At 42.7% G+C, this 71,942-nt stretch overlaps 1 protein-coding gene across 5 annotated transcripts; it reads left to right on the top strand.

Annotated features, from left to right (window-relative positions):
• Positions 1 to 19,737: 19,737 nt before the first annotated feature.
• Positions 19,738 to 68,265, top strand: Rhobtb3 (Rho related BTB domain containing 3). 5 transcript variants are annotated; one of them, XM_021645615.2, is made up of 13 exons: positions 19,743 to 20,377; positions 20,476 to 20,701; positions 24,651 to 24,837; positions 33,360 to 33,514; positions 37,621 to 37,732; positions 40,084 to 40,449; positions 47,518 to 47,630; positions 50,655 to 50,768; positions 50,881 to 51,001; positions 55,286 to 55,459; positions 59,142 to 59,308; positions 64,340 to 64,436; positions 68,069 to 68,265. In XM_021645615.2, coding segments are annotated over exons 1-13 (1,950 nt in total). In that variant the 5' UTR covers positions 19,743 to 20,375; the 3' UTR covers positions 68,185 to 68,265. The 5 variants fall into 5 exon arrangements, 4 of the variants coding, with proteins under 4 accessions (XP_060239561.1, XP_021501290.1, XP_021501291.1 ...); XM_021645616.2 differs by lacking the exon at positions 50,655 to 50,768 and having other exon boundaries at positions 19,745 to 20,377; XM_060383577.1 differs by lacking the exons at positions 19,743 to 20,377; positions 20,476 to 20,701 and adding an exon at positions 20,749 to 21,137.
• Positions 68,266 to 71,942: the final 3,677 nt, after the last annotated feature.

Here is a 71,942-nt window from a genome sequence, read left to right as displayed (position 1 = left end):
TTAAGCACATGCCTTTAATCCCAAACAATGTAGGTAAGGTTAGCTTGTAGAAGGAAGCACCAATGTTTGAAAACACAAATGTCTATTTATGCAAAGTGGTGAGTCAAAGAGGGATTTGACAGAATAGGATATGCCCATCTCTAAGGAGAACAGAGAGGAAAGAGAGGAGACTCAAGAGAGAACAGTACAGAGAAGAAGCAGTTTTACCAGGAGAGTTTTACAGATACAGGTTGAAGAGAAAACAAGCTAGACACAGGTAAAGACTGAACAAGCCAGAGAATGAGAATGAGAAGATTAGAAGAGATTGCTAGAGTTAGTTTGGGGCCAAGCAGAGCAATTCAACCAGTAGCTGAGAGAAGACAGTTTAAATCAGTCAGCTTGGAGAGGCGTTTGAGTCAGAAGAGCTGAGGTGAACCCAGCCAGCCAGAGTTTAGAAAAATCTAGAAAGGGTGAGTTCATTTAGTGATAAGTCTCAGAAGTTAAAAACATTCTAGGCCTAGATTAAATTGTACAGAGGTTAGAAGCTTCCAGGACTAGGCCTAGGTTAGCAGACAAGGCAGTAAGCTTCCTAGAAGACAATTATATCAGAATAAAAGTTACTTATACACTCTCGTCATATCTCCCGAGCCCAGTTAGTGTTCTCTGTACATCCGTGGGTATGGGACCATCTCTTGAAACATGGGTAGCCACTCAGGAACTATGTCTCTGAAGAAGACTGACTTTCCCTCCCCTAGCAGCCATCAGTTGCTGAAACCTCCTCAGACAGAGGTGGAACTTTATGATCTGCTGCCATCCATGCTGACATGTTTAACCGCCTTGACCTGGTACAAGTCTTGTTCACACAGTTCCAGCTACTATGGTTCATGTGTACCCCTACCGTGTTACAGCTCAAGAATACTGTTTGCTGCGGATATCAATTTCCTCTGGCCCTTACAATCTTTCCATCTTATCTTCCAAAATGATCCCTGAATCTTACAGAAAGGAGTGTGAAACAGATTTTAGAGCTGGACGCCTCACAGTGTCTGCATGCTGCCCTGTTGTGAGTCATTGTATTCTCATCTGCTGTGAAAAGAAGGAAGCTTCTCTGATGAGGGCTGAGAGATATACTGATCTATGGGTGCCAAGATGAGAACTTACAGGGCCATTTATTCCTACACCCACCTCCAGCACTATCTTCTCTACTAGGGCCTATGACCTAGCTTGCCAAAGGCTTTTGGTATAGTTAACCGTGTAAGGCATGTGTTCAATCTTGTGTAGCAGGCTTTAAATATAATCAGAAAGTGGTTGGTTACTCCCATAACATTCATGTCACCGTTTCGCCAACGAGCATGCCAAACCAGTTGTTATTGTAGCTCACCAGGTTCACAACTGGGCAAAAGAGTTGATGACTTTTCTACCCTGGTACTAAAGAGAGAAATTTCCAGAATTGTGAAAGCTAGTTGCTAGAGATGAAGTTGCAGGTCAGTACAGGTTTGTTTCTCCATGTCTTATGACTCAGGTATGTCTTCAGCAATGGGGTCTTAATGTGAAGTTCGGGAAGGTAAATAAACAAGAATGTTGGCAATAGCCTGCAATGCTTGGGAAGGTGGCCTATGAGATTCCACTGAACAACAACTTGAAAAGAAATAACTCACACCTGGCATTGGGCTTTTAACTTGATACCCTATGGTGTCTAGGGAGGGCATGTATTCCTGATACAGGGTACTGGATTTGAACTTCTTTTATGTATGTATATGTGTGTATATTATAGGAAGATGCTACAGTAGTGAATTTCCATATGGCATTTCCAGCAATTTGTAGTGTTAGTTATTAGCCCACACAGGCCTTCTCTTCCCTGATCGCCTACTGAACCCTCCCCATTCTATTCCTCCTCTTTGCTTCTCCACCTTTCCTCTAAATATCCCTCAGCCCCTTATTAGTTTCCTCTCTTCTGTGAGGACTCCAATGTAAACACACACATCTAACAATTCAAAGCTAACATCAACATTCAACATAAGGTCTTTCTGGGTCTAAGTGGCCTCATTAAGAATGATTACTTCCAGCTCCAGCCATTTACCTGCAAATATTATTTTTCCTAAAAGCTGAGCAATATAATCAGTTGTTTGCATGAACCATGTTTTCCGTCTTCATTCATCTGGTGATGGAATCTAGGCCATTGCCATTTCAGGCTATTGTGAACCTAGTAGCAATGAACAAGGATGTGCAAGCATCCGGTATAATACAGAGTCCTTTGGGACTCTGGGTGTTAGAGCAAATCTGTTTCTAGCTTTCTGAGGAAATTGCACACTGATCTCCATCATGGTTGTGCCTGTTTTCACTTCCATCAGTACTTCCCCAACTCTCCCATCCAACACACTTTTGTTATTGTTTTACCGATCTTGGCCATTCCCACTAGAGTAAGACCAAACTTTTTAATTTGCATCCTTCTGAAGGCTAAGAATGTTAAAGAATTAAAAAAAAAATGTTTTTTGGCTATTTTTATTTCTTCTTTAGTTCTATGCACAATTTTTTAGTCGAGTTGTTTTCTTGTTGTTTACTTTTTGCATTCTTTGTGTATTTCAGATACTAACACCTCATTAGACATATAACTGATAAAGACTCTCTCCCCCACCCCCACCAAGCTCTTCAAGCTGTTTTCTCTTCACTTTCATGATGACGTTCTTCAAGTCCCTAGACCTTTGCTTAAACTGATGAATGACAGAGCCTGATAGTCCCTCATTTTCTTTAGGCTAAAAGCTCTCCTGAATGAATAAGAGTACATACAGATATTACCTGAAGATATGGCACTTCAAGAAAACCTTTTGCTTTCTACCTCATTGATGCATAGAGAAGGAAAGAAAAACAAAGGCTAGTTAAGATGGGGAGAAAAGAAAGGCCCAGAGTTCAGGCATCTTGGGAGGACGTGAGCAGGGAGTTCATGAGTGATGATGAATACGGATGGCTAGAGGCTGCTTGTCCAGGGTATCAAGTATCTGAATGTGCTGCTGTCTTAGCTGTCTATACGAAGAATGATCCTCCCTACTGTGCTTTTGGTTTTGAACAAGTGAATTTATTTATTTAAAAAAAATAATTTATTTAATTTTTATGTTATGTGCATTATTGTGAAGGTGTCAGATCCCTTGGAATTGCTGTTACAGACAGTTGTGAGCTGCCATGTGGGTGCTGGGAATTGAACCCAGGTCCCTTTGGAAGAGCAGACGGCACTCTTAACCACTGAGCCAAATCTCCAGCCCTGCAAGTGAGTTTATTAAGGATACAGCAAGCAGCAAAAGCAGGAAATAAATAGTGAACATCAGATCAGACATGGACACCATCCAGCCAAAGTAGTCTGGGGAAACTGAAAATAAAATTGTCAGTCAGGGCCTCTGATCCACAAAGAGCTTTCCAGACCGTCTTCTCCCGGGGAGACTTGCAATTAGCCATTCCCTCACATACATCTTTGTGTCATGGAATAGCAGTAGTCAAGGCTTTTACTTTGGGAAGGAGCCTTCAAGTCATTTACCTCCCAGTTATGCTCAAGGACACATGCATTTACTCAGATATAATTCAAAAACTCAGTTTACTCGCCTCTGTCCTCAAGGAAATGGTATGTTCACTACTGTGCTATTTTTCAGCTGTCCTTTTTCCTTTTCACAGGCTAAGGGATGGTGATGCATACCAGCCCCAGGTGTGGAGGACATCTCCAGTCTTGGGGGACATTTTAAGGAAAACATGTTTGGGTCTAAAGGGAGAGTAGGCAACCCCATCTTTATAATAGCTTCTTGGCTTAAACAGAGCATGACGACTTCCTAAAAAAATGTGTATTACAGATGCGGAGCTGCTGCAGATGGTAACAATGAGTCTGGCATGCGCAGATGAAGTAGAAAGGTGGTGAAGGTCACCAAAGATAAAGGGGCTTAGATGTGAAAAGGTATTTTAAGTAGGTATAGAGATCACTGAGACTATGAACACATCTGAGTTTGAGCAAGAGAGAAAGGCAGATATTGGGCATTTAAGGAACACTATATATGCCAAGGATGGTGGCTTGACTGAGGAGGGGTGCCTAGCTGAGGGCAATAGGAGACAGAGGAAAGTATGTGATAAATTTTGGATTTGGGAAGAACAAAAGTACTTCAGGAGAACAGAAGAAAGGTCTGATTTCTCCATCTGGCTCAAACAAAAGCATACGAAAGCATGGGCTGACCCAGATGACCAAATCTATAGATGGGTAAGTTACATGAGATATGAGAAAATGTAGCATGCTATGGTCAGCTGTCTATAATTTCACATGTTTGGATTAGGAACACCTAGATACTAAGTAATGGGCAGTATTTGGTGACCTATTTTTGTCCAGATTTGCTAAAAAGGATCCTAAAAGATCCTAAATGTTTATGTTACTCCTTGATATGAGAATCTAACATGTGGCAATTTTAAAATTATGGCGGTATTATCTAACCCTTCTCATGATCAATGCAGACACCTGTTAGATTTTAGATTTGCCTTGAGCTGGGCAGATAATTCCACCTACACTATCTCATTATCTCCCAGCCCCCATCCCATGCCATCTGCTTTAACCACTTTTATCTGGACTACTTTCCATCTATAATCCCAAAATACTTGCTTATATTCTTCATCTGTGCTATTCCTTTACACGCCATTCTCAGAGTCCTTCCTCCCGGCCCATGTGGGTTTTTTTTTTCCTATCCCATGGCAACTCTACTTTGTCCTTTCTCCTCCATCTTTTCCTCCTTCCATTTCCTCTCCTGTCCTCAAACCTTGGCCACACTTATTCCATCCACCTTGCCCAGGTGTGTTGGCTTTTTATTGCTTAAACAGAGAGGCAAAGTTTTTGTCATTTGGGGTAGTGAGTGTCTGCTTGTAAAAAACAGCAAGCAGACCTCAGGTGGGTGGGGGAGCAGTTAATACTAGAATAGATAGCACCAGACCAACACCAACACTTACAGCATTTCTTCACCTGATACCCATTCAGAAGTATGGATTCCTTGAGAGAAACAGAGGATGGATTTGTGACCCGAATACTGGAAGATTGTCTAATGCTGTCAGGCAGTTCCACAGTCTTTCCAAAATGGCTCAACCTGATGTCAGAAGAGAAAACTTCAAAAAATTGGTCAAAGAAAACATTGGCTTAAGGCAATTTGCTTTGAAAATAGTGTTTCTATTACAATTCAATGATGCTACAAATGTAGCTAAGATGTTTTAATACTCAAAATATTCCAGGTATCAAACTACCAAGTACCTAGGTGCTTAATAAATGAACTGAAGACAATAGCAAGAAGAGAAATGCTGGACTCATAGAAGTTGTTAGCCCTTCTGACTGTTAGATCAGGATTACGGATTACACAGTATCCTCTTGTGCCCAGAGGTAGCACAGCCTCGGCCCCATAGTGTGATCTGTTTGTGGCATCTTTACAAACATGAAGTTTGTGGACTTGCAACACAGAGAAATGAGCTTTGGAAAAAGTGAGTTAACTGGGGCAATGTCATTCTGTCAGCCTGTCATGCTGTCAGCCTGTCAGCCATCTGGCTTCTCCCCATGACATTTCCAGCCTGGTTGCTTAGAACAGCAACTTCATTTAAATCAATTTGACTTTCAGCAATAAAAATCCTGGAGGCCATGAAAGGGATTGTTAGCAACATATTGTTATAATCAGAGTTAATATAAAAGAACGGAGTAATGTGTTAGGGCATTGTGCATTAATAAAATGCACTGGCCTGGACGTGCCTCCTAAACCAAGAGTCCAACATGAAGTTAGTGACTCTAGATAAGTGTTTCTCAACCTGTGGGTTGTGACCCCTCCGGGGGTAACATATAGATACCCTGCATATCAGATTCATAACAGTAGAAAAGTTACACTTATGAAATGAAAATGATTTTATAGTTGGGGTCACCACAACATGAGGTCACAGCAGTGGGAGGGTAGAGAATCAGTGCTCTAGACAATCTCTAGCTCTTGTAAGGAGACGGGTAGCAACAGACTAAAAGCTAGTGGAGACTGAAATGCTTACTGACACAGCAGGAAGCAAAATAAACTCCACTTTCTAAAACCTGTTTTGTTTGCATCTCACTGTAGTTGCATATTTCAGCATATCTATGGCTCAGAAGACTTCTCTGCAGCTCTAAAGTTAGGTGACATCTGTGAAGAAACATTTCTCCAGCATGGCGCATTCTGACAGTAATTACCAATGATCATTTTGATTTGGCTCACCCACAAAAAGTTAGCTTCTTGTTAGCCATTTTAATAAAAGTACCATTTCTTGAGACTTCACCTGATGCAAAAGGGTTTCTGGCCGCCTAGAGTTCAACAGATCTCCTTAAAGTTTGCTGGATTCCATAATAGCAAACCAAAGTACATGAAAGAGAACTCATAGCAAACCCAGCACCTTTAACTGCACCTGCTGGTGACCTAATGCTAGTTTTATTTAGCCTGGTGCCCACAGAGGTAAGAATTCCTCAGGCCCCCTGTATCCTTCAACTTACAGGTGTTTGTAAGCACCATGTTGGTGCTGCAAACTGAACCTGGGTCCTCTCCAAGAGCAGCCAATGCTCTCAAACCAAACTATCTCTCTAAGCTTATTTTTACATTAGGTCGGTAAGGATTTATTTTGTTTTGCTTTCATTTTCTTCTTTTTTGGATACAGGCACTTATGTAACCCAGTCTCGCCTTGGTTTCCCCCATGTAGCCAAGGCTGTCCTTGACTCAAAGGCGAAAGACTCAAGGAGACTTGGAGTATGTTTGTGCTTGCAGCATCCTGTGTCTGCTGCAGCTCAGCTTTGGGAGTGTTGGAGAATCTGTTCAGGTCTTCAGAGGGGGATGCTTCCATGGAAAAGTTTCAAAAATCTCTGCTTGCTACTGGGCTCAGTAGAGAAGCACTTTTTTTGTGGCTGTCTGTATTTACCACTTCACAGAAAAAGGTGTGTTATCTTTCAACACAGAGTGACACATGGTCCTAAAACAGCCAGGGGCTCATGTAACACGAGAATGTTTTGAAGGAGAACTTCTAGCAAGCCCTTCCTTAGCAGAAACAGCAGAGGCTCTGTTCTGGACTGTTTCCCGTTGAGGAATGGATCAGAATCAACCTACCTTAGGAAAAGAAACTAGTTGTATAGCTAGAAAAAAAAATTATCCAAATCCAGATGTTTTTATTTGGTGAGCAAATATCAATAAAATTTAATAACAAAGTTCAAGATTAGGTTAAAATTTGTATTTATCTATTAAAAGATTTTAAAATTTTATTTTTATTTTATGTGCATGAATGCATGTATGTTTATACCTAATGTGCGTGCAGTTCCTATGGAGGCCAGAAGAGGCCAGATTACTCCACCCACCCCAACATTGTAGCCATAGACAGCTCTTGAATGCCATGGAGGTACTGGGAATTGAACCTGGTCATCTGGTAGAGCAACCAGTCAGTGCTCGTAACCATTGAACCACCTCTCTAGTCCGCAGTTTGTAAAAATTTTAAGAGAGCTTTTGAAGAGGAAAAGAAGGCCAGTATCACTAAGACCAGGCCTGAGGGGATCATCAAAGAAGGCAACAAACAATACAGAGGTGAAGCAAAAAGCAGTCATTAAGATATATTACTGGAGGGGGCTAGAGAGATGGCTCAGCAGTTAAGAGCACTTTCTGCTCTTCCAGAAACCCTGAGTTCAACTCCCACACCACATGGTGGCCCACACCATCTATAGTGGGACCTGGTGTCTTCTTTTGGTATGCAGGTGTACATGCAGATAGAGGACTCATATATGTAAAATAAATAAATCTTTAAAATAATATATATTACTGGGCATTTTGTTTGTTTGTTTTGCTTTGCTTTCATTTTCTTCTTCTTTAGATACAGGGCCTTATGTAACCCAGTCCAGACTTGGTTTCCCTTTGTAGCCAAGGCTGTCCTTGAACTCCTGAACCCCTATCAAGCCTAGCTAAGGTTTTGAAATGCCTCTGCCAACTTAATATTTAGTGACATCAGCTGGGGTCTCAGAAAGAAAAACATGAAAAAGTTTCAATTGCTAGCCACTGTGAAATTCAGTTCCTAACTGCGGGCAGGACTGTGGACTCAGAAATGAAAAAATAAAACACAAGTTGAGAAAAATAACTGTCAGAAGTGTTGTGTCAGGGCACAAAGGTGGACTGGGTTGTGCTGGTTTTGACTGAGAGGAAGAGAACAGCTCCAAGCATGGCTGTGAAGTCTCCCTCCCATGGGACCACTACAGCGGAGATTAGAGTTCCCTTAGAAGTCAGTTAGAGGGGAACACAGAAGGGCCCACGCTGAGAGAAGCTGCCATTGCAAATGTCAAGTGGTTGGTTGGTGCAGTCACCGTACCAGCGAGGATAGTGAGGGTGAAAATATCTATTTGGAGTGCATTAGAGCTTTCAAAAAAGGCTTTGGCAACATTTTATATCATTTATAGATATAAATGATGACATCTCATGTTTCTTCATGGGTACAAATTAAAATATTATGAACTCCATCACTGGGGTCTGATGACCATACCTGTTCTTACTTAGACACATCCCTGGAAATTATATTTTCTGGTAAGGAAGGGGTTTTCAACTTCTCAATGGCCAAATAACAAAGAAAGCATCTTAAAGGCTGCAATACCAGATTTTTTGAAGTTGAACGCTTTGGAAAATACTGGGAACTCTAATTCAAAGGAACTTACGTTTTGTTATTCATTTAACATTTTTTAACTAAAATAGAATAGTTCTTTGAAAAACACAACTAGCCACTGTGCTAGACATCCGTAGTTAACAGATGTTCAAAAAGAAAGGCACAACTTTGCCAGATCTTTTCTGAAGGGGGCCGGGTGCCTGGATTTGCATGTGACAACTGAGTTTTCCTGTGGCTTCTACACACAGCACAGTTGAAAGTGCAAATCTTGCCATTTGGGAGAAACCCACAATGCAGAAACAAAATGCTGCCATAGGCCACTACTGTAGGATCACCCATGTGATGTAATGAGTGAAATCACTCTTCCGTACACTGAAGTCTGACCTCGGTAAAGTTACTGTGCCCAGTGAGCTGCTTGCAAGCTCTGATTGTGGGGCTGGGTGGCTACTCTCTTGATTTTGTATGTAAATATTATCTCTCATTAGATTAGTTAAAACTGGATGAATACATTTCTCCCCCAAAGGCTGAAATTCTAGGCCAGAAGTTCTGCAGTTTATCTGTGTTAGCTTCCCTTCTCTCTTTTCTTCCTGTTTCTCACTTTCTTCCACCTGAGCAGCAGCCCCAGTCCTCTGTTCAGCTTCCGGGAGGGTGTAGCTTCCTTGTGTGTCCTTTTGAGTTTGCTCTAGAGCACAGTTGAAGGAATCAGCTGGTAGACTCCATGGGTTTTGACTGAACATTCCACAAGAATGGAATTTTAAACAACCTCCTGAGAGCTTTATAAATCACATGCATACATTACTGTCAGGGCATTATGACTACAATAAAACATGCTGAAAGAGAAAAGATTCAATAGATGAGACAATTGTAAATCATATTTTGAATAAAACATAATAATACAGGGATGCTGATGTCGCTCAGTTGGTAGAGTGCTTTCCTAGCATGTGTAAAACTCTGGGTTTGATCCCCAATACTGTATAAGCTGGGCATGGTGGTGCATGCCTATAATCTTAGCATTTGGGAGGTTGACGAGGGCCAGGAGCGTAAGGTCATTCTCAGCTACATAATAAGTTTGAGGCCAGCCTGGGGTGTATGAGACCCTGTCTCAGAAACAGAAGTAGATAGTATGATATAAGCGCGCACACACACACAGAGAGAGAAAGAGAGAGAGAGAGAGAGAGAGAGAGAGAGAGAGAGAGAGAGAAGGAAAGGGAGGGAGAGAACATGTGTCCTTAAAATATTCTTATAGGAAGAATAACTGAATATGTATGATTGGTTTTTAGTTCTCGGTTGACACAGTGATACAGCAGTGCTGATGTTTATCTGAAAGAGTTCTCACAGATGCGTGGTTTCAGTGGAAGAGCTGCTTTGTTAGCTAGCATTCTAATGTGACATTTATTTTTCAGTTCCACCAGTGGTTGCACAGTTCGGTTGACATTTGATGGGCACATTTCCATCTTGCTGTTGTGGCTTGGTGTTCCAGCAAACCAACCAGAATGTGCTGCTAGTTTCACTTTTATCGTATTGATTTATTTGCTGTGGAGGACACATGTGTCAGGGCTCATATGAAAGCAGAGGACAGCGTGAAAGAGCTGGTTCCCTCCTTCCCTTGCTGGGTCCTAGGAATGGAACGTCACTCTTAGTGGCAAGCTCCTTTACTAGCCTCGTCAGCTCTCTGGCCTGCATTGCAGCATTTTTCATATAGACCTTCAGTGTCCACTGAAAAATCTATTTGAAAAATGTTCATGGGAAAGTATGTGATTTGATGGGTTATGTGTGCTGTTATCAATCACAAACATTTTTTACATAAAGGAAAGTGGGGCTGGAGAGACAGCTAGTCAGTTAAGAGCACTGGCTGCTCTTCCAGACGACACAAGCTCAGCTTCCAGTCCCACATAGTGGCTTACAAGCTTCGGTGGCTCTGTTCCAAGAGATTCATGCCCTTTTCTAATCTCTGTGGACAGACAGAGGATGCACAAACATATAAACACACAAAGCACATATACATAAAATAAAAAACAAATAAATACACTTTGAATAGTGAAGGAAAGTATTTCCAGGCACCCACTTAGCATTGCGGGTTAGTACCCAGACTCTGTGCCCATCAGCTGAGTTGGGATCTCAGCATCTTCACCCACTGCTTAAGCTACTTCTCTGTGCCCTAATATTCTGCCCTGTAAATTAAATAATAACAGACTCTTAGCATTTGGGAGGTTGACGAGGGCCAGGAGCGTAAGGTCATTCTCAGCTACATAATAAGTTTGAGGCCAGCCTGGGGTGTATGAGACCCCACAGAGGTCTCCAGGGGTTGTGAAAATTAAATAAGTCATTATCTGTAATGCACACAGTGTAGCTCCAGGCATACAATACATAGTTTAAGAATTGAAGAATAAGGGGGAGAATTCTCCTGGCGCATGCTCCAGGGAGTGGTTACAAATCACGCTTGAAATCAGTTGAGTATTACCTACCAAAGTGGGACTTACACAGATTCTGTGATTTAGCAGACTTACAAATACATATTTAAAGAAAAAGGGTCCTGACAAGTTTGTTTAGAGCAGGGCAAAGCTAGAAATGGCTCACATGTCCACCTGAAGTGGGAGGGAGGTAGGGCCACAAATATCTCAGTCGCTGCTGCTCAGCAATGGAAGGAGCAAACCGAAGCGCAGACGGTGTGGCCGAAACTTGCAATAACAACGAGCAAAGGGGAGTGTGTACGTGTGAGCACACTTCCATCACTGAAAAACCAGAAGGAAAGCAGCCCAAACACGCTAAACTATAAGGGGAAATAAACAATCATCACAAAGTCAAGCTCTTTATTTTCTCACCCACTTTGGGGAGGGACCAAGTGTGCAGAGGTGTGTGTGTGTGTGTGTGTGTGTGTGTGTGTGTGTGTACATGTGTGTTTGAACATTCAGTCTAGGTTAAACCCTGGTGGTGCTCTGCTTTCTTGATTTGTTTTGTTTTTGTTTCTGTTTCTGTTTTTTGAGACAGGGTTTCTCTGTAGCCTTGGCTGTCCCTAACTCACTTGTCGACCAGGCTGGCCTCGAACTCACAGAGATCCACCTGCTTCTGCCTCAGTGACAGGCGACCGTCACTGTAACTGGCTAGTGCTCTGCTTTCTATCTAGAAGCTTTTTTATATGTTTATTTTTAATCATGTGCTAAATTATATGCAGACATTTTCTGTACTCTTTTATGTGTGTAGTGTTTTATAGTGAAAAAGATCATTTTTTATACATTTTCCCTTTCTATTGAAAATAGATACTTTTTTCATTTAGTATATTCTGATTACAATTTCTTTTCCCTCTACTCCTCCCAGTTTCTTCCCAACTCGCCTCTCCTCAGATCCACTCCCTTTCTGTTTCTCATTAGAAAAGAAGTGGCTTCTAAGAGATAACAACCAAACATGACAAAACAAAATATAACAAGATAAAGCATCACATGGAAGCTGGACAAGGCAACCCATCAGAAGGAAAAGAGTCCCAAGAGCAAGCCTAAGAGTAAGAGACCCACTCATTCTCACAGCCAGGAGTTTCATAAAAATACTAAGCTGACAGATACAGTACATACACAGAGAAACTGGCTTAGACCCATGTAGGCCGCCCGCTTGCTGCTTTAGTCTCTGTGAGTTCATATGCGCCTTGCTTAGTCAATTCAGAGGGCTTTGTTCTGGTGTCCTCCATCCCACTAGCTCTTACACGTGTTTCGTCTTCTCTTCTGCCAGGTTTCCTGAGCTCTGAGGGGAGGGATTTGATGGAGACATCCTATTTAAAGGTGTGAGGTGTGTATTCCGAGGACACTCTGTCTGTGCGCAGTGTCTGGTGGCTCTTTGCATTTGTTCCCATCGATGGCAGGAGAAAACTTCTCTGACAATGACTGAATATAAGGTACTAAAGTGGGACTATAGCAGAATATCATTACGAGTCATTTTATTGATTTTTTTTTTTTTAGAGCAGTAGTGTTTGGCTTTACCCTAGGTCTCTGGGCTCTAGTCCTGGTTCTTGGTCGCCCACGCAGTGTCAGCTATGGGTTCCATCTTGTGGAGTGGGCCTTACGTCAAATCAGACATTGGTTGGTCACTCCCACAAGCTTTGTGCCCCCTTTCCTCTAGCTTATCTTGCAGTGAAGACAGATCAGAGGTTTGTAGGCCGAAGGCTCTGTGGCTGGGTTGGTGTCTATGTCTCTCCTTTGGTGGCCTGCACACCAATGACTGTTACTTAGGAGTGAAGGCTCTGTGCAGTCACCAGCTCAGCTTCTCCATGTTCTCAGCAATGAGGCCCGCTTTCAGTTTGTGGAGCGCAGCCTATTTTCTCAGCAACAGCCTAGGTTGTGTGTGGACTTCCCTAGGCCAACACTTCAATGGAATGAAACTCAGTCTTGCTACTTGTTTAGTGACAAGAAATACTCAGCTGAGTCTCAGTGTTCCTCATTATTAAGAGACCTCACTAGGATCACCTTCATAGATTTTAGAAATTTTCCGCTGCAGTGGGTTTCCATATCATCCCCCAAACTCCCCTCAGCTCCAGCTGACTCTCCCTGCATTCCCTCCTTCAGCTGTAGCTCGTCTCACTCTTTCCACCTGACATGCCTGCTCCTGTCCCTGTCTGCCCCTAGAACACCCATAAAATCTCTTCTACTTCTTCCTCCAATGGAAATCCATGTATCCCTCTAGTCCCTTCCTCTGTATCTAACTTCTCTGGGAGTAGTGGGGTTACAAATTGTTGGTTTGTTGTCATTTATTTAATAGCTAATTTTCAAATATAATTTAGGATAATTTTTTCTAGTTCATTTGCCTGAAAATTTCATGATACCATTTATTTCTTGTTCAACAGCTGAGTAATACTCTATTGTGTAAATGTACCACATTTTGCTTATCAGTCCTTCTGTTTAGGGACATCTATGTTATTTCCAGATTCTGGCTGCTATGACTAGAGCAGCCATGAGCATAGTTAAACAAGTATCCTTGCAGTATGCGCCCTTTGGGTATGTGCCCTAGAGTGGCATAGCTGGATCTTGAAGAAGATTGAGTCCTAACAGTTATAAACAAATCAGGTTTTTTTGTTTTGTTTTGTTTTGTTTTTTTACACAAAATTAACCACACTGATAACATCCTCTCAAGTTACATGTTCAGGCTTAAGCTGTTTTGCTAGAATAATTGCCTATGGGGCATTCTGGGAATAAACCTCATGTGCTTGCTTTCTCCTTTGTTTGTGGTTCATCCTCATGTCAAAAACAAATCATCTTAGTCAAAAATAGTCCATAAGGCATGCTGGCTCCTTCACTCATCCCAGCACTCAAGATGCAGAGGTGGAAGCGCTGCCATGAGTCTGAGGCCAGCCTGGGCTACACAGTGAGACCTTGTCTCAAAAAACAAATACAAAGGTAAACATTCCCATGTATCCATCAATGCTCGCAAAAACATGGAATAAAACTTAGCTTTTACTTTTGAAAAACCAGTTTTGAAGGCTATGGAAGAAAATATACTTACTTTACTATAGATTTCTCTTAAGATCACACCCATGAAAGTTGTATTTTATTATTGAAACACAATCTAGTAAATACCACAGTGCAACAGAACCTACCAAACATTACAAAGTGGAAAATATTAAAAACATCAGCTTTCCATTTAGCCTGGAGCTCCCTGCCTGCCGCTCTAAAACTGGTGACTGTGTTTAGCAAAACTTTCTGTGCACATTTTGGAGTCTTTGCTGACAAGGGAATTCAGGGTTTGTCTCTCCCCACCCCCTGATTTGTAGTCAATATATTATTTCAGATAGTTTTATCTTGGCAACAAGAAAACTACTTCTCTGGTGTTATGTTGCCTTCTGACTTTCATTTTTCAGGAAGCTCTGAAGAGACTTTTTTAGCTTTCATTACCAGAGACTTTTCATCCAAGTATCAGTTTGAGTGCATGATCATTTACACATGCTGGAGACAGTCTGGGATCTTGCCTTTATGTTTGGAAATTAGTTTTTAAATGTCTAGTTAAATATAAACAATTCAGACTATCATTACGAATTGTAACACATACTCAAGGCAAAGTTAATGTCAACAAAATTGGATGCAGGGCCACTGAGCTGTCTCAGAGGGTAAAGGTGCTTGCTGCCACGCCTGGTAGACCAGGTTGGACCTCCCAGGGCTCTCATGACGGAGGGAGAGCATCGTCAGCTGCAAGCTGTCCTCTGACACCCACATGGAAGACTGCGGGAGCCCTCCTCCCCAAATAAACACATGGCTGTAACTGTGTAAGTGGGTATACATTCATAGCTAAAGCAGTGTTCTCTCAGAACACTTGCTATAGCTGGGTGGTGGCCCACACCTTTAGTCCCAGCACTCGGCAGGCAGAGGCTGGCGCATCTCTGTGAGTCTGAGGCCAGCCTGGTCTACAGAGTGAGTCCAGGACAGCTGTCTTAAAACACACACACACACACACACACACACACACACACACACACTCAAACCATATCCTATGTTAAGGATTCCCCCCCCCACCAGATCTTATTAGTTATAAAGTTTTTTTTACATTGATTTATTTTTTCTCTCTCTATCTGCTCCCCTCATCCCCATATGTGTGTGTTGGGGGGGGGTGGAAGAAGATGGTACATGATAATCTAATGTGTTACAATTTGTTTCAATTCTTTTAAATGTCATATTTTAAAAGTTACTAATAAAAAAAACTACAAATAGATACACTAAATAAAATTTTTAAGTAAAAGATAAATAACAACTAAAATGTGGTGTTAATTACAGAAACTATCTTTAAGATGTCAGGAAATGGACCATCTGTGACATTCTGTTAGCCGTGAAAAGTAACATTAGCTTCTGTAACAATTGACCTCAAAATGTCTGGCTAAACTCAAGAAAGATGTATTCCTACTCATATCACAGTACAGAACATGCTGTGAAGAGCCTCCACAGTGAGCGCAACACTGGTGCCAAGGTCTCCAGACACGTGGCTTCAAGGTTGACCTAGCTTCAGCAGGTCGGCAGATGGAAGGAAAGGAGAGAACGTATACAACTTCTATATATTTTCTCCTGTGTGTATGTGTATGTATACATTTTTTAAAGTAAGGTTTCGTTGTTTTGTATTTCAAAATTTTATACTTAATATTCATCCATGAATAATAATATGTTTGGATCAAATCTGTTCCTCTTCCCTCCTCTTGAATCCCTTCTCCTTCCCAACTTCATGTTCTTTCACTCTCCCCCTCATACTTAATGTGTGTGTAGGTGTTAGAACTTTTGCTAGAATCTGAGTAGCCTCTCAGAGCCCATCTTGGACAGAGGGCTTTCAATCCTGAAGAAAAGCAACTCTTTCTCCCCTAGCAGCCATCAGTTTCCAATGGCTCCTCAGACAGGGGTGGACTGCTTGAGACCCTCTCCCATTCACGCTGGAATTTTCACTAGCTCGTTCTTGTGCAAATCTTGAGCATGCAGTCCTAGCTACTATGCGTTCATGTGTGTAACTGTTGTGCTGTCACATACGGCAAATAATGTTTGCTGCTGACATCTACTTCCTCTGGCTCTTACAACCTTTCCAGATCCTCTCCTATGATGACCCCTGAACTTGGGGTGAAAGAGCGTGGTACAGATTGTAGAGCTGAGCAGTCCAGGCTCTTAGTCTCTTCATGTTGATGGTTGTGAGTCTCTGTGTTATCAGCTACTGTAAACAGAAGCTTCTCTGAGGAGTGTTGAGAGAGATACTGATCTATGGTATAAAGATAACTAAGAGGCAGTTTGTTACTATGTCCATTTCACAGATTAACAGTGCTATGTTCTCTTCTAGGGCCTATAACCTAGTCAAGCTCCAGTTTTTGGTCTTGTTAATGGTACCATGCATGGGCTCCATCTTGTACAGAGGGCTTTCAAACCAGTCAGAAAGTGGCTGGTTTACTCTCAAAACTATTTTACCAGTGAACATTTTTTGCCAGGCCAGACATCTTTCTAGCTTACTGGGCTCATAGTCTGACTGTTGATGACGTTTTTCCTCCAGTAGTGTGCACAGAACCTTCCGTGGAAAGTAGTGGTGCATAGAAAGCTACCCTGTAGGAATGAAACGTCTGGGTCAGCACTAGCTTAGTTTCTCCACGTCAGATCACTCAGGTGTGTGGCGTCTTCAAAAACAGGGTCTCATCACCAAGTTTTGGAGGGTAACTAAGAATAATGGCAATGGCCTGTAGATCTTGGGAGAGGTTACCCAGACCTGGCACTGGGGCTTCTATTCAATAGTCCACAGTGTCTGGGGAAGGGATTGCTCCCCACCTTTACAGAAGCTCGGCAGGATTACATGCCTCTGGTAAGAATGAATCACATGGCTGAACCTATATCCAGAAAGTTTAGATAATTCAATTATTTATATTGGAAGTGAAAATGGGTTTGGTGAGCATCTAAGCAGATCATGTCCCATGTGGAGAAGGCTGTTACCAGAGCTGTTAGGGACAGAGCCTGTGCCTTGGCAGCCCTAACAATATAGGCTCAGAAACCAGTGTTGAGTGAACCAAGTAAACAGACAAGAAACACTGGAAAGCAGATAAAGGAGGTTTATTTACTGTGATAACCCTTGGAAATTTAATAAAGAGGCCCAGTGACTACCTGAGTTCAGGACCCAGACATGATGTTTAGGTTTAAACAGAGGGCAAAGGGTAAGCAGTCCTGGTGAGAGTATGGTCTCCTCTCCCATCAACTCAGTCTCAGTTCCAGTTTCTCCTGAAAGCTTGACTTACAATGAACTTGTGAAATCTCTTCCTGGTGACAAGTTCCTTGCCTGGCTGGCCCTAGGCTTTCCCCTTTCCCAGTAAGATTCCTGCCGGAAATGCTTAGCCAAAGGGAAGGGCACAAAGCATCTTTTTAGAATGTCATCACTCCTGCCAGGAGACTTACTTGGAGAAGGGGCTCAACCAGAGACACCCAGTGTATAATCAGAGTGTTGCTGCATCTGACCTCAGCATTCTGTTTCCTGCCAGCCAGTGCTTACTTCATGGCTTATTTCTCCTGTAATGCAGGTTTCCATTCCTTTACATGGGATTTGCCTGAGCAATCCAGTTCTTCCTTGCATTTCTTCCCTTCCAACTTCTTTCCCCAAATCTAGTAAACCTTTCCTCATCAGTTAAGACCCAAGATACTGTTTACTTCTTCTGTGAACTTCTCTCTAATGATGCACAGCACAGATTTAGACACTAACTGAACTTTTAATCCTTGTACTTTGTATGTACCTCCCTTTGCTATTGAACACATTGGCTTATGTTAGAATTACCACAATACCAACATATCCAGGATTGAGTATATTATATGGAGAATATATATATATATATACACACATATATATATATACACACATATATACACACACACACACACACGCACACACACACACATACAGAATCTAGTGGGCACTGGCAGACTCAGCTTCTCAAGGGTATAGAGTAAGTCCTGTGTATCTTACAATCTTCCATATCTACCTGGACTGGTCAAAACACTCAAAAGTAGAGGAGAAAAAGAATACTTTCTCCTTTTCTGCCACTTCCCAGTTACATCTTGTGTCTTTTTTGCAAGTCCTTACACACTTTGTATCGTAAGTAACAACAGAAAATTTACTACCTTAACCATGTTTTAGTGTTCAGCTGTGTGCACTTCGTTATACAATTGATTTCTATAACTTTCTCATCTTCCAAAACTGAAACTCTATATGCATAATAACAGTCCTTGCCTGCTCCAGCCCCTGAAACTCTTACAAACTCCTAAGAACTTGGCTACTTTAGGTAACTCTTAAGTGGAATGATATAATACTCACTCTTTCATATGGCTTATTTCACCCATGTATAAGATATGACAGGTTTACCTTCATTTACAAAAGCCAGTTCACAATTCATTAACCATGTACGGTCTCGGCTACTGTGGAAATTTGATATAGGAAGATTGCTTGGTAAGCCCTAGGGTTCTAGACCAGCCTGGGCAATACAGTGAGAAACCATCTCAAAAATAATTTTAAAAGTTCATCATATTTATGCATCATTTTTTTAAAAATCTATTTATCCACTCTAGTCTTTGTGTTTGACAAGTGGGTCATTGGAAGGGAATGGTGAGAAAATACATTTTCTGTTGATGCAAGAGGAAATGGGACATTGCATATTTGAATATTCTGGGGTGGTTATTTACAGAAACTACAATAAATTGTACTTGGGTACAAAGGAACATTTATCTGTCTATCTGCCTGCCTATGTATGTATGTATGTATGTACGATCTATCTATGTATCATCTATCTACCTACCTACCTACCTGAGATAGAGTCTCCCTGTTACTCTGTTCTGGGGCTCACTGGGTAGACTAGGTTGTTTTGTTTTGTTTTTGCCAGTGACCTTCTGAGCAGATTGATGTATGACTCTACTTACAGCTATTTGGGAGGCTGAGGAAGGAAAACAAAAAGTTAGAAACCAGCGTGGGCAGCAAAGGCAGAATCATCTTAAAGGACAAAAAGGACTAAATAAAAAAACTACATAGAAAATGTCTCATGTCGTGCCCTGTCTGTGGACAAGAAACTAGTACACTGTTTCAGCTGAGCCATACTGGTTCCTAATAAAAAGGTGTGGACTTCTTGCTTACCTCAGTCTTCCAGGACCTTTCAGACACCCCCTGCCTCTCAAAACAGGCCCACTGAGAAAAGAAAAAAGCCCAACTTCAAATGCGAGCAAATAAGTAAAAGGATAAACAATAACTCTTTGAACAGTGTGAGAGGCGCTTGTGAGAATTTTAATGTTTATGGAGGAGACCCAGAGTAACCCCTCTGGCCCAGCAGTCTCTCATGGTTTTATATCGGAGGTAGTCTGAGGCCCTTCAGGGGCATCCGCAAGCTTTTCTGCCTGTCATCAAGAAAGAATCTAAAATATCCATGCATTAACACGATCCTTATTTCCAGTGAGCAATTATTAAATAACGTAACTGGAATGTGTCCTGAAAAAAAAAAAAATCCAAGCAAACTGCTAGAAGTTTCTTTTTTCAAGACAATCACAATAAAAATCCCAACACTTCAAATTCCACAGTTTTGGTTAAAGTAAGCCAAATATAGCTTGCAACAGTAAATGACCTTTCCAGAGCGACATCCGCAAATTAATTGGTGCGTGAACAAAGAACCTTTTCTGCAGCTGCATGAATGTTGCCTTTATTATTATTTTTTTCTTCGCAAGTACGATTTTACAAAACAGCGGTAGCGCACGCTGACAACTGACAAAACCGTAACACTTTCGGTGAAGGCCAGCGTGGGCACCCACCGCGGGATCGGCAGGGGGCTGACCCCTCGCTGGGCTCTCCTCCGGTGCCCGGCGGGGGCCAGGCCGCCCCTCCCCCGCTCCCGGCTCGGGTTTCAGCCTTCCGAGTTGAGCAAACTTGCTGCAGGCGGATTGGCGGCGCGCAGCTCCCGGGCTCCGGCGTCGTCCCCGCGCCCGCCGCTCCTTTGTGTCCCGCGGCCGCCGCCCGGGCTCCGGGGGGACCTCGGAGGACAGCTCGCTCCCCTGCGCGCCGGGCTCCGGGGCGGCACGTGCGGGGCCCGGTGTCCGCGGGGCGGAGGCGGAGACGGGGCGGAGGCGCGGCACCCAGGGGCGGCGACCGCGGATCCGCAGCGCTGCCCGCGCCCCGCCGGCCGCTCGCTCCCGGCCCGCTCGGCTCCGCGTCGGCAGCGGCGCGGTGCAGGCGCGAGGGCCGCGGCCGGGGATGAGCTGACTGCGGCGGGAGCGTCGCCCCGGCCCCCGCGAGGCCGCCCGCCGCCCGCCGCTACCATGTACGTACGCGTCGCCGTCCTGCCGCGGTCCGGGTCCGGGACGCGCCGCGCGCCCCGGCTGCGCCCGCCCGCTCACCGCGCCCCTCTCGGCCCCGCAGGTCCATCCACATCGTGGCTCTGGGGAACGAGGGCGACGCGTTCCACCAGGACAGCCGGCCGTCGGGGCTCATCCGCACCTATCTGGGGAGGAGCCCGCTCGTGTCGGGGGACGAGAGTAGCTTGTTGCTGAACGCCGCCAGCACGGTCGCGCGCCCGGTCTTCACCGAGTACCAGGCCAGCGCGTTCGGGAACGTCAAGCTGTTGGTGCATGACTGTCCCGTCTGGGTAAGGGGCAGCGGCTGCGCGGTGCTCAGGCAGAGGAGCCTGGTTTTTTGGACCTCTCCTCCCCTCGCTTCCTATTTTCCTGGCTGCCTGGCGAGAGTTTTGTTTTGGTTTTTTTGTTTTGTTTTGTTTTTTGTTTTTTACCTTTTTGGCAAATCTCGTCCTTTGTTTCAGTTTGGAGGTGCTGGGGCAGCGCAGCGACGCCTGGCAGGGAAAAAGCCCCAGGGCCATGTGGAGCAGTTACTGCGCTTCAAGACTGTGGCGTGTCCATTAGTGGACAGCTGACAGTCGAGTGTGCCAACCCCAAGGGACTGGGGCACGAAGTTCCACTGGTCACGAGTCATGTTTTCATGTCCACTCCGTGGAGGATAGGGAGATGTGTTCTATAAATACCGCCTTCACAGCCCAACACAGGCAAAAATACTCTTCACCGGAACAGGTCAGAAATGCTTGGGAAAAGGGAGAAAGGATGGGGTTTGAGAACTAATTTTAAAGGCTTGTTTGTAGACTGTCAGCCCCTGAAAAAATAGTTTTTAAGAATGCAATTACTAATGTATTAGCCCTTTGTTTTTAGTGATTAGTAAGTCAGAAATACCACTATCATTACTGAGAACTTGAAAAAAAGTCCTGTTTTTGATAGTTGAATGACAGAAATCTTAGCCCGAGTGTTTGGCTAAAGGACAAAGGAGTCAGCTCCTTGACTTAGAACTAGCTTCACGACACAGTAGCATTATACTTCAGTGTTTTCATTTATCTTTAAACCTGTGATTCCTTGATGTTGTAGTTATACGTGTTTCAGCTAAAGATTACTGTATATAAACTCTGGGGTTTTAAAAAGGCTACAAATTATGTGAGATTCTTACATTAAAAAAGCAGCTTTAAAAAAATGGAATCAGACCTAAGGGTAGCTAGCATACCTTTAAACAGAAATGTGTAGAATGGAGTGAGAAAAAATTTTGAGCATAGTTTCCTAGTGGGCAAGAAGCCACTCATTAACTGGAAACTCATATTAATGTGCTGAAATAAATTTAAAAGAGACTCTTCAATTCGAAGATGCTACTCAGGCTCTAGGGATGATGGTGAGGCCACTAGGCAGGACTTGTGGGCTGATGTCTGAGCACATTCACTCTCTGCCTTTTTATTATGAAAGATCTTACAACCTAAAAGCATTACTTGTTCAGTGTACTGTTGAACAAATGCCTAGAGGGTTGATTGAATAGAGATGGAGGAAGTAAAATACGATGAATTAGGATATTGGAAATGCTTTTCCTGGGTTTAAGTTGAGCTGTTAACCCTTTCCTGCCTGTGTTAATTTGGGAAAGAGCCATCCATTTAATAAAACTCAAATAGATAAAAATCTTCAAAGCAGATGAGATAAGCTCCATAGTCCTGACTCTTGGCATGCGCTGTTACGGCTATTCAGGGGATTCTCATTTTGTGCGCTCACAGTCTGTGAAGCCAAGTTGGTCAACAGGTACAATTTCTCGGGTTAGGACGACCCTTCAGACAGAATGAATTACGTACATAGAATTTGTCACTCTGGGGCTGAAGAGATAGCTCAGCCATTAAAGGCTAGGCTCAAAACCAGAAATGTAAGAGTTATTCACTCTGAGACGCTGGGTTTTCCTCTTGAATGTAAGTAAATTCTTCCAGAAATACGAAGGTTGGTTACACCTACCAGCTGGTATTGGCATATGTACTGAATCAGAATAGCAAACACAGTACTTTTTGACAACAAAGGCACTAATTTCAGATCTCCACATTGCCACTATATATGTTGTTGTTGTTTTGGTTTTGTTTTTTGTTTGTTTGTTTGTTTTTTGGTGAACCGCTCTCTCATCTCTCAGGTTTATTTTTCCTATCTATCCTGGAGCTGTGCTGAAGGGTAAAGTCCCAAGTCTGGAGGCTGTAGGTGCCACAAAAGTGATAGCTGCTGTAATAAATTGCATATTACAGCTTTAGTGTAGTCATACATTATTATGCTAAGCATGGGAGGCTTTCTCATGTCAATCAAGGTACAGTAGGTCCCACTGCAGGACCTACTGTACACACTAATCAAATAGGATGAAATTCTTGTTTCCTTGCAGAAACTCAGATTTTTCTTTTTTTAAGTTTTATTTTTTAGATGAATTTGATTCTCCAGTGTTGCATAACATCCCAGTGAAATCCTGGAAATGATTTGCAAGGGGTTGGGACATGTTTCTAGAAACCAGTGGAACATTTTCTATGTGGCATGGCTTAAAAAGAAAGGTGTTGCTCCTGCCTTGGAAGGCACTTCCTGTCCAGAGTTACTTCCTGTAGCTCGCTACCCTCTGGCTGCCTCTGTGTGCTTGGTGCTTTTTTAGTAAACTTGCTTCAGAGTCATCAGATGAAGGTCATAGCTTAGATTCTCTACCTCTCTCTTTTGCAGTCATTAATTAATTTCATATTTCTAGATTTTTATTTTCTTTTCTGTGTGGAAAATGTTCTAAAGCAACAAGGTAAGCTGGGCATCCTGGCTCATGCCTATAATCGCAGGATTTGGGAGGCAGAGGAGGATTATGAGTTTGGGCCAGCCTTGGCTACATGAGACTGTCTCAAAAAACCTGGAAATGCATAAAAAATTAATGAACCATGAAGTGATATATTTATATTTTCTTGTACAGTGTTTGAAGCTCTGGATTGCATTACAAATAAGTGTTCATAGTTGTTTTATCCTCAACACCACAGAGTAAGTTAATACTCTCAGATTCAGGGTCAGGAGCCTCATCATTTGAGATATCAAAGCCTTCTAATTAATAATACTCAAACCTCCTTTCCCCCAGGTTCTCTCTCACTCTCTTTCTCTCTCAAGACAGGGTTTCTCTGTATAGCCTTGGCTGTCCTGGACTTGCTTTGTAGACCAGGCTGGCTTCAAACAGAAATCCACCTGCCTCTGCCTCCCCAAGTGCTAGGAGTACAGGCTTGTGCCACCATGCCTGGCTCCCATGTTTTCTCTTAAATGTCTCTTCCCAAATAATTCTCCAGTAACTCTGGGATTGTAGACTAGCATGATGTGGAAAAACATTCTTGCTTGTTCTTTGGGCGTTGAATGGCTGCTTGGTCCAGTTTATGAATTCCACATCTCTGACTCTTCTCTTGTTACCGTTACCCATCAGCTCCCATACTGTGTTGCCCTTATATGTCCTAAACACAAACGCAAAGTCAACTTTTAGTTTGTTTATCTTTAAAGCAATCCCAAACTGTTCCGAAGCTGAATGTTTACAGATACAGCTGGGACCAATGGATTTCAGGGACTTGGGACTTGGGAAGTAGGTGTCCTCATCTTCTTGGGCTGTGTCTGTGTCCTTACTTTCCCCTCACCCTTTGCCCCTTATATCCGAATACTGTACCCTCATCCATATTCAGTCCTTTGCCTTTGGCAGTGACAGTTGTGTTTGCCTTTCTCTTTCTGTTCTTTTGAACTCCTTTCAAATATGCTGTATCTGTTTTGTTTTTGATAAGGTATCCTTTTTAAAAATTATGTTTTGAATAAGCTTGCTGTTTTGAATAAGGGATAGGCAGGTGAGGTGTGGCGATGGGACAAGAACTTTTCTCTACGAAAGGGCTTTTCTGTCACAGGCTAAAAGCTCTGTCATATAAGTCTTGTTTGACTGGCTGGTTTGAACACTGTTAACCCTGTTTTGGTCTCACATATCAACGTGTAAACTTTTGTAACCCAACAGTGTACTGGCCTCTTCCAGCAAGGGCACCCCTCCTAACAGTTCAACCAACAGCAGAACAAGTTTTTTGAAGTCTATGGGGCCATCCTCATTCAAACCACCATGCCATTAAAAAAATATATTTTCATAACTTCTTAAAACCAACATACACTAAACGATTAGACAAACAGGTTCTAATGATAAGTGATCTGACAGTTTGGGATTGCTTTAAAGATAAACAAACTAAAAGTTGACTTTGCGTTTGTGTTTAGGACATTTTTGACAGTGATTGGTACACCTCCCGAAACCTCATTGGGGGTGCCGACATCATTGTGATCAAATACAGTGTAAATGACAAGTTTTCATTCCACGAAGTAAAGGACAACTATATTCCAGTGGTTAAGAGAGCATCAAATTCAGTTCCGGTAATCATTGCTGCTGTTGGTACCAGACAAAATGGTAAGTACACAACTTTCTTTTTTTATAATGATCATGCAGGTGCCATGTTCGCAAAGCTGGGTTTATTAGTAATGGATGATTAATACAGCGTTATTCTGGGTTCAGGTCCCAGCTGGCATCTCATTGTTCTGTACAGTAGTCAGACATCAGCGGAGAGGCTCAAAACCTTCCACCGGGTTTCGGGACGAGCCTTCCCTTAAGTTTCTCTTCTACTGTCCATCAGTAATTGTGCTGTTTGACATATGAAATGCATTATTAGGCTGGCTTCGAGCCTTAATAACCTCATGTTGGCTGTCTTAAGGTCCATTTGATGGGCACGGATAGATTACCCATGAAGAGATGTGGGCAGGGGGATTGGACAGATAACGGGGAGTGAGCCAACGCTGCCTGAGGAAAGACTGTGCATTGCGCATGCTTGGTAGATTCCCATGGCGCAGGCTGTTCCAGCCTTTGCTGTTTTACAGACGACCATCAGATATCTCAGGGGCGACTCAAGACTTGTTCTGATTTGGTAGTATTTGTTAAGTTTACTCAGTAGTAATTCTTTAGTAAGGTTGTCTTTTAATTTTAATTCTTTGTTTAAAAACTTAAAAAAAACATACTATAGTATAACAAAATGTCTTAGTTAGGTTTCTATCGCTGTGATGAAACACCATGACCAAAAGCAAGTTGGGGACTGTTATACTTCCGGGTAATTCTGTCACCGAGGGAAGTCAGGACAGGACTCAAGCAAGGCTGGAATTTGGAGGTGGGGACTGTTACACTTCCGGGTAATTCTGTCACCGAGGGAAGTCAAGACAGGACTCAAGTAAGGCTGGAACTTGGAGGCGGGAACTGAAGCAGAAGCCACAAAGGGTGCTGCCTACCAGCTTGCTCCTCATGGCCTGTGCAGCCTGCTTTCCTATCCAGCCGGGACCACAGGCCCAGGATGGCACCGCCCACAAGGCCCTCCTACATCAATTATCAACCAAGCAGATGTACCACCAGTCTGGTGGGCCACTTTCTCAACTGAGGTTCCCTCTGCCACAGTGACTCTGGCTGGTATCAAGTTGACATAAAACTAACCAGCACAGTAAGGAACACATTATCTGTTAACCCAAGAGTGCAGCTTAGTGTGCTTTCCTTAGGCATTCGCCCATCCACAGGCGAGGGTTTAGAATAGTTACAGTGCTTCCGAAGACTTCCTTCCACAGCTCCACCAGGGAATTCCAGCCTCCTTAGAGGAAGCTGTTGCTCTGGCTTCTGATATTCTCACCTGCTCTGGACAGCATACAGAGTTGCACAGTAGGAGTGTGTATATATTGCATCCTCATTTAATTGCTGTATATTAAGTCATTGTGTAAATGTGCCATAAACTATGTCTTGGCTGTCCTTGTCACACTTGGATTGCTCCTTCCAGTGGATTGCTGGCTCAGAGGGCAGGTGTATGTTTTGAACTAGTTCTTACAGCGAAAACAAGCTTGACCGGCCCTTGACCTCACAGTCTCCGGACTTCCCTATCTTTTTTTCTTTCCTGTCCGTGATCCTTGGAAGAGTTATCCTTGTGTCCAGCCTCCTGCAGCCTCACGGTCAGCTGGTGCATCTGCCTTGAGTTCTCCAGAGTGAGCACTGTATGCCTGTTTGTCAAATTTGTTGCACTTTAGTAACAATTCTCTCGTTGAAACTATCCAAACACTTTCCCCTCCACTCTAGCTACTGTTTTCTGGTTCTTCTATCTCCCTTAGTCTCTGGTCCCCTCCCTATCTGCCTATGTGCACCCGCAACACACAGAGAAGGGCAGATATTTGGAGGTCTCCAAATTTAAACAATTTTTACACTCACAAATTTAGGCACATTGAAATACAAAAAGAAATATTTATAATACACAAAGAAAACATAACAAATTTCAAATATGAAAAAACTGCCAAAAGTTTACTACTTCTTTAACTTTTTTTCTTTTATCTTTTGACTTGTGAAGTCTTCATATGGATTACTTTGTGATATTTTCTATAGACAGAATCGATAATTAGTTTTTCTTCTAATGTCTTCATTCTCTACATCTTTCTGGACCCAGGCACCTGAGTTCATGTTGTGCTGATATTTCGGTTTCTGATGTCAAGTCATCATTGTGTGGTCAGAATATTTCTGGAAGTCACTCATGTACCAGGACAGTTTCACACACTTACCTGTTCCAGGAGGTGCTGCAGACCATGAGTGACAGCTTTCTGAACCTAAAGTTAATTTACCTAGAGGCATCCAGAAGACACTGATGGCTCCTTCATAGTGGCCCCATTCAGTACAAACTTAAGAGTGGAAAAAGGGGAAAGGATTAATCAAATACACATTGTATTTTGCCTGGTTTATAGCAGCATTTAACTCTGTGGGAGAATGCAGTGTTGAGTTTTCTCCCACGGATTTGCAGAGAAACTACAGACAGCCTTGAAGCTTCAGCTTCATGTAGACTGGCCCCTGGCCTCCTGTTTTTGGTTTTCCTCTTTCTGAAATAAACTCAGAAAAATCATGTCAGAATACAAGTCGGAGCAACACAGCCAGTGCTTGGAATCTTTTAGGAACTTCATTCCTCACTTTTATTTTTCCAAGCCTCAAACCTAAAATATTGGCAAGTATAAGACATTGAATCTCAGAATTTATCACACACACACACACACACACACTCACACACAAGCATGCACAAACACACAGACCCACACACACAGACCCCCCCCCACACACATGCATTTTCTCTTCTAAATCATTTGAGACTACATTGTAAACATGGGATTTTCTTTCACTCTTGATTGGTTTAATAGTCATTGTATAAGGACAAGGTTATTATTCATATGCCCATAGTAGGCCATCACTCAAGAAATGTGACATACTGTTATATGTGATACTATTATTTAAAATATTTACATTTACATTTCTTGCTTATCCCAGTGATTTATAGCTGTGTTTTCCCCCCAATTCAAGATGTAAATACTAAGCTATGTTTAGTTTCCCTATCAGAGATTCCCATTAGTACTTTTCTTCTTATACAGCATTTGTATTCTTGTTAGTAATTTTGTATTGTAAACGCCTTATCTAAAATAGGAAATCCTTCATGATCCGGCTTCTGACTCTTTCTTGAACATTGTAGGGCAGAATTTCCATTTTCTGTAACAATCACACTGGACTCCTTAAGGAACCTGATGATCTCCCTTGTCTTTGAAGGTCTCTTAACTTCCGGCTTTAGCTGCCAGCATCCTACAGTTTTTTTCTCTTTACAGGCCTTGGGTGGGCAGATGTTGATAATTCAGGATCTCTCCTGACACCCTTAGCTTTCTTATTTTCTGTTGATGACTGCTTTTTCCCTTTCCCTCACCACCCTTCTTTTTGGTAGCATCTCACCCAGTAGCCTAGGGTGGCCTTGAACTCATGGTCTTTCTTCCTCTGCCTCCCAAGCATTTAGATTCCAGCATCCCTTTATGTTGCTTTGTTCCTGGCCTCTTCTCTCTGGCTTGTACATAAGTTTATCTGCCACTTGATTAAAATTTTAATTTCAGGGGCAGGAGAGATGGCTCAGAGGTTAAGGGTGTTGACTGCTCTTCCAAAGGACCTGGGTTCAATTCCCAGCACCTACATGGCAGTTCATAACTGTCTAAAACTTAAGAACTGACACTGTCATACAGACATCATGCAGGCAAAACACCCATGCACATAACATTTAAAAAAGTTAAAAAAATTAATTTCAACTTTTTTTATATTTAAAAATCTCTAAATAGTTCATTCATAGTTTTTTGTTCCTGACTTAAAGATACTTTTAGATACTTAGAAATACTTAAAGATACATTTACTTAAAAATACTAAATTAATTATAGTTAATTAGTCTCTTTGGTTGAATGTTAAGTGCCTAAATGGTTTTGTTTAGGCACTGTAAGTCTGTTCAGTGAGATTTTGTCTCAAGGTATAGCTGTTTCTCAAAGGGTGGGAACTTTTTTGTTCACCCTTACCCTTCATTTCCTGGCTGGAGTGATTCCTCTCTCCCGCGCTGCCCAGCTGCTGTCTGTGGCTGGGGTGGAGGTGAGCGTGCCCGCAGTGGGTCCAGCTCTCGCCTTCCAGCAGCGCGCTTTGGCCAGCTGCCAGCTGTTGGCCTGCGTGCCCGCCGGTTCCTGCTCGCCACGTTTGAGTTATGAGCACTCTGCACGGTGCTCCGGTGAGGGAGATGCCCCTGTAGTCGGGCTTCTCAGTCAGGCCTCGGCTGGTGCTATCTGTTCTCATTCAGCCATGCATTCCTAGCGTCATCTCGCATAATTTTACTGTTGCTGTGTACCAGCCTTCTCTCCTAACTTTTCGCACCCTCTTCCTCCTTCATTCCTTCTCTCTTTTGACAGTTTCCCTTTCAGTCACTTGCTTGGTTTGGCAGGTGGGGGAGATGGCAGCCTGGGCTTAACTCGCCATCCTAATGCTTTAAAGGTGGAAATGTGGGAGAAGAGTGGTGGCTCAGTGGTGAGGAGGACCTGTTGATTTTCTAGGGGACCCGACTTCAATGCCTAGACCAGCTGCTTGGAGCTCCAGGGAAATCAGCATCCACTTCAGGTTCCACAGGTTCCCACACATATGTAGCACGCACACACACACACACACACACACACACACACACACAGGTGCATAAATAAAAGTTATGAAAAGAAATATTTTTTTTAGTGGAAATGTGTTTCTCCTTCTGCCCACGCTGTCTTGTCTGGCTGAGTGCTCCTTGCACAGCTCATTTTGTAACTACCTAGCAAATTCATTTTCCTTTGAACTTTACCTTTTCTCTTCACCCTCCATTCAGAGTTCACGTCCTCTCCTCCCACCCTTTTTAACTTTGTAAAGGTAACTTTGTATACTTTTATTTTAGTCTTCTCCCTGTGGAAATGTTTCTGGAAATCGCCTGGTTGGTTAGTTGGTCATGAGTCCCCTTTCTATCCTTCTATCCCTGTTGGCAGTAGGTACTAATAAACATTTTTTCTAAGGGTAGATACATTGTTTTATGAATACTCTAAATGAAGAAAGTAATTTTCACTAACATTGTGACATGAATTGACTAAAGATGTGATTCCATAGTGATTATGGAGCCAAATCTGGCTGTTAGCTCACCTGCTTTCTTGCTCCCCTCCACCTCATCCCCTACAATACACTTCACTGAGCTGGGTAATTTTGGTAATTTTCTTGGAAATCTTGTTAGAACTCACAAGAGTGTACACATACGTGCATTTTTATGTCTTACTATGTATACGTTTTTGTTTGTTTGAGATATGGCTTGCTATGTAGCTCAGGCTTATCTTGAGTTTGCTATCCTCATATTTCAACTTCTGAAAGGCTGGGATTATAATCATGTCTGACCCTGTTACACTTTTTCTTTTCTTTCTTTCTTTCTTTTAACAAACTTGGCAATGTGGATGTCTTCATACTTGGTTCAGAATAAATTTTTGGCATTTTGTTTTTTTGAGACAGTGTCTCATGTAGCCAGACTGACCTTGAACTCCTTATATAAACAAGAATAACATTGAATTTGTACTCCTCCGGCATCCATCTCACCGTTACTGGGATTGCAGGTGTGGGGCACACTCCGTGGTTTATGCGGTGCCTCTGATAAGCACGTACTCTTCTCATGAGCCAAATCCCCAGCACAAATCCTTGGGTTTAGTACACAGTGAAAATACCCTTGAAGGGGAAATCTGCACAATGTCCCGCGCATACCTTCAGTTATTAAGTTTCAGTAGATGGGCACCTTGCCTTTTAAGTTACTTATTTTTTCTTTCTTTCTTTTTTTCAAGTTATCTTTCGAGCCCTGAAAATGTCATATATTGCTGAACTAGCATTTTTAAAAGAATTCCTGAAATATGCAAGCAAGGTCAACACTGTAAAGAGTGCCCTGTTCTCAATGCCACTACTTTGAAAAATATGCTATTTAATTGAATGCAGGACTGCACTGTTTAAAAGGCGAAGACCTCGCTAACTCTGATTCCCACTGCGGCCCTTAGGCAGGCAGATCTCTATGAGTTCAAGGCCAGTCTTTCTACATAGTGCAGCGAGTGGTTCGCAACCTGTGTGTCATGCGTGACATGGCCCTTTCACAGGGGTCGAATATCAGATATCCCTGCACATCAGACGTTTACATTACGATCTTAATAACAACAAAATTACAGTTATTAAAGTAGCAACAAAAATAATTTGATGGTTGGGGGTCACCACAACATGAGGAACTGTATTAAAGGGTCACATCAGGAGGAAAGTTGAGAACTGGTGATGTAGTGAGTTCCAGGACAGCCAGAGCTATTAGATCCTGTCTCAGTCAATATCGAATAAATGTTCTTTTGGTTCCTCTGGTCATTATATGCTTAATATGAATGTATTTTAATCCAGAAGTATTTTATTGACTCCTATAACCAACTCAAGACAGACTTGTAGAGACTCTCAAGGTAACTGCATCTATCGATGAGGAAAGATACATAGGAATAGTTCACAAGATGCCCTCGGGATGACCAATTGGAAGACTTTTGTTTCAAGCAGGTTTGAAGAAATTCTTTGAAATCCAGAAATGCGTAACTAGCAAAGTGGCAATTCCCCCTTTTTGCTGAGTGAGTAGAAAGAAATGTCTTCAGTGACATGAGAATGGGCACATCATGGACGTCACACTGCTGGCTTCAGATGAAAATTATTTTTCCTCAAAGTTGGTTTGTAAACCATTCTTGTAAATCAGTTTCATTTTCCTCTTGAGACACTGATGACTTCATTTAATTTTTATCCAGAAGTAAAGCTTAAGGTGACCTGCTACGTAAGGAGACCTTTGTAGGCCTCAGAAGGCCTCTGCCTTCAGAAAACTCACAGTGCTGTTCACAGAGACCTCCTAAAGAATGGCAGAAACCAATTGTTCTTTCTCAAGACAGCCTAAATGCTACATGAACAGCTTGCTACAGACTGAAACAGTCTTAGAAAAAGTACGCTCAGATTAGAATGTATGGCATAATTAAAGAAGCCAGGCTATCTAATGTTTCTGAACACTGTATTTTGGGAACTGATAATCTCTATTCAAATCTTTTTATTCGGTTTTTGGATATGCCACTTTTATGTTTTTGTCTTTGTTTTTCGTCTTTGCTTTGCAAGACCAACACAAGTCACCTTAGTCATGTGAGCTGCCGTTTCCTCCTCTGTAAAATGAAGCTAAGAGTACATGTTTTCTCAACTTTATTTTTATTTATTTTTTTATTTTTGGAGATGCAGGCTTTCTAGGTAACTGTCCCGGAACTCACTATGTAGACTAGGTTGGCCTGGAACACACAGAGATCTGCCTTCCACAGCCTCCTGAGTGCTGGGATTGAAGGCGTGTGCCACAAGATCCATTGGTTTCTGGGCTTTAAAATGAAATAGTTCAGTGGGTAAAGCTGCTTGCTGCCAAGACTGAAGACATGAATTCAATTCCAGGGACCCACGTGGTAGAAGGAGAAAACTGGCCCTAGAAGTGACCTTTTGACCCTCACTCATGCACTGTGCCATTCATCCCTACATTCACATACGGGCACCATATCTATACAAGTAACTGTGTTGCTCAAAAGCTTTTTCATGGCTCTTCTACACACTTCCACAGTGATAAGATTGTTGGCTGATGCTATACACAGAGAGTCTTTTAGGCATGCTTCTCTGCAGATTGGAGCTGCTTTGCACACAGCAATGTCCTCTCCATGAATATAGCTCTTATTTAATCACTGGGTAGAGGTGGGACACAGAGGCTCAGTTGGCGTTCTCTAAAAGGCTAGCCTCCAGAGAGCCTGTAGCATTAGGTGTGATCTTGGGTACAAGTGCATGGTTTGTGATAGCTTTCTTCAGACATATCCCTCACTCTTGAGAAGAATTGCTCCAGGATCTCCATGCTGGCTAGGTTTTTATCAACTTGACACAAGTTGCAGTCATTTTAGAGGAGAGAACCTCTTAATTAGTGGTTGATGCGGAGGGTCCAGCCTGCTGTGGGTGGGACTGTTTCTGGGATGGTGGTCTTGGGTTCTGTATGAAAGCAGGTAAGCAACACCCGTCCATGGCCTCCCTGTCAGCTTCTGCCTCCAGGTTCCTGCCCTTTTCTGGTCCTGACTTCCTCCCATGATGAACCACTCTACTGAAGTGGGGTGAAGTAAACGCTTTCTTCTCCTTGTTGGTTTTGGTTCCATCACCACAGTGATGAGCCTAACTAGGACCGTCACCAAGCAGTAACCTCCCGAACAGCATCCTGCATGTTAGAGAGTGCTTCCCAGAACCACCAACCAGCAACAACACGCCCTTCTCGGAGTGTAGCTGGCCGGATATGTCATTGATGTTCTTCCTTTAGTAATATTCTCGCACCTGTTTTCTAAGCCACTGTTTGTGCTCTGGATGTCAGCACTTATTATCTATGGACTTTTTCTTTGTCCACACTGGCCCTTCTTACGGAGAGTTTGGTGTAGCGATTCTATTCATTAAATGTTCCTGCCACCCATGCAATCTTTCCAGCTTCGTTGTAAACCTCTTTGTTTTTGCCTTCCTCTCCTCAGAAGAACTACCGTGTACATGCCCCCTCTGCACCTCAGACCGAGGGAGCTGCGTTACAACCACAGAAGGCATCCAGCTTGCTAAAGAGCTGGGGGCCACCTATCTGGAGCTCCACAGCCTCGATGACTTCTACATTGGAAAGTATTTTGGAGGCGTGGTAAGTGGAAAGCCCTGCCACGTGTGGTCATCCGTCAGCCTAGTACTTTAGCTATTCCCTAGGGCATCAGTTGGAGCCTCAGTTTTAGAAGCATAATTTGATTTAACCTTGAGAAACAATGAGAGGTAGTGGCTTAGGCTTGATCGGACTTTTTTTTAAAATCATCTATTATGATTATTGGAATATTTCAAAATTGGTACTATATTGGTCCTTGTCTATGTGAAAGTCCATGTATTCCTACATAAGCCTACACAGTTTATAGTGATTGTGTGTGTGTGTGTGTGTGTGTGTGTGTGTGTGCATGTGGTCATGGGTGCATATGTTCATACTTGCATGGGCAGAAGGCCAGAGGACACCCTCAGGTGTGCTCAGACACTTCACCGTTTTGAAATGCAGGGACTCTCGCTGGCCTAGAACTTGACAAGTAAGCTGCTCTGGCTAGTTAGTGCCCCACAAAGTACTTGTGGCCTCCTCTGGCTTCGAAGCAAGCACACTTCACCGTGCTCAGGGTGAAGTTTTGGGGTTGCGGCAGCGGGAGGGAAACACATACGTTGTGTGTAGAGACCAGAGGTCAGTCTTGAGAATCCTTCTTCTGGTGTCCTCCACCTTATTTTGTGACGGAGGTCTCATTGGGGCTCACCAGAGGCAAAGCTGGCTGGCCAGTGAACCTCGGGAATCTGCCTGTCCCAACCTCCCTAATGCTGAGATTACAAGTACCTCCCACCATGCCTGAGACTTTTTTCCATGGATCAGGTCCTTGAATTTGAAAAGTAAGTACATTACCGACAAACCATCTCCCCATCCTGGTTTATAATAATTAGTATACAGCTGAATGAACCTGGCAGCCGGAACCAGTGGGCCCTCTTTCTTAGTCGAAAACAATGATTTTCTCTTATGTATATTCAGCAAAACTTCCCAACCAATCTGTACTTCAAATGTACACTCAGTTCCAAATACCTTTCCTTCGGGGCTCAGGGAGCTATGTGCAAATGTCACTTACACAGAAAGAGTGTAAAAGCCAGAGAGGATGGATGACACCAAGGAGACAGTGGCTTCCAAAGGCAACAGGACTGACACACATATGAACTCACAGAGACTGTGGTAGCATGCACAGGGCCTGCACAGGTCTAAGCCAGGTGTGTTCCTAGCGCTCAGGGGGAGAAGGGCACAGGAGGTCCCACCCCTTCAAGAAGCCATCTCCAGTTGACAACCACTTGCAAAAGAAAAAAGTTAGTTTCTCTTCAAGGGAGTATACAAAGCACACATAAGGCCCCATGCCCAGTAGTAGAAGGCCAACAAACAGCAAACTCAGCGGGGTTCTTGTAGATGCCTTTTCTTAAATCACGTTGCTTTGTTTGGCCTCTTTTTGATGTTGTTGCTGCTGTTCTCTCACTGGTCTTTGCTTGTATATTGTGTTTTCCAATTTTGTGTTTCTATGTTTTGTGTGTTTGTCACTCTGTGTTTCTTGTGCCGTTTTGTTGCTAGTTTATTTGCCTGTTTGTGTTATAAAGAGAGAAATAAGATGTGGAGTTGGAGGAGTAGGAAGGATCTGGGAGGATCTGCTGGGAGAAACTGTGGTTAGAATATACTGTATGAAAAATATTTTTAATGAACCCCCCCCCCCCACACACACACAGTCAGAGGCCTGTTATGTGGGCAGCTTCTTGTTGGTGTGGAGGAGCCAGGCTTCGCTTCCTCACTTGCAGGTATGTGTTGTGCTCACTTTAAGTCTCAGCACACAACGTCTGTCCCATAGCTCATACTAAGACTGTAAGGTCTCTGGAGAAGACGTGCATCGTTTACTGGTCTTAAACTATCCAGCTCTCTAAGAAGTAACCCTTCTCAATAGGTAAATCTGATAATTGTCGGTGAAAGTCAACACCAAAGACAACTCTACTTCAAGTGTGAGATCTCTGGACTTAATTTGTGCTTGTGTTGAAACACTAAAACCACCATAGATGACTATAGAAATTTCATCCTCTGGAGCTCACTAACCTGACTATAATAAACAAGTATACCCGATACTAATTTCTATTAAACATAAATAGCTACAATTAAGTTGATTTGATCAGGAACTGTGCATTTCCATGAGATACTTAGGTAATTGATGTGGGCTGGGTGGGTATCATCTTAATGGTGTCATTTCATGGCTGTTTCATGGGTTGTATCTAGTTTCGTTTCTGTTGGGATAAGTGTCTCCTGGCTCTGTATTCCAGCTTCTGGAGCCTGAAATCCTTCGGATCACTCCTCCTCTTTCTCTTCTTCCTCCTCCATGTTTCTCTCTCTTCCTACTGTTTAACAGTGTAGTTGCAGTGAGAGACATGAGAGGGAATGAAGATGTGGTCAAGACTGGAAGAAAAACATGGATGGTTCCTTTATGTTAATGCTTAGTAAGGATATGAAATAAAATCAAGATGCTCTTGATGTGTGTGTGTGTTCACATGGGTGTGCATTTGTACACTTGTATGTGCCACTGTGCATACATGTCGAGGCCAGAAGACCATCTTGGATGTTGGTCCTCAGTTTCCACCTTGTTTGAGATGGAATCTTTCCGTCACCACTGATATACCATACCGGCTGGCCCAAGAGCTCTGAGGATATCCCGTCTCCACTCCATCTCTCTTAGGGCTGAAACGACAGACTCGTATTACCCCTTCTGGCTGTACTAGGGCTTGGGGTTTCTATACTGGGCTCCACACACTTGGTCAGCCAGTACGTTACCTCTCCGTGCTGAGCCATCTCCTCAGGTCTGTCAAGACTCCTGAGTAGTAATTTGTACCTGGGATCTGTGGTAAGAGATTATGGCATTTGCAAGGATAGTGGTGGAGATGATAATGTTGAAGTGAAAGGCATTTAAAATCTTATGTTTCAGTCAGGGATGAAGAGCTGCATGGCCTCCTTTTACTCAGGCCTGAGTGAAAGGACTCCTGCCCATGAGGGTTAGAGAGCCCCACCGTCTGGTCGTAGCCCTTCCCAGAGGGCACACGTCAGTGGACTAAAAAGGTTGTGACCATCTGGAGTGGATGACTCTCACTTCCTAGAACAGCCTGTGCGTCTACGTGTGGCTCTTACCATTTAGAGTTAAGTTAACTGAAATCAAACAAAATGAAATTCAGTTCCTTGAGTATTAGATACAGGTCACATTTCAGAGTGCTCTGACTTCCCATTTGCAGAGTTCTGTTAGACAGTGCTCTGACTAGGATCCAGACTTAGGACTCAGATTACCCAGCCACTGATCGAAAGTCTGGTTCCTGCCCTGTGCAAGCCCATGGAAGGTTGGGCTGCAGTGCTTGGGACCCTTAGACCTGAGAGATGGCCAAGAAAACTGGTTAAAGGGAATTGGGGACAGAAGCAGCTGGAGCTTGGGGTTCCCCTTGTGTGCAGAGAATTACTTGAGCATGGGGATGGTAAGTGGGAAGGAAGAGTGGAGTGAAAAGAGGAGAGGTGGGCTTTTGATTCAGGCATTAGGGGTGACTTATTCTGTGTTATATGTATTGCTAAGGAGTTTGAAATTTTAAAGCTAAATCTTGTGAACATGCCTGTGTGAGGGTAGGTTTCTCAGAACAGGGAATATAGAATAGCTTTTTCCCCTCAAAGTTTGCTTTTATGATTAATATTTTAATATTTTGCTGTGTGGCTGACATCTGTTTGTACTTTTCTAAAACCCAGACCTGGTGAGGTACACCACAGGCCTGGAGCTGGGTTAGTATGTGCTGAGGGGAGTTTTAGTTTGTAAAAGACAATGTGTTAAAAAGAAACAAGTGTAGTTGCCTAACTGATGGGAGCATTCGTGGACAGATCTGGCCGTATCTATCATTGCCTTGAATGTCGCAGTATTAACCAGAGTGGTTCCCACTGAGGAAACTGCTATAGTCATGGAATCGCGTTGTGTTTGTTGCTTTTTTTATTATTCCTTAGTGAGTGTACCTGTGTTGAAACAAAACAAATTAATCTTTCTAACTGTGTTTTTAATATTAAAAATTATTTACACACATTTGCTAATATTGCTTATGTTGAAACCATTGGCAGATGTGATTTGGAATAAAAACAATCATGTCAGATGCAATTGTATTGGATTTCTAATTGTGATTTGATTCATGTTTTAGTTGGAGTATTTTATGATTCAAGCCTTAAATCAGAAGACAAGTGAGAAAATGAAGAAAAGGAAAATGACCAACTCTTTTCATGGAATTAGACCGCCTCAACTTGAACAACCAGGTGTGGAGACATTAAGAAGATGCTTCTTACAAGTCATGCGCATACATCTTAGAGGAATTGCTTTCAAATTTGAGCATGCTCAGAGCCCATCTGACATTCTCATGCAGTGAACCTGCGGCCGGGGCTGGGACCTTCTCAGCTGCCGCTAAAGCAGATGCTGGTAAAACCACACTTCTGAGAAATACCAGCACAAAGTTTGAGTTTTTAGATTCTTAGCATGTGGTAGAGAAGAACTGTGGAGATTAAACACTAATGTGAACTACTAAACTAACTACTAAACTACTAAACTCCATACAAAAATCTTAATTGAATGCTGTTCAACAAGACATTTATTTTTTCTTTCAAGTCAGGGTTTCTCTGTATAGCCTTGGCTGTCCTGGACTCACTTTATAGACTAAGCTGGCCTTGAACTAACAGAGATCTGCCTGCCTCTGCCTCCCTGAGTGCTGGGAATTACAAGTGTCACTCCAGCTACCTCAGTAAGACATCTAAAAGGGAACTTTGAGACACTTGATTTTTTTTTTTAATTAAGCTCATTTTACTTTAACCTCCAACCAGAATCCTCAGCCAGATAACTCTTCTTGGTCCTTGATTTGTAGAATTACTTAACCTTTAATTTATTTTCCAAAGCCCTGTTGTCTTCTGTAATTCATTTCTTATTCAATAATATTCACCACTATCCCACAAAGTCTCTGCACGTTTTTCCAGACAGCATTCTAGAACCCATGCCAAGATCCTACCTCTTTCACCCCTAGAGAGGGCAGGGCCCAAGCCTGATGGTCTCTGGCCACAAGATACCTGTTCTGTTAACTCCAGAGATACCATTTTCTCAAAGCAAAAACGTAGGGGGATCTAATCTAGGGAGTAATTCCTAGAAAGAAATGAAATGGATGTTTGTGTGTTCTGGCCCTGTTTTTGGAAAGTTTTCCCCAGCCCAAGTGTTGCAGCTCTGAGGGCAGAGGTTTCCCTATGTAAGTGTTATAGCTCTGGGGGGAAGGTATCCTGGCCGTTGGGAGGCAAGGGATATCATGAAGTCACACCACACAACAAACCCCACAAGACAGTGGCTGCCTCTGCCAAGGCAAGAAGCAGCAAGTGAAATTTTAATATGAACTGAGAATTAGATGAAATTGTAGGGTTACTGTTAAGTTTTTTACCTATTATGATTAATAAGGCAATGTTCAGAGATAATGTTAAATATTTTCAGAGCCACGGTGGCCCAATGCCTGCAGCTTACTTTTAAAGAATTCAGCTGCTGTGTGTATCTGTCTTTGTCTGTGCTTGTCTTTGTGTCTAGAGATAAGGTGAAATGATGAAGTAATAACTGCAGGACGAGGTAAAGTGTGTATGTGTGCGCACTGTATTGTTTATCCAACTGAGTGTAAATATAAAAATTAAATTACAGTCATCATTAGCAGAACATTTTGCATGTAGGGAGCCTGGCCTGTAGAGCTGCCAATCAGTGTCACAGACCAGCTTCCAAGCTTTGTTTAGAATAAAGGATTCCGGTTGCTGAAGGAATTAATTCCAACTGCTTGGATCATCGTGTGCCATCCTTTGGCTTGTGTCTGTCTGCCCAGGTTTGCCAGCAAGTGAGAGGCCAGATACCTTACAGGTAGGTTCTGTGAGGAGGACATGATCTGTGGGTATTCTGAGCCAATGGAAAGGTCTCCCTTTGATAGGATCAAACTAGTCATGGTGAATCTAAGCTTATGTTCTCCCAAGGAACCCAGGCATCGCAGTCAACGCCCTGGCTGAGGCATGCTGAGTGGAGAGAACTACTTGCTGTTTGGTGAAGTAGATTATTTTACTCGAAGAAAAAGAAGACTAGATCAAAGTTAAGTCATTAAGTGATTTCAGACAATAGAGTAGCTGGACTCACTGGAGACATGGAACCATGACACGTTACTTCACTGACATTGAGCAATTGTCCTTGACATCTCCCCATTGCAGAAGGTCTGCAGATGGGAGAGTAGGCCCTTCAGAACTTAGTTGATTTTTTTTAATCAGGTAGAAGAATAATATCTCTCAACCCTCATACTAAAGTGCTGTGTTTTGAGACACACAAATAATGAGAAATGCTGTTTTATTGCTCAAATCATTAGATTTTCATTTTTACTACAAAATATAAAATCATATTCATGGTGTAGGGCAGTAATTCCAGATGAACTAGTTCATACACGCTTAGGTTAAGCTCTACAAAATCAGTGATTTGTAGGTGAAAACAAAAAAGGGCAATTATTGGTACTTTGTAGGATTTCACCTCAGTTTTAAAGAATACTCATTTTTAGTTATTGGGCCCATAGATGTAAAACAAAAAGGTTATTATTTAAATTTTTCCTCCAAAACAGAAAAGATGCCCGTCTTGAGAGCCGAAGCGTCGCACTACCACGCTGACTTGAACAACTTGCTCTTCTGCTGCCAGTGTGTGGACGTGGTGTTCTACCACCCAGAAGTGACAGGCGTTGTGGAGGCTCACAAGATTGTTCTCTGTGCTGTGAGCCACGTCTTCATGCTGCTGTTCAATGTGAAGAGTCCCACTGACATTCAGGATTCCAGTATCATCCGAACCACCCAGGATCTCTTTGCCATCAACAGAGATGCTGTGTTTCCCAGTGCTGGCCAGGAGTCTCCCAGCAACCCACCACTGCGAGTCATTGTTAAAGATGCCCTCTTCTGCTCCTGTTTATCAGACATTCTGCGCTTCATTTATTCAGGTACCTTGTCAGATGCTCTGGGCCCTTCTACTCTCTTAAGCTTTCTAGATGAAGGATGCCTGTGGTCCGTAGGGCTTGGTAAATTTTACATTTATCTTATCCCCTGATATCCAAGGTGATCCTTACACATGAAGAGTAGCATTTGCTTTACATGTAGAAATATCCAGGTTTTTTGTCTTCCTGACAAATTCATTTGCCTTATGGGAAAAAAAAGGCAAAATCACATAGCATACAATTTGCCATTTTAGCCATCTTTAAGTGTACAATCCAACCATATGAGATGCATTTATAGAGTGCAATTATCCTTTTCGTTCATCTCTGTAATTATTTATTTTGAAAGCGTGTTCTGGTTAAATAGTAACTTCTTCAAGCCCCCGGGAGCATCTTCCTCTCTGCAGCTGTGATTTCTGACCACTCTGTGTGCCCTTGGATGAGTGCAGTCACCATGCTTGAGATTTGGTGGCTTATTTCACTTAGCGTAACATCTTCGGGGTTCACCCATGGTGTCGTGTTTCTAATGCTTTGGAAAGAGTATGGCAGTTGTTAGAAAAATTAAAAACAGAATTACCACATAATATAGCAATTCATTTCTGGATACATTCCTGAATACCTGAAAGTACGGTGTCAAAGAAGAGTTGTATGGCCATGATCAAAGCAGCAATGCACAACACAGCTAAAATGGTAAATGGGATCCAAATGTCATCACTGGGTTAATGAGAAAACTGAACATGATGATTGTGTGCAGCAGGAAATTACTCGCCTCTAGAAACCAAGATGTTCTTTTTTTCCATTTGAGTTATGGTTATATTACATAATAAGTTAAAATTTAGCTACGGTTTTTAAATGAAGTTGTAGTTGATTTTTATTGGAAATGTGAGAATAATGTTCTGGTGGCTTAGTGAAGAGAGGTTTGGAAAATTCACAAGTTTCCATAGGGCACACTGCCTTCAGCTTGGCAGATTTACATACATTTCGGTGGCCTTCAGATCACGTGCAAGTAGCTAGCATCATCAAATAACTAGTTGCTGAGTTCTTCTAGTTCTATAGATTTTAATGTTTAAACTTAGAATATCACAGCTCAGAATTTCAAAATAATTTTAAAAAACAATAAAAATGTTTGCAATGACATGTCTAAGGAACTGTGAAGGATGTGTTTAACTTTTCAATGACTTTACAGTTGAAATTCTATGAATTATTCAGCAGGTTTCCCATAACATCCATTTAATTCTGGAGGGCACATGAGCATTTTAAGTCATTCAGGCTTCCTTTAATATGCGAGCTATAAAGCAGGTCCACACACCTAGCCAGCAACTGAACCTGTCTGGCATTCTCTTAGGGAGGGATGCTTCTTTATATTGGAAAGTCAATACACAGAGATGGGGGGAAACACAGGCCACTGGATTAAAGGGAAAAACAAAAGAATCCTGGATGAACGGATGAATCCTTATCCATTCCCCTGTCAGTTACCTGTGACAGCTCTCTGAATTCTCTCAGCTCTAGTTAGAAAGAGGTTTTACTCACATATACAGATGCTATGGTAAACATGTAATCCTTATAACTGCTGTTTTCTGGGGACCATGGGTGTTTCCCCAGGACTTGGAGCACAGAGGAGGAGATGAGGCCATCAGGGTCTGTGGGAAACAGTTTCTGGCATTCCTAGAAGGAAAAACTGAGTTAAACCTCAAGGCTGTCTGGTTCAGAGTTGTTTGGAGTTCAGTTCTTGCTATCCCTGTCATGTATCTGCCAAAAGATGGAGAGTGAATCTTAGCAGATGAGTAGAAGCTTAGGGAGCAAGGAGATGGGGTCCCTGAGCACAACAGAGGCTGTGGAGTGTGTGGGGAAAGTGAGCTAGCCTCTTAGCCAGCTCAGAGCATCTGTACCTTTGCTCTGGTCTCCTATATCCCAACCAGACAGGAGATGGGGTAGGGTTTGACCTTGACCTGGAATATAAGGAGCCCAGTTCAGGTTGAGATGGAAGAATAGCTGACTCTGCAGGTTCTTACTAATAATTCTTTTATTTTGTGCAAATTATTTATCTGACTTGAACAGAAGTAAGCTTAATTTCTGTCTTAAAAGATATTAAAACCATCATTGCACAGTTTTAAAAACACATATTTATTACAAGAAATAAAAACCCACACAGATCCCATTATCAAAACAAAATATCTGAGTATCACTGGTGTTTGTTTTCTCTAATAGATTCTCACTTGCTAAAAGATTGGTATGTTAAATATATATATTTACAAAATGAAACAGAAGTGTTAAGTCTACATTTTTCATAAAGTCTTCCATAAAGACTTAAATGTGTCCTTGGAACATTTTCATACCATGGAGGAGAACACAAGTTTCAAGGCCCAGGTTTGTGCAGTGGTTTCTGCCCAGGTCACAGGGTGTCTCAACGAGCCATGGAGGACAGGAGCCTATGGCTTGTCATGTCAGTGGGGCTGCTCAGGCCAAGACAGAGCTCCATGGTACAGCTCATTCAGGAATGTTTGTCCTGAGCAAACAGGAGCTAAAACTCTACAATAAGCATATCTTCTGCCCTTAAAAGAAAAGTCAACCAGACCACAAGAGGTACTTTTTAAATAAACAATGCCTTTTAAATAGCATCTAGGATTTAGATTATATGGATGTTTTGGCTTGGTATTTAGAAGATACCTGTTTCGAAGACTGGTTAGCATTTTCTGCTCAAATATAAGCCTTTAGTTTGTTTTCCTCGTAAGAGTTTTGAGTAACTAGATACAGTCCACATGTGTCTGGCTTATGTATGCTAGCCTTCCGTTGCATAAGAGGAACACTGTATGATGTGTTAATGTTTAATAGCTGATGCCTGAGGACAAGGGCTAAGGGCAGAGTGAGATCTGCAGTTCCTGTGTCCAGGCAGTTCTCCTGAGAGCATACACTTGTAACATTCTTCTAACACTTGGTAGTTGAGGGCTTGTAAATTCCCGAGTCACATGATCCGGGATGGTTAGAAATTGAAATGTTTGTGAGAGACTAAGAATGTAGCTTTGAGCTGGACCTGTCCCAGATGACCCAGAATGCCACATCGTTACTGAAATGCAGAGTACATGAGCATATGGAGCCAGCTTCAGGTTCAGTTTGCATGGTAGTCGCTCCCATTCGTGGAATTATTCTGCAACGTGCTCTTTTCTGTACAACAGAAAACAGCCTGGATACCAGAATGCACCAAGCTCTTCAACAGGCTAGGGAAATGACTGAAGTGCTTGAGGAATTATCCTTAGAACACACCGGGGATCGGTACAAAATGAGTAGCTGCTGCAGGTCCAGCCACAGGACAACATGCCTGTTGCTGACAATACTGTATACCGGAAACTGTTCAGAGGGCGGATCTAGTGTTAAACGTTTGCATGCAGAAAAGAAGCTCTGACCAGCGGGCTGTTGATTTATTAGCAGTTAAAGTGTTTATGATAAGGTGATTAGCATTTCCAGTTAGGAAACCAGCCCCACTGTTAGTGCTGTTAGGAATTTACCCTACTTTCTTTCTTGGTTATTGGCTCTTGGTTGAGTCTGTTTTCAATAGCTAAGTGATCCCTCAGGTTTGCCCATTTATTTAGATTATTTGAGATTTGCTTGCTTTCAGCTAACCCTTTGAATGGAGGTGTTATGTAGATCTTCTTTGACTAATATAGCTTTACTGGTATTATGTGGATGTAAGTTTTACCTAACAATGGTAAAGGTCAATACAGAGATTGTATCTTTGTTTTTCAGTTTGGATGAGTGTAGACAAATAAAAAATACGCCGACTGTAGGCTGTGTGCTACTAACGGGGTATTGATAAGGTCTGGGATTGTTAAAGTGAGAACATGGTCTGTCCATCACCATCAGAACTCAGAATACATTAGTGGCCCTTGGAGGCTTTAAGACATATCAGTGTCTGGAACCCTAGCTCCAACAATTCTAATTTAATTAAGATGAGGTTTCCTCTGATGTAGTTTACAAACTATGTTTCTTCCAGTCAGTATAATGCACAGCTAGGATGGAGAATCAACCTGGGCTCCTTTTGTTTCAAAGGCATTTGATACACCTGGCTTTTTTTTTTTTTTTTAATGTATGAGGTTTATTGACAATGATTAGGGAGGTGGCAGAAAAGTTAGGTACAAATTCAATGGAAAAATCTCTTGTCAGTGTAGTCATTTAGGGCACTAGCAGATGGACATGGGGCTAGCATATAGCTCTCTGAGGTGTTGGTGTCAAGACTTGGTATGCTGGAGTCTGCCATGTCTGAGCCAATTACTAAGCAAACTGCTTAGTAATTGCTGCTCCGCTGATGCTCAGACCTGGGAGTGTCTCCAGCTTTGCTCTGTGTGGTGGTCTTGCTGCTTAGTCTCTGGCACTCAGGTGTCCACAAGCACCGCTGTCTATGAGCCTCAGAGGACACAGCCCAGCACTGGCAGTGGGCCCCCAGTGTGGTCAGTGGCCAGGAGACTAAGAGGCTGCGAGAAGGAAGCCATGTTCCCTCCGGGATTTAGCAAGCATAGGAATGGAGCTTCCAAACACTTCTGGGAAAACTTACACTTTTAGGAAAAGGCTTTTGGCGCCCTCTTCTGATAGCATCAGTCACCAGGGCATAGGTGTCACACAACTTCTTTTGAATACAGGGGTCTTGACGCTTTTTCACAGACATTTTGTCTCTGTGTGCATCATCTTCCGGAAAGATGATCCAAAGAATATGTCAGATTGTGAAAGAATATGTGTAGCCAGTTGAAAATCACTGTTATAAAAAAGGGAAAGAGAGGGGAGACAGTTCTTAGAGACCACTCATCCTTCTGGAGTGTGAAAAGGAAGGTGAGCCAGCTGGGGAGTTAGGACAGAAGGTTGTCACAGTAGAAGGAGACAGTCATGTACTAGAGTCAAGTCGGCACCCGTGTGCTTATTATTCCCAATATATCCCAAGGTCTGCGATGCCATGTTGTTAGCTCAGATTTGCCCATGTTGTGACGATGGAAAAGCCAAACGCTGATGAAGCAGAAGCGAGAACATGAAAGTTGTGCAGGAATGCTGAGTGTTGTAGCAAAAAGCAAGTGCCTGGGCTGGAGAGACGGCTCAGGGGTAAAGAGCACTTGTAGAGGACCCAAGTTCCATTCCCAGTACCCTCATGGTGGTTAACAACTGACCTTAAATCCAGGTCAGGTCCAGGGGATCTGACACCCTCTTTGGTCTCCTCAGGCACTGTATACATCTCACTTCCATACATATTCATACATATAAAAATAAACCAATCTTTAAAAAAAATTAAAAAGCAAGTGCCAAGAGCCCCGAGCTTCTAGGTCCCAGAGCCCTGGAATCAGGCCCTTCTGGGTGGATTTGGTTCCCACTGGTAGAAGCTGACTGCAGTGGCCTGAGCTCATTGGCTTAAAACATGAATACTGTGCTCAGTCCTCAGTCTCAATAATGAGGGCACCTGCGGAGAGATGGATACAGTCAGGGATACACCAGGAAAAGTAGATTAGGAACAGATACTAAAGGGTCTTGGTTACCCCCCAGAGAGGTGGAATGACTTCCTTAAAGTCACACTGCTAGTTAGCGGCAGAGATAGCACTGGAATGAGAGCCTTGTTACTGTGCCTGTGCATGATACCTTGTTTTGATTGTATTTTTAGGAGTTCAGACCTCCTGTAAGTCATGGGGTAGATGAGGGTAATTTCTTGTGTGGTGGTTTGAATAAGAATGGCCCCCATAGGCTCACATATTGGAATGCTTAGTCACCAGGGGGTGGAACTGCTTGAAAGGATTAGAAGGATTAAGACGTGTGGCCTTGTTGGAGGAAGTGTGTCACTGGGGGTGGGATTTGAGGTTTCACAAGTCTAAGCCCAGGCTCTCTTTGTTTGCCTGCCTGACTGCAGGTCAGGATGTAGCTCTCAGCTACTTCTCCAGCATTGTGTGCACTGCCATTTCTCTCCATGACGATAATGGACTAAACCTCTGAAGCTGTAAGCAAGCCCCAATTAGATGCTTCCTTTTATAAGAGTTGCCTTGGCCATGGTGTCTCTTCCATAACTAAGACACCTTGGAACATCATGATCAGAAACCATGTTTTTGAAAATTTAGCTTGAATAATAGGATGGATCCCAAGGATGAAAGGTCATCATCAGGGATGATGGGAAGGCTGGGTCGGAGAGTGCTATAGGCCAAGTAGAGGAGCATTTTGGGTAAAGTCTACTTCCTGATGACCATAAAATGGAATTAGAGGAAAGAAAAGGGTTCACAGAGTGGGAGACTAGAGTGAAGGAGCTCAGGAAGAGTAGCTGAAGATGGCAGGATGGAGACAAAGTTCAGGGCAAGACCAGGCAGCTGGGGTTGCTGCCGTGGCTGGGTTGCAGAGTGTTTCAGAAGACCATCTCACTGCCTCTCTCAGGTCAGCCTTGTAGAGGGTCGGAGCAGGCGTCACATCGGAGCCTGACAGTGCGAAGCCCTTCTGCTGTACGGCTCTCCAGGCCACTGTGGCTCTCAGGACCAGTGGTATGCCTTTGCTCTCCACTAGCGATGATGTCATTCAGCCTTGGGAAAAGCCGTACTGACCTTCGACCTTCATCCTGGGAACAAATAAGCAACCTGCCAGATCACTTTTCCCCAGAAACTCATCCTTAGCCAGGGCTGCTAAGTCACTAGCTGAACATCTGCTTCAGAACTGGCACCTGTCAGGGACGAAGACAGTTTAGGGCAGTGGTTCTCAGCCTTCCTCACCCTGCAGCCCTTTAACACACTTCCTTGTGTTGTGGTGACCCCAACAGTAAAGCAACTTTTGCTGCTACTTCATAGCTGTAATTTTACTACTATTATGAATTGTAATGTAAATATCTGTGTTTTCCGACGGTCTCAGGTGACTCCTGTGAGAGGGGTTGGTCTCCCCACATAGGGTCTCAACCCACAAGTTGAGAACTACTGGTTTAGGGGAAGGCAAACTGAGTTGTTAAACACATACTTAAATAGCAGTGATTGCTACAGAAAAATTAAAATTCTGAGGAAGGGAGTGTTGATAATCTAAAAGAGACTCAACATTTCATAGTTATTGCACAGAAAAATCTGACTGTCTAATTCCTTTTAGGTGCTTTTCAGTGGGATGAGTTGGAAGAAGATGTCAGGAGGAAGTTGAAAGATTCAGGGGATGTTTCTGATGTGATCGAGAAAGTTAAATGCATTTTGAAAACACCAGGAAAGGTAAATTAATTTAACTCTGAGTTGTAACTGCTCTATTTTGATGATTATAACACTGAGTCACTAGCAAAGTTAAATAATTCATAAATATAAATGTTTTCCCTGTGTATATTTAAATATTTTAAACAGAAGCATATGTATTTCTTACTCAGGTTTTAATTTATGTGAGGATTACTATATGTGTGAGTCATGTCTTTAAAATGCTCATTTGTGAATTGTGCCTTCAGAACACCCCACAGGAACCCTGGGGACAGAGACCAGCCTGCCTCTGCATTCCTGAGTGCGGGGTCTAAAAGTGGGCCCCACCACTGCCAGCCCGAGTCAGAAACGACAGGCCACCTGGCTCTCATACCTGTATCTGAGCCTCCCGGGGGGATGTTTTCTCACACCACATAGTTTAAATCAAATAGCTTTGGATTAAATCCAAGTAGTTTAAATCCAAATAGGGTTGTTCCCGTGTGAAATTTTTAAAGAGTTCCAAGCAATATATAGACAGTTGAGGAGTCTCTTGAGTACATATTCAAAATTACAAACTAGGCTCAAGGCTATAAAAATACTGATGTTGTACGGCTATAAAACTCCAGTGATTTAGATTTTACAGAGTCTGTAAAGATTTTTAGTGTATATTTGTTAAACTTTAAGACAATTGTATTGCACTATTTAGCCAGTTTATTCTTATTTCAGATTCTGTGATAAGCAAATTTCACTACAGTAGTTAAAAAGGTAAGTTGTGTGCAATGCTTAGCAAAATATAGGTTTTCCTTAAATATAAGAAAAATATTTCTTTAGTGTTTTTTTTACAGATGACTTAATTCTACAGCCTACATTACTAACATTTTAAAGTTAATAGTTTAAAGGTGCAAACCGTATTAGTTTTTCACTCCCTGAGTTTTTAAAAGTTGTTCTTACGTTCACTTTGTGTGTGTGTGTGTGTGTGTGTATGTTTGTGTATCGACACGTACAGTCATGTGTGCCGAAGGCTACATGTGGAGTTGAGAGGATGACTTGTAAGAGTTGGTTCTTTCTTCTACCAAGGATTAAACTCAGACAGCAAGTGTCTCTACTCACTGAGCCGTCCCCTGCCCCCACCCCTTCATTTGAAGCAAGTGCTTATTATTTTAGAGTCCAGACTGACTCCACACTCTCTTTGTAGCCCAGGTGAGCTTCAAATTTGTGACTTTCCTTCCCCGGTGCTAGGGTTGCACGTGCAGCCACACCTGGCTTGTGCTAGCTTTTCATGAAGAGTCCTAATGTTCTTTAGTTGACAAAAAGAGAAACACAGTAACTCGGTGCAGCAGGTGTCTCCAGGCTGGCCAGACTTACAGGAATCAGAAGGTCCCTTTGAACCTAACTCAACTAAGTAACCTGAAAGAGGCACAAATACCTGCGTTCTGTTTAGGAAACAGCCTGAGGAGTTTCCAGGAGAAAAGGAGAAAATCTCTCTCTCTCTCTCACTCACACACAGTTAGTTCATGCATGGATGCATGGTGTACATTTACGTAAGACTCACTGTGTGCAGGCTCATACCCTTTATGTGGAGCATGCAGAGTCTTGCTGGTGTTCTGAACCTGCGTCTTCTCCTTGAATCTGATTTGGCACCTGTTCCTTTGAAATACTGAGAGTAACATCACCTCCGACTGTCGAGGGAAGACTGGGCTGTGTGATTCTGTCCTGACCTAAATGCCCTGTGCACAGATGGAGGGTTCTTCCACGCCTACATACTTTCTCTTTACCAAGTGTGCCATAGGAAAAATATGACACTACACTGAGTTGGCACTTGGGAGCGTGGATTTAAATTCTGAGCCTGTCATGAATTATTGCTGCAGCTTTGAGCAGTTCAGGCTTTTCTTTTAAACTGGGGATAAAATAAGATACCGCAAACCCCTGTTGGCTGTCTAGGTCTGGGTGGGTTTTGGCTGTCACTCTTCTTTACATGTGTCAGTCCCTTCATCCTAAATGTCAGTTCCTCCAGCGGGTGCAGTGTTGAGACCAGCAAGTGGGCGACCAGGATCTGTGTTGCTCTTCCCACTCACGATTGTGGGGTTCTGCGGGAGTGGGTTTTCCTCTTCCTTGTCAAGAGGATAGTATCACTTTCCTCCTTCACAAAAGATTGCAAACTTCCCTTCAAAACAGATTGACACGGGCAGACAATTTGTGTCACTGGCTCTAATTGCCAGAGTTGGATATGGGACTTCTGAAGGATAGAGGCTCCTGATTATCCCAGCTGGCCAAGCATGAGAGTTCGATGAGGATGAGATTTGGAAATCCAGCCAGAGATCTGATGGACTCATCAAGAATGAATAAAAACAAAACAAAACAACAACAACAAAAACAAAAACAAAAATTAGTAAGAGCCATGACGAAACCATTCCAAAGGAGGGATTGTGGCCATACAATTTAAGATTGCAGCCCTAATTTGAGCAGCTCTACTTGAAAATATTAAGACTTGTTTTATTTCATTGGAAAGAAAAATTAGAGAAAAGTACAAAAGAAAAGGATGGGGGCAAGGAAAGGGAACTGGCTTGGGTCTGCTGGATAGACCCCAGCAGATGAGCACAGTGCCAAAGCTGAGATCCACAGAGGCTCCATGGGAGGAGGCTGGGTGGGGCAGGTGTGAAGGGACTGGTCCTGTCGATATGGGAGGACCATTGGGACCTGTAGACCCAAGACCCCAGGGCTTTTTGTAGGGTCCAGTAGCCTCTGCTGCACACACACGCACACAAACACACACACACAAATTAAGAAAATTGTATTCAAATGGAAATTCACCATTCTGAGGTGTTTTTTTTGTTTGTTTGTTTGTTTGTTTGTTTTGGTTTTTCAAGACAGGGTTTCTCTGTGTAGCCCTGGCTGTCCTGGATTCCATGTGTAGACAGGCTGGCCTTAAACTCACAGAGATCTGCCCAACTGCTGAGAGTAAAGGCGTGCGTCAACCACACCCAAATGCTCATTCTTTAGGAGAAAGACCTGTTAGGCTGTCAAAGAACCTGTGTGATAAGGAAACGTATTTACTCCCTGTTGCTTCAGTCACTCTCAGGGTTTCGGGATACTGAGGCTCCGAGGCTACCAGGTGGCCAATGGCTTGGTGCTGCTCACCAACATCCGGCAGATGAAGTGTCTCAGGGGTCGGCCCCTTCACAGGTGATGAGAGGTGCCGTCATGAGGCAGTCGTGTCTCCTGTCTGCAGTTTTCCATGTAATCAAAGCACACTGAACAGCTTCTTTCCCGTTTGTGCTCTGCTTTCTCCTGCTAGATTAATTGCCTGAGGAATTGCAAGACCTACCAAGCCCGAAAGCCTCTGTGGTTTTATAATACGTCTCTCAAGTTTTTTCTTAATAAGCCGATGCTTGCTGATGTTGTCTTTGAAATACAAGGTATGGCTCAGCTGTTACAGAGCTGATTTTACATTTTTATTTCTTCCATGCGTCCCTCACTTTTTGTTTGTTTGTCTGTTCTTCCAGACAGAGTTTCTCTGTGTAGCCTTGGCTATCCAGGCTGGCCTCGAACTCACACAGATCCACCTGCCTCTGCTGGATCCACCCCACATGCTGGAACCACAGGTGTGTGCCACCGTGCTCGACTTTATTTCAGCTTTAAATACCTGGGGTAGAGGGATTAGTGTTTCCCATTGTGGTATCACATAAAGTAACATGAGCTGAATTTTAAGAAAATCATTTTATAAACTAAGGAAAGGAGTTTATGTTTCCTTAGTGTTTCCCTCCATATAGATTTTAACTACTCATCTGGGATCAGCAAGGGGTAGGATGATCTTTAATGTGTCATTTTGCATTTTATTTGTGTGTTTTTTAAGATCCTGTGTTTTAGTCATCTGAAGCGAGCTCTCTTAAAAGCTCATTATCTCTTGCTTGGTTTATTAAAAAAAAAAATGTATGACCTATCAGGCGCCCACACTTACTGCTGAGCGCATCCCTTGCAGCACTGTGAAAATTGTTATCACCAGAGCAACTGAGAAGTGCCTGCTGTCTCTGTAGGAAAGGAGTGCTGCCTAATTTTAAGAAAGAGGAGCTATCTGGGAAGCCCATTACTGATTACTTGCATGGATAATTCTGCCACATTAGTAGATTAAATGCATGATCTTAAAGATGAATTGCCAGACACCTGCAATTATGACAGGATAAAAGGAATTGCTTGCAGATAAATTAAGCAGAACTGTACATAGACCAGTGTAAAGAGAAAGTTGTAGCTCTAATTTGGGGGTAGAAATGTGTGGCATCTAGCATAGCATTTACTTGTCAATACCTTTTCCCAGAATGCTGCTTCTTACTTTTAACTTTGGTCATATGTCAAGAAAACTAGTGAATTGAAATTTTTTCCAAGGCTCTGTTGGCAGCACCATATGCAGTGTGAGCCTGGGACTCTGAAAGTGGGACAGTGAAAGTAACCTTGAGATATATTTAAAACATGGCAGGGGAGGGAGCCAGCAAGCAGCCATAGACTATCTCTAGCTCTCTCGTCGGGTCAGAAGAGATGCAGCTGACCGAGCAGCTGCTGGTAGTGGCACACTTGCATTTATGAATTGCCAAAATGAAAGGTCCAAAGTGTCCTTCTGAAGACAGCTTCATAATACTCCCTGTAGGCAGAGAAAGTCTTGCTAGAAGCACAGCCAGGGGTGATCACAGAATTAGCTCTGGGGGGAATACTGTTGGTGAAGGCGTTTGTGGGAAGCGCCTGAGTGAAACACAGCACAGATAGCCAGTAGCTTCCCAATCCAACAGAAAATGCCCCATCCATTGATAAGAAGAAACAACCTGTAAATTAGAAAAGTATTTCTAGCTGTACCAAATTAATTGTCTCAAGTCTGTTTTTGAAAGACAGAGCAACGGTTTCTTTGTTCTGAAGGAAAGTGCCTGATGGTGCGTGCTATGGAGCTATGGCCCGGCCACATACAATACAAGTCAGCCCAGCATCCCTCCCTTCCTCCCTCCCTTCCTTCCTTTTTCTTTTTTCCTTTCTTTCTTTCTTTCTTTCTTTCTTTCTTTCTTTCTTTCTTTCTTTCTTTCTTTCTTTCTTTCTTTTCTTTTTCTAAACTGGGTCTCACTATGTAGCCCTGGCTGTCCTGGAACTATGTAGACCACCAGCCTGGCCTCAATCTCACAGAGGTCTACCTGGCCCCGCCTCCCAAGTGATTAAAGACATGCACCACCACATCTGGCTGTGGAATTCAGCTCTTAAGGTATGGTCAGGTTCTAGGCATTTGGCTGCCTGCCTCTCTTCCTTAAATAACCTAGGTCTCCTTGGTTGAAGTTCTAGGTGTTCCTAAGCCCCTCATTTTCTTCACTGAACTCTAGGCCCAGAGAAGCCAGAACAGGGAATCAGACCCCACGGGACTGGAATTACAGCTGTTTGTGACATGTGCATGCTGGAAATCAAAGCTCTGGCATAGCAGTCCGTGCTCTTTGCCACTTAGCCACCTCTCCAGCCTCTCATTTGGACCTCGAGCAGGTGAACTGTAACCTAGCTCTCCCAGATTCGAATCGCAGCGTTATCATCTGCTTACAGTTAGCATAGGAGGCGTTGGCACCAAGCATATGTCAGCATACCCTGCTGAGGTTTTTGAAGGAAATCTCTTTCTTTTCTTCTGCTGGGTCACACCCTGACCCTTTCTGCCCACTCACCTTCGTGTGCAAGCACTCTGGGGGCCTGTCCGAGCACGTGCAGCTTCTGCCCTTAACTTCAGGCACTGGTCCTGTGTGTAGCCACTCAGCCTTTTAAAAGTTACATTATTCATTGTTTTGTTTGGGCTGTGAGGTGTGTGTGCCCTGGCAGGGAGGTGGAGGTCAGAAGACAACTTGTGGGACTTGGCTTTTTCCTTGCACTGTATGGTTTCCAGGGCCCAAACTCAGGCTGTATGGGTTGATGACAACCCTCTGCCCACTGGGCCATCTCCTAAGCCTCGCTTTGGTGTTTGTTTGTCTTGGTTTGGTTTGTTGTTGTCGTGTTTGGCCTAAGATTTGTTTGTTACAGTGTAACCATGTTATGAGTATATCGTATAATTACATTTCTCCCTTTCCTGCCTCCAACCCCCGTATACTTCTCTCTGTTCTCCAAATCTATGGCCTCTTTTCCCACTAATTGTTGAGTGTGTATATGTTCATACTTAGGTACCCCTAACTGTACCTGCTCAGTCCATATTGTGAACTGTTCAGCGCTGAAACTGGCACTGAACACCCATTGATGTGCTCTTCCTAAATCTGTATTAAAGATACTGAATTAACATCTGGATATCAGTCAGCTCCTTTCTTTAGAATAATCTTAGTATTGTAAATATTTTAGGTAAGATACACAGTGAGAAAGGTTGCAAGTGTAGCTAAGATTTCACTATAACTTATAAAATGTTTTATAATTTAGATTTAAGAATAGTCATTATCCAATTATTAATCTAAGGGTGTCTTAGTTTCAGTATAAATCAGTTTAAATATAAGCATGTTTTCCCTTCCTGCTTTTGGTATGAAACATTTAAATTAGTGATTAATCACAAGTCAGATACACAGTCACACTGAACACAGCCAGTTCCATTTCCATCAAATGAAAGTAACACCAAAACAAATAAACCCAAAACTGTGAGATAGTGCTGAGGAGAGGCTGAGTCCAGAAGTGCTTCTTGTGACAACTCAAGCCTGAGCACAATGCTTACAGCCCACATAAAGCAAGCGGACTGGCGGCCCAAGCCTCTGCCCCACAGGCGCTGAGGAGGTGGCCGCAGCAGGGACCCTTGGATAATCTGTCAGCCAGCCTGTCCTATCCAGCAGTTCCCTGGCCCCATGAAAGAACTTGTCTCAAAACACAAGGTGCTAGGCAGTGGAAACAACCTAAATGTCCTACCACTGACAAATGGATAATGAAAATGTGGTAAATGCGGAATACTAGTCAGCTGCAGAGAAAAAAAGAAGCCATGGTCTCCTTACGTGGTAGCACCATGAACCTCAGGGTTCCATGTCCCCTGTTCCCCGATCCAATGCTGTCTTTGTGCATTGGAACAATAGCTGGAGAACTCAGCACTTTCCCTGGAGAGTCAGTGTCAGTGTGAGCTCAGGGGCACCACAGTGCACAGCCTGTCTCAGAGAAGGCATTGCTCAACAGAGGCCTCTTGAGTAGTGTACTGGGAAGGAGGCGTCATGGTCATCACCTTGGAAATGCTCACTGGGCCCTGTGGCTTGGCTTTGGTGATCTTTTCATTCCTCCTGTGAGGTTGGGACTGTGTGGTTTGCTTTTGCAGTTTCTGGTTTCTGGTGTGAGAAAGTCTGAGCGAGACAGCTTTGTGAGTTTAGTTAGGAAAGGCAGTGGGACTGTTTTCCTGGGAGGAGCATGGGTGGAGGCGGCAGTATCTCCAGGCACTCAGGAGGGAGAGATGCTTTGTGATAAAAACACAAGCAAAGTTTGTCATTTCAGTTCTTTCATCTTGAGGAAATCTAAACTAACAGCCGTTTTTCTGATTTGCAAATTTTTAGGTCCAAAGGCAAGTTTAAACTCTGTTTCTCAGCTGTTGTAAGGAGCCTCTACAGCAATTCGCATCATCTGCTCATCTGCTCGTCTGCCCAACCGCCCGCTTGTCATGGACGGCGGCGCTGCAGTAAGAGCTGGCTGGTAACTCTGCTGCATTCTCTTTCTTGATTTGGTTTACCTTTCTCGCCATTCAGGAGCGACCGTGCCAGCCCACAGGGCCATCTTGGTGGCACGATGTGAGGTGATGGCAGCCATGTTTAATGGTAATTATATGGAAGCCAAGAGTGTCCTGATCCCAGTGTACGGTGTTTCCAAAGAGACTTTCTTGTCGTTTTTAGAATACTTATACACAGACTCTTGTTGCCCAGGTACGTGGTATGAATGCTGTAAGACAATATCTCACGGTTCTTTCTGGTCGCTCCTCTTGATAGATTGCTTGCTATGAAACCTGTCTTGTTTAAGGTCTATCAGAGTCGATGCTGGGGCATTACCTAAGCAGTTTTGAGATTATATAGGAAGAGCAATGAATTTTAAGTTAGTTCAAATGGAAGAGCAGTGGTTAGGAGCCTTCACATGTCCTAGCTGCACTAAAACAGGGTCATTGATTAGACACTTGAGAACAGAGGTATTTGCAATAGCTAGTGGCTGCTCTAATTTTAGAGTTTGGGGCTCACTACCTCTTCAACAAGAACAGGGCTAGAAAATAGCTTTCATGGTCCTCACATCGAGATGAGATATTTTTCAGAACTTTTAATATTCTGAGACCCCGATCTTTCCAGCTCTGAGGATGTGGGATTTTTAAAGGATTCCCCTAAAATTGGCATCTCTGAAAACTTCCCCTGAGATGTTTAGGGACCCAATAGACTATAGGATTTATGTCTAAGTTCACTAACCAAAGTTGTCTTTGACCAGCTCACGTTAGCAATGTGCAGCAGCTAAATGTTAGAACAGATCTTGCAAGGTTTCGTAGATAGCACAATCCTTTCAAGTAGGCACTGGAGCCCCTTGAAGTGTTTTATCCCATTCTGCCACCAGATGGCGTCCTCCTCAAACACAGCTGAATGAGCACTACGTATGTTGATGACCTAGAGAAGGAGTCCTTGATCGCACAACTCAGGAATATTTCCCACATTTGTTGTTTGAGTAAATTTTGGGTTAAGTCCTGAGTCCTCTATGAAAGGGTATGGAGGTTCCAAACGAGACCACCTTCTATGGTCAAATTGTCTCAGCTGTTTTAGGTTGTTAATTTCAGCAATAATGAGGCTTGTTATTTTTGCTTGGTGAAAAATGAAAGCATTGGCTCTTAGTGGAAATAAATGTTATTCTTTTCTTAATACTGTAAAATTTAAACATTTAATAAAAATTTTGATCAGAAAAATTGTCAGGAAAGTAATAGTAACTATAGGGCATAACACTATAAGAATTAGTTAAAGGGGAATTTGGGGAAAGTTAATCAAAATGAAAAATAAGAGTTAAGCTAAATATTACTCTTTATGTGTATGCAAATGTGAGCATTTTTTAATCAAGAAAATTGGAGACTATTAGTCTATTTGTGTTAAGTATTGCCAAATTAACAATGTTCTTGACCTCATAGCTACAATGGAATGTAATAAATTTAAGGAAATGTAAGAAATAAAAGTACACATCAATAATGCTAAAATTAAAAAAAAAATGTACCAGGCATGGTGGTACACATCTTCTTTAGTTCTAGCACTCAGGAAGCAGAAGCAGGCAAATTTCTGGGTTCGAAGCCAGCTTGGTCTACATAGTGAGTTCCAGGACGGTTAGGGCTACATAGAGAGACCCTGTCTAGAAAAGCCAAAACAAACAAGAGTACTATTGAATTAGGACAAATCAAGGTGTTATCTCCAAATTGTTTTAGTGATTACATTATATAGTATCACACTCAATTTTTTTAATCCAGTTTCATTTTTCAGTGTTTTAGTAAAGGACTTATTCATAATAAAATTATAAACTTACTGTTCTTGTTTCATTTTTGCTGTGACAAAATACTGTGGCAGAAAGTAACTTATGGGAGAAAGCATTTACTTTAGTTAACAATTCTAGGTTGAACTCTGTTATTTTAGGAAAGTCAAGGCGGCAGGAAATTGAGGCAGCTAGTCATATCACACCGATGGTCAAGAGCAGAGAAAGATAATTGTATTTATCCTCTCTACACAGCTCACTTCTCCTGCTGCAGTACAGTCAGGACCCAAGCCTAGGGAATGGAGCTGCCTACAGTGGACAGGCCTTCCCACTTCAGTGATGGTGCTTGGGAGGCAGGCATGCCCATAGCCAGCCTGATCTAGTCAGTCCCTTATTGACACTTTCTTCCACAGGAATCTAGATTGTGTCGACTTGACCGTTAAAACTAGACAAAGCACTCTCCAACTGAGCCATATGCACAACTCTAAACCAAACAAAACTGTAATTTCCAGAGATGGACAAGAGAGAAAGTGGGTAGTTACTGTTTCACGAGTACAGAGCTCAGTCTAGGAAGGTGAATGAATGATGTTCTGGAGAATAAATAGTGATGATAGATACACTGTAGTGAAATGGTGCTTCATACCGCTGAACTGAGTACTTCTAATATTTAAAATGGGGCCAGTGAGACGGCTCAGTGTGTAAAGATCTTACCCTGACAACTTGAGCTTAATCCCCAGGGCCCATGTGGTGGAGGGAGAAAACTGACTCCTGAAAGTTGTCCTCTGAGCTCCACGTAGGTGGGCACTGTGGCATGGCATTCACACCCCTCCAATACATGTGAAATAAATAAATGTAATTAATTTTTAAATGTTTTGCAGTGGGGTTTAAGAGGTAGCTCATCAGGTGCAGGGCAGGATGCACAGGTACAAGAACTGTGTGCAGCCCGTAACTCCAGGACAAAAGCTGGGAGGGAAGGTGGCCCTCCTGTAATCCCAGCACCGAGGAGAGAGGGACTGTCCAGAGCAGTCGGCAGAGCCAGATGAAACTTAAACTCCAGAATCAACAGTGAAAGACCATGTTGCAATATATAACAATATAGAACAATATATTGTTCTCTGTGGCGAACAATGGAGGAAGACAGCCAGCCTAAACCTTGGGCCTCCACACACGTATACAAACGCAGATACCATATGCATGCATTCACTTCAAACTGTAAGTTTTATGTTTAATTGCCACAGAGAAAACACAATAACAAGCTTGAGGACTGTAGCTCAAACGGTAGTGTGCGTGCCCGGCGTGCAAGAAGTCCCGGATTTGACCCATAGCACGGTACATTGGGCATGGTTGTACACACCTGTGATTTCAGCCCTCCAGGGTAGAGGCAGGAAGCTCAGAAGTTCAAGGTCATTTTGACTGCATGCGGAGTTGGAAGCCAGCCTGTGATATGTAAAACCCTGGAGCAGGGATAGTGGAAGAAGAAAAGATGGGATTTAATTTCGCTAATAGAAAAATTTACCCTTTAACACACACACACGTGGGACACAGAAGCATGCAGATTGGAGTTTAAGGCATGCCTGGTCCACACAGTGAGTTCCAGGCCAGCCAGAGTTCTACAGGAAGGTCCTGTCTCAAACAAACAAACAAGCAAGAAAAAGAAAGAAATGAGGAAAGAAAATTTTAATTAGCTAGCTCTATGTTGTTTACCATTGAATTTCCTTCTCTAGAGACCTGAGGGTGGGAATTCTCTTCGGACCACCAAAGCTTAAATGGACTGTGTACAAACTGTAGACAGGGATGTGCTACTGGGACTTTTCTTAGGAGTTCTAGTCGATGCTGAAGGATAACTGTTTTAGGGGTGTGTGTGAGAGAGCAAGCGAGCGCTGATTTGGTTTTTGCTGCTGCTGCTGTAGCTCTGGCCAGGCTGGAACTCGCTATGTAGACCAGACTAAACTTCAGCCTCACGGAGAACCACCTGCCTCCACCTCTCAGGTACTGGGATTAAGGCACACAGGACACCCAGGCCACGCTGTGCGTGTGTTTGTGTTGTTGTTGTTGTTGTTGTTGTTGTTGTTCCTTGAAGCAATAGTGTCACCATCCGTCCTCTCTCTTTTTCCTTCTCACCAGCTGGCATTTTCCAGGCCATGTGTCTCCTGATCTGCGCTGAGATGTACCAAGTCTCCAGACTGCAGCACATCTGTGAACTCTTCATCGTCACACAGCTGCAGAGCATGCCCAGCCGCGAGCTGGCCTCCATGAACCTGGACATTGTGGATCTGCTCAAAAAGGCAAAGGTGCTTGGCCTGGGGGGGGGGGGGCTCTTTTGACTTAAAATACACATGTATTACTTGAAGTTATCTGTGTTTTAGCAGCTATATCGCAGCTAGTATTTTAAAGTTTGACTAAGAAGGATATAGTTTCTTTGCATCATTTTTTTATGGTGAAATAATTTTGAGACATTAGGTTAGAAATTACATGATTTTTTTTTTCAGTAGTGGTCCTAATCAAAGTTATTTGAGCGTGGCTGTGCTATAACCATTGGCATTACAGGAAATAGAATTTTCTTCCTCAAAGGATAATTTCTTAGCATTACTGAAAGGAAGATGTCAGGATGTAGCAATGGACACAGTTACTGGAACTATTTACCTCCTCCTTCGTGGAGGTAAATGCTCCCTTATGAGCATTTACATGCTCCTTTATGAGCATGTTCTGAGCCTCAGTGGCATGGTGGCAGCATTCGTTGAGTCTGCCACCATGTCTTGCTGTGTCAGGAATCTGACAATTAAATGTGTACAATTTGGGGTCATTGCACTGGCCTCTGGCTCCTTCCATGCTTAGGACCTTACTGTTAAGTACACTACGACTAATTCTAGAAAATGCATGCAGTTTGCACAAGACACTTGTGACAAGCTGTGGTTATAAAGACCCGAGAAAATGGACTCTGAAGAGGTGGCTGAGCCTTAAGAGCACTTGCTCTCCTAGCAGCGGACCTGAGCTCAGTCCCCAGCACCGCCATGGCGGCTCACGATTATCCATAGGCGTGAATTAGGTGCACATGTATACATGCAGGCAAAACACATGTGTGTGTGTATACACACATATATGTATATGTATATATATACACACTCATATATGTATGTTTATATGTGTGTATGTGTGTGCATATGTGTGTCCTGAGCAGGACAGGACCAGGTCTGTAAATAAACTGGGATCATGTGTTGAAATCTGTTCCCCAGACCCCTTGTAGTCAAAAGCCCACCACACACTCATTCCTAGCCTCTCTCACACACGGGAGAAGACCGATTCTCATGGATCCTCCAGCTGTGTTACTGTCCATTTACTCCACTGCGGAAACTCGAAGTGGCCAGAGCTCACCATAGCTGCTGCTGAATGTGCCCTAAGCTGAGCTGTCTAGGCCATCTCACAGGTCATCTGTAATCTATCACTCTAGAAGGGGATACCTTAAAATCATGTCCGGCTTCCAGCACATGCCTGTCCCAGTCAGCTTCAACCCCCAGAGCTCACAGAAGCGTGCTGGCTTAGGCAGAAGTGCTGGCTTACTCTTCAGGCTGCAGAGTGGAGCCATGTGGTGGAAAGGGGGACAGCATTCTTGACAGCTGAAGCTTGCCTCCAGGCTGAGCAAATTCATTATTCATTGTAGGCATCTCTGGGTATAGAAGGAAGTTTATTTAAAGCATCTGGGCATTTTTAACTTTTGATTTTGGCCTTCACTTGGGTCATAATCACGTCTTAAGAGCTGATGTATTTAATGTTATGGATTAAAAACAAATTTTAAAAGTCAGATAACCCTTTTCTTTCTCTACTCACACTGACCTCTGGTTACCGTGCTTACAGCCTGAATCCCTTTACTTTTGTTTTACTGTACTTACTTGAAAAATGGGTTGCTTTTATCCCAAGCCAGCCCTAAACTTTTAGTGCAGCAGAAGGTGGTCTTGAACTTTTGATTCTCCTTGCCTCTACTTCTGGAGTACTGGAAGTCTGAGCATGAGCCACTGCTGGTTATACGCTACAAAAGCCGCAGCCAGGGGCGTCATGCTGCTAGGCAAGCCCTCCACAGCGGAGCCACATTCCCAGCTCCCCTCTCTTCACACTCTGCTGGCAAGTGCTTCCTGCTTTACAGGCCTGATGCGAGTCGCAGCGTGTGCTTCCCGTGTGGTAGTGTGTGCTTCCCGTGTGGTCGTTTGACGTGCTGCCTGAGGTGCCTCCTGACAGTTGCACTTGTGATTGCTTCTTTATCAGCAAATTCTTCCTGATTGGTTTTCCCTCTACGAACTCCCAGCTATCCTTACTTTTTGCTCGAATTTAAAAAGCCTAATGTATCTCTGTGTCGTATAGTTTCTTTTCAAACTTAAAAAAAAATGTGTGTGTTTTTATTTATCTTATATGTGTTGATAATTTATCTGCATGTGAATCTATGCACCACATGAATGTGGGGTGCCCACAGAGGCCAAAGGGGGCTTCATGTGTCCTGGAACTCTAGTTATGGATGCTAATATGTGCCCGTATGAGTGCTGGGAACCAAACCTGGGCCCTCTGCAAGAGCAGCTACTGCTCTTAACCACTAATTCATATCTCCAACACCAGTTTTATTGCTTCTTAAGACCTTTCTAAAAATAACTTTTACCATTTCTAAGTGTGTATATGCATGCCCCTGTGATCCTCCTGTCATTAAAAATGTGCCTTGAGGGGGATTATAGGAACCCCATTTCCTCCCTCTTCCTTTCATTTTCTCCCAGCCACGAGGCAGATTTGCTGTGCCTAGCATGCTTGCATGTTCTGCTTCTGCAGGCCTGAAGGAAAGACTCTAACCAGTTATAAATGGAAACTTCTACAACTGTGGGCCAAATAGATGTTTTCTGTTTATAATTCCATTGTCATCAGTGTTTTAATAGAGCAACAGAAAACAAGAACATAGCAGCTTCCTCTTGGAAGGTTTGAAATTCCCTGTTTGGTCAGAGTTGACTATGTCCTCACCAGCTCTCTGTCTTTCCACAGAGTTAAGCTGCTCAGTAGCTTTATGAATCAAAATTTCCCATCACTCTGTAGCCATCTGTGCCACATCTGTACTGTGTATCAGAAAAGGCATCACTTGTGTCTTGCTTTGGAGGGGAGCAGTTTCAGTGTGCCTGTCTGCTCTCTCTCTCCCTACCCCGCTCTGTTCACTACCGTAGGACCTATATGTCCATCAAGAGGTTCCAGCACACTTCTGTCACTTACTAAACAGAGATGTGTGTTCCCCCAGTTATACTGGTCTCTTCAGGCTGAGCTGAGGGCTCTCTGTCTCGGCTCTCACAGAAACCCTGTCTGTCCCAACTTTGGGGCCACCTATGAGGTCGCACTTACTCCCATATTCAACTAAATATGTCTTCTTATTTATCATGTATATGGTATTGTTTAGCTACATTTGAGTATAAACTTTGTTTTTTACTTTTCTTGTGAGCTCCTAGGTACTTTTCCCATACTTATTAGCTCTAGTTCTATAACATTTGGTTTGTATTTTTTTAAAGCCTTTATCTTTTTTAAAGCCTTTGTTTTATGTTCTTAATTTTTTCAGTTTAAACCCTTTCTCATAGGATAACACATGCTTTTCCTAAACACCAACTTCATTTTTTTGTTGTTGTTGATTTGTTTTGTTTTGAGACAGAATCTCATTATATAGCTTTGGTTGGCCTGGAAATTGCTGTGTACATCAGGTGGCCATTGAACCCTGAGAAATCCTCCTGTCTCAGCTTCCTGAGTGCTGTTGTTAAGTGTGTAAGCCACCATGCCAGGCTTATTGCCTAATTTTACCATGAGGTGCCTTCCATTTCCTGCCGGAATACCTCAATATATGTCCTATAATATATATAACAGTGTGGGCTGTGTGTTGGAGGCTGTTTTACAGCCAGCTTTTCCCTCCTTTGCTCAAGCCAGGGCCCTTTGTGTGCCGGTCCTCCACTCTGCTCAGTTTTCTAGTAGCTTCTGTTAACACAGCAATGGGTTCTTCTTGTACCTCCTGAGGTTACCAGCCTTCATCTGCTAGAAGATAGAGGGAAGATTATTAAAATAGGAGATAAAATGTTCCTTCCAGTTCGCAACTTGTGTCCTGAAAAGAATAGGTAGGTAGCTGTGAGTTCATATGTTAAAATTTTATTTTAACTTAAAATACAGCCTTATGAGATTTCATCCTTGAGTTGGTTCCATAATTTATGAAATTATAACTCTTTAATTTAGCTTTGCTTATTGTTTATGTAACCTTTAAGTGTTCTTAAAGGAGCTACCTTTAGCCAAAAGAGAAACATTATGAAAGACCATCAATGGAAGAATAGGTAGGCCTAGTGAGGCACATGTGTACAATGGAATGCTGTTCTGCTTGTAAAAGGATTGGAGCTTTTATATAAGCGACAACATGGAGGACCTTTGGAAGAAACTATGTTAAGTGAAATATGATAGAGAAGGACAAGTATTGTATGATTTCCCTTATACAAAGTACCTACTTTAGTCAGATTTATAATGACAGAAAGGAAAATAGTGCAACCAAGGACCCCGGGAGTTAAAGGAAAATTATTTATATTAAACAAATACAGTGTTCATTTTGGATGACAGAATTGTCTGGAAATGGATGCTGTTTGCGCAGCCATGTGAATGAACCTAGTGTCACTAAACTGTCCACTTAACAGTGAGTCTAAGTAAAAACTGCAATGACAATGACAGGGAACTCTGCCAAAGTCACCCATCATCAAGTTACTAGTCCAGATTGGTGGTTGGCTGGACCAGTGTGTGTCTGGTTTGCCCAGGAAGATTCTGTTATCAGCCAGATTTCTCTGAGTCTCCTCCTTCAATTAGCAGCTCTCTGTGTAGCAAAGACCCTGAGAGCAAATGCTAGCTCTGACTTGCTCATGGAAGTATTTATATGTGGAAACCCCGCTCCTGGGCTCGTAGTGCTTACTGCTTGAAATGTTTTTGATTTGTTCCTCAGATAAACTTGCTGGGAACTTATTCACTATAATCTGCTACACAGACATGAATATGGCTGGTGTCGCCTATGACCTTGTATTCAAAGTTTACATTAAAGCATTAAGACCCTCAGTGTTCAGTGGGTTGCTCTGGCATAGTAGCTTGTTCCTGGTGACCTGGTTGACTTGCTGAATAATCTAACCTTATTAGTAATTAGTAATACTCTACTGTCCTGTGGCCACAGGCCAAACACTGATGCACTTACAGGCACACAGCTCATGGGTGTGGACTCTGATTCTCCCAGACCATTGTCTCAGTCTGATCAGAACTGATGTATGATATTGTTTCTTTTGTTATGTTTGTTACAGTTTCACCACTCTGACTGCCTTTCCACTTGGCTGCTTCATTTCATTGCCACTAACTACCTCATATTCAGCCAAAAGCCTGAATTTCAAGATCTTTCAGGTAGGTTGCTGCTTCTGCTTCAAAAAAGGAAATGTTATGGCCTTGTTTGAGGTTCGAGATATAATTAATAAAAAAGTCACATAAGAACATAAATATATTAACACATTTCCTTTCAGTTCTGCTGTGTAATTGAGGACTGTCACAGTTACCTGCATTGCATAAGCAGCTTGACCTGTGTTACACAAGATGCTTTCTAATGATTATTTCATAGTACTCATACATTTTTAATTTTTTTCTGGCAGGAGAGTTCAGGTGTTGACGATTGTCCTCAGCTGCTACTTGGCTTTGATAAATGAGGCCTCGGTTTTAGCTACTCAACTCAGGAGCAAACCTTAAACAATATATGTTTAAGCTTTTTTCCTTTCATAGAAATGTATATGTATATATATATATATTGCTTATTATTTAAAATGCCATCTTTACTACTTAGAGAATCTGTACGTATATATCTATGTAGGAGCTCTGGAATAAGAGTTTTTTATTGACCAAACATTATGGAACTTGGCATGGTGGGTAGGCATGGGAGTGCAAGCTCAGAATCCCTGCGCTTGGAAAGTAGAGGCAATAGGATCGTGAGTTCAAGGCCAGTCTCGGCTACAAAGCAAACAAACACAGCACAGCAGGAAAGAAAGCAAAGGTGGAGTGTTTGTCAGAGTAGGCAGTCAGCTCAGATCAACAAAGAACAACAGGTAAGAGCATGAAAGAATGCCTCATCAAGAACAAAGAAGTCTCCCTGGCGATGTCTCTGCAGGTGTTTTGGGGTGACATATGGAGGATACTGCTGAGTAGGATATGTGGAGGGAGAAAAGAGAATGAAAGGGCAGCTCCTGGGCTCCCCTCTGTCCTCAGAGTAGCCACCTTGTCATGAGTTGTGTCTTAGTGATAAGGCACAAGACCTGAAGACCCTCTTGGCCTCTTTATCTCATTCTGCTCCACACACTGTCATGGGAACATGGAATCCAGGATTCTTACAATTGATTTTTGACAGATGTTTTCAGCCAGTTAACAAAATTGTGTGCCTGTTGTCAGTCTGTTGCCTAGCATAGCTGCTAGCTGTTGACACTGTGGTGTGATATAATCAAAGCAAAGCCAACTGCAGATATCATTCACTCTATAGTTTGCAAGGAAAAAAAAAAAAAAAAAAGACTGGGCTTATTCCTAAAGATAAGGTGTGTTCTGCTTACACCAGCTACCAGTGGTGTTCTAACAAGAACTGGGCTGTTTTCTTAAGACATGAACTGAACTTCATTTTTCCCCCAAAGCTGCTGTAACTGTGCCGCCTTAGGTCACCTCCGTTGTAAAAGAATAAGATTTCCTAACTACTCATATGCTCATGTATGACCTACATGGAGTGTAATCACAGCCTCATAAGTCATTTCTGTTATTAGTGCCAGTAGCTATTATTTATACAATTGCCTATAAGGTGTGCAATGTCCAGTGGTATAGTGCAAGTCAGAGGTGCAGGGCATCCTCCCAGGGGCTGTATAAGACACAAATGCTGTGGCAGGGATCAGTTCTGTCCTTGGGCGGGAACTGAGAGTAATCTGAACACTCACATCGCTGGCACCTGTGGCGTGATTCTCCCTGGCAGAGGAAAACACCCTCTGGTTAACAGAAGTATGAAATTCGTAGTTAGGAACTGGCAACCTACGGCTTTGGGTGAAGTCTACCGGGTTTCGTCTTTAAACCACCATTTAAAATTGTGTTTTTTATAGTAACACTGTTTAAAATCTCCAGGGGAAAGCATGAAAGATTTGGATACCCTGGGTCTGTCTTCCTACGGGGGAAGCCTGGAGCTAGGCAATGGCTGCCCGCCAAAGGGGACAGGTCATCTCTCCTCTTGGTGGCCCTATACCTGGTGCATCTGCCTGGGGTTGGGAAAGCCTTTAGAGCTTTCTTGTAGAATTGTTCAGCTTCAGCTTTAGAAGCACTCTATCCATTTCTTTCCCTTGACAGCACTCATTTTCTTTGTTTTCATTTTCATTCCTCTCTTTAAACCAGAGTGTGTGTATCTTGGGCTGGCTCATACTTTGCCTTACAGCCAAGGTCCTGAAATCTTTACCTTCCTACTTCTGCCTCCCCAGTGCCTGGTGAGGATTTTTCTCATGTGCAGTTGTTTAGAAATCAGAAAGCAAGATTGGAAAAATGTCCTGTCATGGCAAGCCTGCCAACCCGGCAGCTACGTAGCTCATCCTCCCCTTAGACTTGCATGCACTAGATTGGTAAGAAGACATAGCAGCAGCACACAGGAAACGCTGCCCCTTGCTGTTTGTGGTTTCCTTTTTCTCACAGTTGGTTTAATTTAGCTATCTATTGTGTTACGTTTGGACTGGTTGATTCCGTTTTTTACTGGATGCCAGAGCTCATCCGCTATCATTTTTTCCCCTGGAGTTTGTCTCTTTCTTTCTTTCTTTCTTTCTTTCTTTCTTTCTTTCTTTCTTTCTTTCTTTCTTTCTTTCTTTCTTTCTTTCTTTCTCTCCTTTCTTTTTTAATTCCTTCCTTCCTTCCTTCCTTCCTTCCTTCCTTCCTTCCTTCCTTCCTTCCTCTCTCTCTCTCTTTCTCTCTCTTTCTTTTTTGTTTTTGCTTGTGTGTTTTTTGAAGCATGCTGTCACTCTGTAGCCCAGGATGTACTGGAATTCTCTATGTAGACCAAACTGGCCTCCAACTTACAAAGGTCGGTCCACCTCTGCCCTGCAAGCACTGGGATTAAAGGTGTGCACCACCACACCCAGTTTGAAGCTTTGTCTTTAAAAAGCCACCTTAGTCACCTTTGCTTGCTCAGGAAACTGAGACAGCTTGTTTCCTGAGCAAGCAGCTTATTTGCTGTCATTTAGATCTTGTAATCAGGCCCTTGTTCATCCACATGCCCGTGAAGTTAAACAGCAATCGGAGAAATTAAACTGACTAAGCAGAATGAAATGCAAGAGCATGTATAAGGGAGGGATCCCCAAACCCTTAAATGTTTAGAGTGCCAGGTGTGTCAGAGGCAGGATGATGCCTGGGCCTCAGTGGGATTCACAAATGTTGACTAATGAGCGTTGGTAGACCTCCCCGTCAACGGAGACAACTGACAGGACATGGGAAGCTAGAGAGTCAAAGCCAGAGAACCATAGATTCAGAGACTGTGGTGGAGCTTGGCGTGAGGGCCAGGACTGAAACCCCGGTTCCTGTGAATGTGGCTGCAGAGTGCACAGCATAAGGGGAGGCTAGTGGAGCAAGCCTGGGAACCAGGAAGTTACCCTGGGGCCAACTTTGGAGCATAGGTAGTAACAAGAATGAGTTGACTACAACTGGAGGGAAACAGAGCCAGGGAGACTTTATAGAGTTTGAAAGGCCAAGTTATCCATACAGAAAAGATGAATTTGTTATCTCTAGTATAAAAAAAAAGTTTTGTTGAAAAAGAAAAGGACAGCTGTCAAATACTACTTGGTGGAAGAGTGTGTGTCATCGTAAATTGTTGCATTTATCCTTAGGACTTTTTACCCAAATTCTATTAAGTGATTCTGGAAGGCTATGGAAAGGATGGGAGGCATAAGAGACTGAGCTCCTCTGTCATATAGGAAATCAGTTGGTATTTCATCTTGATGAAAAAGCATATGCAATTAACTTTTTTTTTTCCTTTAAAATTTTAGTGGAAGAACGAAGTTTTGTTGAAAAACACAGATGGCCATCAAACATGTATTTGAAGCAGCTGGCAGAGTACAGGAAGTATATCCACTCCCGGAAATGTCGCTGTTTAGTCATGTGACCTGAGCCTTTGTATACATACACTTTTATTACTATGAAGAATGGGTACCCTTGGGTTCTAGTAAAATTCGTGTGACTAAAATCAGGATGAGTGTTTTAAAAATAACCATATAGCTTCTTACTAGTTATCTTTGAAAGACTACGGCGGTCTTAAAAGGGAACAAAATATACTACCGATTTAATTAATGCTTTACCTAAAATATAAAACTGTTGGACAGTGGGTTCTCCTTTAGGTTGCCCAGTTGTTTTAATGACATCAAGACTCTCCTAGTTTAAGAGATGTTTAATTTTAAAAAATCATCTAGGATAAATACAAAAATTTTATCATGTCTGAGCGATTGCTCTGCTAAGATTAGGATCATTTAAAAGCCAAGTGTAATAATGGAATCCAGAGGAGAAGTAACCAGAGCCCCATGAGATCATAGGAATTGAAATTTGCCCAAGTCTGTAAGTCACATCCCAGCTGGTTCCAGTTCAGTAAGAGCGTTTGAATCAATATGATGAAGAACAGATGCCTGATCTGGACCATCCAGCCACTTCTGCTTGTTGATCAGGCTGCACACCTAAGCAGGGCTGGACGTTATTTATCTCTGTGTGGCCTTCTGGAGTCTGACAGCTCCAAACTTAGAAGGGTCTGCTAGTTAGTTTAGTGCCCTGCTAGTGCTGCTGTTAAATTCTTAAAGATGTTTGAAGAAGGGCTTCAGATTTTCACTTTTCACTGGCTCCCCCAACAGCAGAAAAACGCTGTTTTGGTTCCCCCCCCCTTTCTTTTTTTTTTCCTCTTGTTGTTGTTTTGTTTTTTCGAGACAGGGTTTCTATGTGTAACAGCTCTGGCTGACCTGGAACAGACAGACCAGGCTGGCCTCAAATCCACAGTCATCTGTCTGCTTCTCCTTCCAGAGTGCTGGGATTTAAGGTGTGTGCCACCATGCCTGGCTGAAAATGCTTTGTTCTTGCTCATACATTATTCTCTGTGGAAGCAGAAGAGTTGCTGATAGCCAGGAGACAGCACGTGGCGTTTTGCCCACAAGAGCAGAGTGGAGACTCTGCCTTTGGGGAAGCGTGTACCCTAGTGCCTCCACACCACCCTTCCTTGGCGGGAAGAAATGCTGAAACACTTCTTGGTTTTGGAACACTCCCTCAGTTCTTGCTCTACCCCAGAAGAGCAAATACTTTCTTGATCAATATGTCATGCCAGGAAGCTGGTAAGAGTGACTGAGTATCCACAGTTAGAAAGATAATCACAGCAATCGATGCCTTCTAGAGACTTGGGCACAAACACTTAAAAATTCTTTCTTTCTTAGTACATCTATTAAGATTACGATGCCAATGGCTTGAACTGAGGTTTTTTCCAAGGACTGATAGGCTACTTGGTATGAAGTAGCAAGGCTCTGAGGAAGGTATAAGAAAGGATGTAAATCAAAGCTGTACAGACAATGATGGGATAGAAGGCAGAGTTTTTCTCATACCTTATATTTGCAGATTCTGCAAGATGCTCAGAAGCTTGGGCATGGGAAAAACAGGCTAGTATTTATTAATATCATAGTCATCTGAAATTTAGTACTGGGATATATTTTTCTAATTTCTAGTGATTTTAGTATGCATATTTTTTCCTAACTTTTCAAAAGTTTGATTCAACAGTCTTATCCTGTAGTGTTAGGATTTTATGCATACAATACTGTCAGAATAAAGGGGAAAGAATTCCTGTAGATAGAATCCCAAGAAAGCTCATTTTAGTTGTACTGTGTCAATGAAGGTTACTGGAATGCATTTTGTCTTTTGCATTTTAATCAGTTGAGTTAATCAACTGTTGGCAAATTCCATTTGGCAGCTTAGGGTTGTAAAGAACAGATGCTGTAGCTGATGCCTAGAAGCTGCTCTGCTTTCTCAGATCCAGTGGTAGCCTTTCGATACTCAAAAGCATATGCTCACCCTCTTGTTAATGACAGCATTTAAAATTCTAACATTTTAGGAAATTGAAAAATATGAGTTGCAAAACAAAGTATTTTCTTGGAAATATTATTTTAACATTTAAATAGATCATAACTCAGGAGGTTTCTCCTGAGTAGGAGTTGAGTCTGGAAACTGGTGGTCTTGTATGTTAAACATGTAGGGCTTATTCTGGAAGGTCTTCACTACCTGTGAGTGACTGGGAAAGCCATGTGTTAGAATATAAATGAGTTCTTAAACATTTGAATACAGACTCCTCAGTAGTATTGAATTGGAAGTAATAGGAAATTTCAAATACTTTTAAATGATCTTGGGTAAATTAGTGCTGGTTGTGAGGGTTGTGACGGCTGTGTGTTTTGTTACAATTTCTGCTTCAATTTCCAGCAGACATTTTGCTTCAATTTCCAGCAGGCATTTTGCTGAGAAAGGACACCGTGTAGTAGAACTAAGGCTTCTTCTTCCAGGGCCAGGTTTGCAGCTTATTGTGCATCCTCTGCATGCTGCTGACCACTTCCTCCCTGTTCCTCCTTGCAGGGACTAGATTTCTAATGGAGAGCATTGGCGTGGGAGCTGAAGCCCTCTCATGTGCAAGCCATACTGGGGCTTCATATTGAGTGGTGGGAGACTGAGAAATCTGATGAATTAGACTTCCAAAATGGCCAAACTTCAACTGTAAAAAATTACAAATGATGCTACGCTGAGATGGCCAATTAGATTTAAAACGTCTTCAAAATTATTTTATTTAAAGCATCTGTTTAATTAAACTTATAATCAGATTTTTCACAGGGTATGTATGTATTTTAATATAGCCTGACTTGAATTTGTATGTTTTTAGCTTTAGTATTTAACATTTTATAACAAATAAACCATTTTTAAAAAAAACAAGTTTAATGAAGTGTTTGTAGTTATTTCACTTTGGATGTTGAATTGGTGAGATGATTTTGGGGATGTTGAATTTCTCAAGCACACATGTTTTATTGCAAATTCCCATTATGTATAAAATCCCTAGTATCGCTGGTGTTGGAGATGACTGGTACCTATAAGATGAAGAAGGAAGGTGATGTTACCTTTCATATCTGTGTAAAGGATAAAATAACCCTCCAGCAAGGCAGCTGCCTTTATCCAGGAAAGTATTGTAAAATTACTTAACACAGAACCTTTCCAGACTGAATGGTGGCTGGACCTAAGAGTTTATGAAATGGAGAGCTGTCGTGTGGAGTAGAGGAATAAGAACTGGAGTTTCCTAGCTCTGAGGAACCCAGGTAGGAGAAAGAATAGCAGCCATAACACGAGGCACATCGTGGACTGTGTGGTCACGCCCCATGCATATGAACTTGGTCAACTTGCTCAGTTGACCAAGGGAGCCACAGTCCCTATGAAGCCATACCCCTAGCAGGATCTGAAAATGCAGCCTGCTGTAAGGTCTGTATGGCCTGGAGAACTAGGTGTGCACTTCCCATCCATAGTCCCCAGTGCCAGGGGGGGCCTTGATAAGCCAGGCTTGACTTCTCTGCCTGGAAACTCCTCTCCCAAGCAGAAAATCTGTCCCATCTGATTCTTTGGGCTGTTCATTCAGATTATCTATATACTCCAAACCATATATTTTTTCTTTGCTTTGGATTAGGTGGCTATTCCTTAATGCAGAATCTTGTGTATCCAAAACAGCCCAATATAAACAGCATTTCTGTTTTGCTTTCCGTTACTCTCCCAGAGAGAATGTGCCTTTTCTTAGCCACTTGTTCATACCTGTGTTATAGAACTTAGAACATTTCTGGAGATGTGTTGGTCAGTGGTCTCTACTTGGGTATT

The sequence above is a fragment of the Meriones unguiculatus genome, chromosome 5, assembly GCF_030254825.1.
Source record: "Meriones unguiculatus strain TT.TT164.6M chromosome 5, Bangor_MerUng_6.1, whole genome shotgun sequence".
In the NCBI taxonomy this organism is placed as follows: domain Eukaryota; kingdom Metazoa; phylum Chordata; class Mammalia; order Rodentia; family Muridae; genus Meriones; species Meriones unguiculatus.
The sequence above is the reverse complement of the archived record's forward strand: the minus strand, read 5'-3'. Positions and strand labels throughout refer to the sequence as shown.

Coding starts and splice junctions, on each gene's coding strand:
- Rhobtb3 (XM_021645615.2), top strand. Junction 37,733..40,083: donor GCCTCAACTTGAACAACCAG/GTGTGGAGACAT, acceptor CCTCCAAAACAG/AAAAGATGCCCGTCTTGAGA. Junction 50,769..50,880: donor AGGGGTCGGCCCCTTCACAG/GTGATGAGAGGT, acceptor TTCTCCTGCTAG/ATTAATTGCCTGAGGAATTG.